General features: G+C 45.4%; 1 pseudogene; it reads right to left on the reverse strand.

Moving 5' to 3' along the window:
- Window positions 1–15,347: 15,347 nt before the first annotated feature.
- LOC115457798 lies at window positions 15,348–51,106 on the reverse strand (annotated as a pseudogene).
- Window positions 51,107–72,089: the final 20,983 nt, after the last annotated feature.

Consider the following 72,089-nt stretch of genomic DNA (forward strand, 5'->3'; position numbering starts at 1 on the left):
AATAATCTAAAACGGATATAAAAATATATTGACCAATGACGAGAGGAGCATAAGTCTAATCACTAGATGCTCATCAACATCAAAGTGATAATTTGACAAGAAAACCACCTCTGAGGTCTGAAAAAAATAAGAAACGAGTGAATTATGATATACAGTATTTAGATGGGACATTGATCATTTGATTATTATATCACTGTATATAAAAAAATATTACCAGAGGACGTATTTTGATTGTAAGCTCTTTGAGCAGGGACTGTCTTTCTTCTATGTTTGTGCAGCGCTGCGTACACCTTGTAGCACTATAGAAATGCTAAATAGTAGTAGTAGTAGTAGATATCATAATAAAGAATCACTGACATTCTTCATGTCATTTTGAAAATGAACGTACATTCCTATGTGACAGCAAAAAAGGGTAGTGCACGCATTATTAAACCCTAAAAATGTTACCAGATGAGCTAAATTCAATGAACAAAAACAAACGAATCAAGACACTAAGCTTAACCTCCCCCCCTTAAAAAATCTTGGAAACAGAAGGCGACATAAGCAACGGGTAAAGAAAACCTCAATGTTAAGAGATAAGGAAATGACGAATGAACAAATGGGGAAAGCATGCAGAGCGACTCCTGGAATTCTTTCCAATTCTGTTTGGTGGGGGAGGGGGAGGTGGAGAGGGATGTAGCTGTGTTCTGTGTATGCAAAGAATAAAAATGGTTCAGCTGTAGCTAGAAAGATACAGGAGAGGCTTCACACAAGCCAAAGCCAGACAGCCACAATTCTTTAAGGCTAAGACTATATTATGCGAAACCTCAACACCAAGTCTCAAGCACACTACCATTGAGAAAGACCTAAGGAGCAACTTAAGGACACAATGAGCAAAGCAGTAGCTGAAAAGTGTTTGTGTAGGGCCCAATATAATGGCAGGCCAGCTTTTGTCACGTTTCTCACGGAAACACTGGGTTTGTGAGCCCTTGGACCACTGCAAAACCACCCCCAAGCCAGGGACAAGGCCGAACAGGACTGGAACCCCGGACTCAGGGGTGTGCTGGTAAATTGTTAACAGGGGGCTCTCTCTCGCCAGCAAAGTAAAAGAGAATTCAGGAGGGGCCCAAGCCCACATTTTGGGATCCATTTGTTAAAGTAGCCATGGAGAACCGGCTCCCAGAATTCTTAAAAACTTAACAAACGGCTCTCGAGAGCCTGTGAGAGCCTGCTCCAGCACACCACTGCCCGGACTGGAGTTGCAGCAGAGGCAAACAAGCTGGAACAACTAGACTTCACCAGTGCTTGACCACTGTTCCTCAGAAGTTGAGCCCCTGAGTGCAGGCGGGCGGCTGGCTGGACTTACAGGACAGGGCAGGAACTGGATACCAACAGGATACACACACAAAAGAGTCAGGACTAAAAGCTGCCAGGCAGCCACTAAGACAAACACAAACAGGTAAGAATCAGGACTGAAAGCTGCAAAGCAGCCACTAGACAGAAACACTAAGAAAGAAGAACTAGACAAGGAACACAGACCAGAAAACAAAACTAGGAAATAAGCAATAAAACCAAAGCTAAACCATACACAGACTAACTAGAATCAGACAAGGATCTCAGACAAGAAACTGGACTAGGCAGAAGTGCACAGAGCACACCAACATACCAGAGATCTTAGACAATGCAAAGGCAAACACAGAAGTTTCCAGGAAGTTAAAGCAGCCCATCCACTGCTGAAGCTCAACTGCAGGAATCACAGGGCCACTACGGGTGCTGTTCAGGCACAAACAAGAAAAGCCAGTCTGGCAGCCTGGAAGATCCGGACCGGACTCGGCTGAAGTCTGGAACGTGTGACAGTTCATAGCACCCACCGGTTCTGGCCACCAAAGGGCGAGGTCAGCACAGACAAGGAAACGCTTTGATTTTAAATGTTTTCAAACCTCAGTTTTGGGCCCCCTTCCCTCCCAAACTGCCCTCTAGTCATGGTCTTTCCCTTCATCACTTCTCCCAAAGCAGTTTGTTACAGGGAAATAAAAAAAAAAAGATGAACTACTAGTCATTTGATTTTGTAATTTCTACGTTTTTTTAAAGTTGTAACCCATTTATATTTTTAGATAATATGGAATAGACACTTTGTAAAAGAACCCCTTAGTGCATTCTTTAAAGTGGCAAAGGTGCGCAAGCGTTTTTAGCGCAGACTAACCTGTAGACACCCATAACATTCCCATGGGCGTTTACACAGTTAGAGCATGCATTAAAAATGCTCACACACCTTTCTAAAAGGGGCCCTAAATTCAAGTAAAATAGATCCTGGCTCTATCTGTGGCCCAGCATAGTTATCCAAAGGTGTTAGGTGAATTTCAGAGACCAAACAGATCCACTCCTTTAGCAGTACAGCAAGGTGTAAGAAAGCATGGGTTATTGATTTAATATACTGCCTTCTATAGCTCAATTGCAAGGCTCTTTATACAGACAAATTTACAGATAGAAAACAACTCCATTCAACTGACACAATAGCAAAGCAAAAGGCCATTCAAACATGGTCAGAATAAGTATTTGCCGCATTGACAAAGCAAACGGCCATTCAAACATGGTCAGAATAAGTATTTGCCGCATTGACAAAGCAAAAGGCCATTCAAAAATGGTCAGAATAAGTATTTGCCGCATTGACAAAGCAAAAGGCCATTCAAACATGGTCAAAGTATTTGACGCATTGACACAAGAGCACAGCAAAAGGCTATTCAAACATGGTCAGAATAAGTATTTGCCGCATTGACAAAGCAAAAGGCCATTCAAACATGGTCAAAGTATTTGCCACATTGACACAAGAGCACAGCAAAAGGCTATTCAAACATGGTCAGAATAAGTATTTGCCGCATTGACAAAGCAAAAGGCCATTCAAACATGGTCAAAGTATTTGCCACATTGACACAAGAGCACAGCAAAAGGCCATTCAAACATGGTCAGAATAAGTATTTGCCGCATTGACAAAGCAAAAGGCCATTCAAACATGGTCAGAATAAGTATTTGCCGCATTGACACAAGAGGCAAAGCAAAAGGCCATTCAAAAATGGTCAGAATAGGTATTTGACGCATTGACAAAGCAAAAGGCCATTCAAAAATGGTCAAAGTATTTGCCGCATTGACACAGCAAAAGGCCATTCAAACATGGTCAGAATAAGTATTTGCCGCATTGACACAAGAGGCAAAGCAAAAGGCCATTCAAAAATGGTCAGAATAGGTATTTGACGCATTGACAAAGCAAAAGGCCATTCAAAAATGGTCAAAGTATTTGCCGCATTGACACAAGAGCACAGCAAAAGGCTATTCAAACATGGTCAGAATAAGTATTTGTAGCATTGACACAAGAGCACAGCAAAAGGCTATTCAAAAATGGTCAGAATAAGTATTTGCCGCATTGACAAAGCAAAAGCCCATTCAAACATGGTCAGAATAAGTATTTGCCGCATTGACAAAGCAAAAGCCCATTCAAACATGGTCAGAATAAATATTTGCCGCATTGACACAAGAGCACAGCAAAAGGCCATTCAAAAATGGTCAGAATAGGTATTTGACGCATTGACACAAGAGCACAGCAAAAGGCCATTCAAAAATGGTCAGAATAGGTATTTGACGCATTGACAAAGCAAAAGGCCATTCAAACATGGTCAAAGTATTTGCCGCATTGACACAAGAGCACAGCAAAAGGCCATTCAAAAATGGTCAGAATAAGTATTTGACGTATTGACACGAGAGGCAAAGCAAAAGGCCATTCAAAAATGGTCAGAATAAGTATTTGTAGCATTGACACAAGTGTTCCATAAGGATTTAGTTACACAAAAGTGAGATCCAGAACTGCCACGTTACCAGTTCAAAAAGGGGACATTTTGAGTCAGTGCTGGCAATCCTTGTTTGATGTATTAGGGATCTGCAGCAGCAGTTTCAATTGGTAAGGTCCAGGACTACAACCTCCACACTGCTTTTGGGATATAAGTTATGGGTTTAAGCTGAAAATACACAAGACATTTTTGGCCCAAACCCAAAATTTAGTTGGCCTGATTCAAAACCTGGACTGGCCAAAAAGTCTGCCTCCTGGAACTGGGAAACTTGGCAGTTCTGGAAAACATAAGTGCAGGAGATCTGGTGTTGAGAGGAGAAAATTAAATTCAGCGTTTTGAGTCTGCAGTCTCACCAGTAGTTTCTTTCTTTTGTAAGCCTGACAATCACATGGATCAGAGTTCATGAAACATCACTATCTTTACAGGAGCCTAATGATTAGAACAGCAGGCTAAGAACCAGGGAAAAAGCATTTAAATCACACAGATGTTCCTTATGATGTTGGGACTCAACAATTAATCCTCCACTCCCTCAGGTACAAAGTTAAGATCCTTTAAGGCATAGGAAATTATTTACTAACCTGGAGGGGTACCTACCCAGTCAGTTTTTCAAAATTATCATATTGAATATGCATAAGAAAATGTGTATACACTGGACTTTGATTCTAGGCATACCTGTAATGCATATTAATTATTTGATCCTAAGAACACCACTGGAAAGGGTTTGAAGAGAATGGGACTAACAGCAAATCAGCAGACTACCAATAGATGTCGCTGTACACAAACAGCAAAGCTGTTCAAAAACAAGGAGGTTTAACAGACAGGAGGAGATGAAGTGACATCAGAACACTGAAACATAGTAAATGACAGCAGATAAAGACCAATTAGATCAGTCTAAGTTTCCCCTTCCCAACACAGCCGTCATCCCCGTTCACTCAAAACAAATCAAGCAAACCAATGAGCTGCTTCATCCACTTTGTCATTCTTTATTGTTGGTAGCATTTTTATTTAACCTCACTAATATTTTCAAACATGGCAGCTTGAGCAGTATACAGATGTACGCAGAGGAGAGAGCGTGGATGAGGGTTCTGATAGCGTGTTCAAAAAGGAAAGGGCGAATTCTGGCGATGTTATAAAGGAAGAAATGACAGGTTTTCGCAATCTGTTGAATATGAGCAGAGAAGGAGAGGGAGGAGTCGAAGATGACCCCGAGGTTGCGAGCAGACGAGACAGGAAGAATAAGTGTGTTCACAGAAATAGAGAATGGAGAAGGGGAGAGGTTGGTTTAGGAGGGAAGATAAGGAGTTCAGTTTTGGACATACTGAGTGTCAGGTGGCAGTGAAACATCCAGGTAGCATGTCAGAAAGGCAGCCAGATACCTTGGACTGGATTTCTGCCGAGATTACTGGTGTGGAGAGGTAGATCTGGGAGTCATCAGCGCAAAGGTGATACCGAAAGCCGTGGGATGAGATCACAGCACCAAGGGAGGAAGTATAGATGGAGGAGAACAGGATAAGTCCTAGAACAGATCCTTGAGGTAAACCCACTGACAGTGGGATCGAGGAAGAGGAGGAACCATCAGAGCATGCACTAAAATTACACTGTGAGAGATAAGAGGAGAACCAGGAGAGAGCAGAATTCCGAAATCCAAGTGAGGACAGCGTGTCAAGTAGGCTGTGATCAACTCTACTTCTATCCCACAGTCAGCTGGTGTACCTCAGGGATCTGTCCTAGGACCTCTTCTTTTCTCCATCTATACTTCTTCCCTTGGTACTCTGATCTCATCCCATGGTTTTCAGTATCATCTTTACGCTGATGACTCCAAGATCTACCTCTCCACACCAGAAATCTCAGCCGAAATCCAGGCCAAAGTATCAGCCTGCCTGTCTGACATTGCTGCCTGGATGTCTCAGCGCCATCTGAAACTAAACATGACCAAGACTAAGCTTCTCACCTTTCCCCCTAAACCAACCTCTCCTCCTCCTCCATTCTCTATTTCTGTGGATAATACTCTCATACTTCGTCTCATCAGCTCGTAACCTTAGGGTCATCTTTGACTCCTCCCTCTCCTTCTCTGCACATATTCAGCAGACTGCTAAAACCTGTTGTCTTTCTCTATAATATCACCAAAATTCGACCTTTCCTTTCTGAATACGCTACCAGAACCCTCATCCCCACTCTTATCACCTCTCGCTTAGACTACTGCAACTTGCTTTTCTCAGGTCTTCCACTCAGCCATCTCTCTCCTCTTCAATCTGTTCAAAATTCTGCTGTATGACTAATATTCTTTTAGTGGGAAAGTGTGGGATACAAATATAAATAAATAAATAAACTCCGTTCACTGGGTAAATTTCTCTTATCTGCACCCTTCTCCTCCACTGCAAATATAACCGAGTTCCACGTGAGAAAGCTTTTATGATAAACAACATTTACAAAAGCCAAAGACGGGGAAGACTCACCAGAGGGTGTGTTGTCCTTTCTGGTAAACGGCGGCATGAGCCTGGGCTTCGCATCTCCAGACCAACATCCTCAACCTGCCTTCCGCGCCCAGAAAAGGCGGGAAAAGGCCGAGCAGCGCACGCTCAAAGGCCCGAGACAGGCTGGACAGCAAGATGGCAGTTCACTGAAAAGACAAAGTTAAAGCCAAACCGACTAACTCCTCCTCCTCCCCCCAAGAAATGTTACCGATGAGCTAAACACAGTAACAAATGAAATGAAGCCGACTATCCCCCACCCCTCCCTCCCACAAAAGAATCCTAGAAATAAAAAGCATCATAAGCAATGAATAAAGAAAACCTCATGTTAAATACTGGAAAAAAAAACCCAAAAACCTGTGGGTTATAAACAGTGCATTTTTACTAGAGAAAAAGGTGTCGGCACTCAAATGCTAAGCCACCCTTCAAGGGTCGGGTGGTCACTGAGGGACCCACCCCATAATGGCCAGGCCCCCCCTACAACCACTCACAGAACCTATGACAAGGCAGAATTGGTGTGTAGAGCCTCAGCTTTTTCATTAAAATATGGGGCCTGTGGGTCAATTTTAGCAGACAATGGGAAAAGGTGCCGGTACTCAGTTCCCCCGAGTACCCCCTCCAAAAAAGCCCTGGTTATAAAGGAAAGAGAGAGAGACACCATAATCTAACTCTTTAGCCTTCAACCCAGCACCTACCTGAAGCTACCCTGGGGGTAGAGTGCAATCTTCTGGACACAGGAAAAATCCCCAGTCTTTCTTACCCTCCACCAGTCCTGACAGCTGCAACAACAAAAAAAAATGTCTACCAACAGGCTGCAGCAGGCTCTTTAAATATGGCTGACGAGACTTCCGGCGGCGGCCTCGCGAGACTTCCGATGAAGTCTCGCGAGGTCTCTGTTAGGGAGTCTCGGCAGCCTGCCAATCTCGTTCTCCTTAGTGGCGAGCCTCCACGCCCCACCCCCTCTCGCGAAGGTAACGTTACGTCACAGTGGGCGTGGCCACACCGGGATCTGACTTTCTCGAGGTTAAAACAAGTTCCGGCGCTGCTTCCGGTGTGCAGGCGATCGCCAGCTCTAACCCAGCGCCGCGCGAGACTTGAAGGAGGTTAAACCAGGAGGGTTTTTTTTTTTTGGAGTGGGAGTGTCAGCCTAACTAGCCCACTGTATGCAAGGAAGCCCTTTGGTTAATCTCTCTTTCCCCTTTCCCATGCAGCCGTCATTGCCATACACTCAAAACAAAGCAAGCAAACCTATCAGCAGCTGCAAAGAGGTTTAATAGACAGGAGCGGAAGTGAGCCTATCTAGTCCACTAAGTAAGGAAGCCCTTTGGTTAATCTCTCTTTCCACTTTCCCGTGCAGCCGTCATTCCCGTACACTCAAAACAAAGCAAACAAACATACGAGCTGCTGCAAGGAGGTTTAATAGACAGGAGTGGAGGAGTGTGATAGCCGTGTTAGTCCACTCTTAAGGTTATCAATAGAAATGAAACAAAATAAAACATGGAAAAGAAAATAAGATGATACCTTTTTTATTGGACATAATACATTTCTCAACTTAAGACAAGATTCAATTTACATAGACATCACATGAACAATACTGGTGCCAGTAGGGCTCCCACCCCTGTTGGTCAACATTTTACAGGACCAGGACACTGTACCAGTGACTTCACAGTGAGAATCCTGAAAGGTAACTTTAAAACCATACAAGAACGTAAGACCTTTGAAGTCAGAATGATTGAATATTTTAACACCCAACAGAAAGGACTTAACAAGGATCTGGGGTTCTTAGCCCATTATAAACCATAAAGATGTATGTTGATCACCCTCCCCTCACCTATCCACACCCATCCTGTTAGAATATCAATGATATGCTTTGATGTCCCCATGCATACCTCCGACCCACCCCCATCCTCCCACCCTGTCAGACTGTCATAGTAATGCTTGAATGTTTTCACTTATATACACTGTCAGCTAGCACATTTGCTTATTTCCAATCTGAGGAAGAAGGGCAACCTTCGAAAGCTAATCAAGAAATGTATTAAGTTATGTCCAATAAAAAAGGTATCATCTTATTTTCTTTTCCATGTTTTATTTTGTTTGATTTCTATTGATAGACAGGAGTGGAACGGGAAGTGAGCCTGTCTAGTCCACTGAGCAAGAAAGCTATTTGGTTAATCTGTTTTCACTTTCCCATGCAGCAGTCATTGCCATACACTCAGATCGAAGGAAGGAAACCTGAGCTGCTGCAAGGAGGCATAGTAGACAGGAGTGGAAGTGAGCCCATCTAGTCCACTGTAAGCAAGGAACCCATTTGGTTAATCTCTGTTTCCACGCCCCCCCCCCCCTTCCCTGTGCAGCCGTCATTGCCATACACTCAAAACAAAGCAAGCAAACCTATCAGCAGCTGCAAAGAGGTTTAATAGACAGGAGCGGAAGTGAGCCTATCTAGTCCACTAAGTAAGGAAGCCCTTTGGTTAATCTCTCTTTCCACTTTCCCGTGCAGCCGTCATTCCCGTACACTCAAAACAAAGCAAGCAAACCTATCAGCAGCTGCAAAGAGGTTTAATAGACAGGAGCGGAAGTGAGCCTATCTAGTCCACTAAGCAAGGAAGCCCTTTGGTTAATCTCTCTTTCCACTTTCCCGTGCAGCCGTCATTCCCGTACACTCAAAACAAAGCAAGCAAACCTATCAGCTGCTGCAAAGAGGTTTAATAGACAGGAGTGGAAGTGAGCCTAATCTCTGTTTCCACTGTCCCGCGTAGCCGTCATTTCTAGTACACTCAAAACAAAGCAAGCAAACATATGAGCTGCTGCAAGGAGGTTTAATAGACAGGAGCATTCCTTCCCCTGAGGGTCGCCTGACTCTTCTCTCTCCTTCTCTGCTCATATCCAGCAGATTGCCAAGACCTGTCGTTTCTTTCTTTACAACATCCGTAAAATCTGCCCCTTTCTTTCCGAACACTCTACCAAAACCCTCATCCACACCCTTGTCACCTCTCGTTTAGACTACTGCAATCTGCTTTTTGCTGGCCTCCCACTTAGTCACCTCTCCCCTCTCCAGTCGGTTCAAAACTCTGCTGCCCGTCTCGCCTTCCGCCAGGGTCGCTTTACTCATACTACCCCTCTCCTCAAGACCCTTCACTGGCTCCCTATCCGTTTTCGCATCCTGTTCAAACTTCTTCTACTAACCTATAAATGTACTCACTCTGCTGCTCCCTAGTATCGCTCCACACTCGTCCTTCCCTACACCCCTTCCCGTGCACTCCGCTCCATGGATAAATCCTTCTTATCTGTTCCCTTCTCCACTACTGCCAACTCCAGACTTCGCGCCTTCTGTCTCGCTGCACCCTACTCCTGGAATAAACTTTCTGAGCCCCTACGTCTTGCCCCATCCTTGGCCACCTTTAAATCTAGACTGAAAGCCCACCTCTTTAACATTGCTTTTGACTCGTAACTGTAGGAATATATGAAAGACAAGTGCTGCATGCATTAACTGTCATCAATTCTATAAGCTATGATGTCATTGGATATAGTGTAATGTCTTGTGGGTGTGTCCGAGTCACTCTAGTTGCTCTGAGAGTGAGTCAGTCTGTGTCAGCGTAAGATGGTGTTAGCAATCTCTCTTCAAGCTGTATGATAACCAACTGACAGAATTTTTGTATTCAGTAGTTTTACCATGTCTACTGCAAGTATGATGTAAATAGTTATCTGAAGAAACTGTAAGTAAACATCATTTTGTTTGGAAGTTAAAGAAGAGAGAGTAATTGAATCTTTTATTCAAGAGTCTGTGTGAAAGAGAGAGAGAGAGAGAAAAAAAATGGGAGTTAACACTTCTAAAGTTCTGCTGCATATGGGCTAAATCTGCTGAAGTAAAAGTCTATTTTTTCATTTCTCCCCATCAGTAACCACTTGTAACCACTCGCCTCCACCTACCCTCCTCTCTTCCTTCCCGTTCACATTAATTGATTTGATTTGCTTACTTTATTTTTTTTTTCTATTAGATTGTAAGCTCTTTGAGCAGGGACTGTCTTTCTTCTATGTTTGTGCAGCACTGCGTATGCCTTGTAGCGCTATAGAAATGCTAAATAGTAGTAGTAGGAGTGGAAGTGAGCCTATCTAGTCCACTGTAAACTAGGAAGCCAATTTGGTTAATCTCTGTTTCCCCTCCCATGCGCAGCCGTCATTACCATTCACTCAAAACAAAGCAAGCAAACCTATGAGCTGCTGCAAGGAGGTTTAATAGACAGGTCTGGAAGTGAACCTATCTAGTGCTCTGTAAGCAAGGAAGCCATTTGGTTAATCTCTGTTTCTGCGCAGCCGTCATTGCCATACACTCAAAACAATGCATGCAAACTTATGAGCTGCTCTATCCACGTGGACCACGTTGTCATTCTTTATTGTTGGTCCATCTGTAACAAGTCTAAAAAGCTGTTTCAGTTGGATAGGCAGTGCCTTAAAAGGTGGAGGAGAAAATAAATAACAATTGAATATCTCTAAAACAGCTTCAAAAATTATTGTAGCTAGGTAGTAGTAGTAGAAACAGCAATTATAAACTCTGTTCTTATTTTTATTCATTGTTCTTCTATACAATTCAGATGGCCTGATTTCAGTGAGGACATCCTGTTTCCTGATGGGTTCATCTTAGCTAGGGTTACCATTTTGTGTCCTCTGAAAAAGAGGACACATGCCACGCCCCCGCCTGCACCCGCCACGCCCACTGCCACGCCCCTTTTGGATCGTAATTCCGCCCCCTTTCCCCTCCCCTCTTCACATAGTCCCCTCCCCCGCACCCCCCCATCACATACTCCCTCCCCCCTGTCACATGCTCCCCTCCCCTTCCTTACCATCTTCCCTGGTGGTCTAGTGACGTCTTCGGGGCAGGAAAGAGTCCCCTCTTTCCTGCCCGGAGCGCTGCCTGCCCTTGCCTACATCCTTCTCGGTCTCGGCTGAGGATTCAAAATGGCCGCCGAGAGTTGAAGCGGCCTCGCGAGACTTCAACTCTCGGTGGCCATTTTGAATCACCAGCAGAGACCGAGAAGGAGGATGGGCAAGGCAGAGCTCCGGGCAGGAAAGAGGGGGCTCTTTCCTGCCCCGAAAGACGTCACTAGACCACCAGGGAAGATGGTAAGGAAGGTGAGGGGAGACCCACGGCGCCGATGGATCGCGCAACTGCACGCACGCGCGCCCTCCCGCACGCACGTTTGTCCAGAAATCCGGACAAACGTGCATGCAGGCAAAACCCGCCGGACGCCCCGGACATGCCCTCAAAAAGAGGACATGTCCGGGGAAATCCGGACAAATGGTAACCCTAATCTTAGCACATAAGCACTGCCATACTGGGAAAAGACCAAGGGTCCGTCGAACCCAGCATCCTGTCTCCAACAGCGGCCAATCCACGCTTCAAGAACCTGGCAACCCCCCCCCCCCCCCCCCCAAAAAAAAAAAAAAGTTATAATGTTCAATGGACTTTTCCTTCAGGAATCTGTCCAAACCCCCCTTAAACTCCATAAGGCCAGCTGCTGTCACTACTTTCTCCGGCAATGAGCTCCAGTGTCCAACTACACGCTGTTGTTGGAATCTACCTTGGAAAGCCTGGTATGATAAAGATGATGGAATATGTTGACATTAAATGGAAACTGTCCTTTCATTGGCGCACATGGAATCACATCCCTTTTAGATATACAAATGGATTATTCTGTGATTTTATAAGTCAACATAAAAATAAATATTTTATTTCATGCAAATCTCTTTTGTTTAAATATACTAAATGGGCTGTAAGCCCCTAATGCAGTCCATTGTTTATTTAATATTTTGTTCATGTGATGACTTATACAATGCCAAAACTGAAAACTCCATCTCCTTGAGGTTAAATGAGGGGACATGAGCTTATCTGGTCCACTGAGATTGGATAACGGTATGACTATAAAGTTGAAGCCGGTTCCCCCTGCAGCAGCCATCTCGGTTTGTCAAAGACAATAGCAAAGTAGATTTGCATTCTCTCTTGTTAGGGGATTGGGGGGGGGGGGGGTGGAGAAGATCTAGGGGGAGTTGTAGGGGCTGGTGGAATTTTCAGGGGTCTGTGAAGGAGAAGGAGGAGGGTTATTTTTTCCAATGCTGTATTGTGGTTTTCATTGGAGCCTAGATGCCTGCTGTTTTCTTTATGACGACAATAAAAATAGTATAAGTCATCACAAGAACAAAAGCCCAACGCGGGTTTACTGCTGCCAGCCGTGGTCCTGCCCCAAGCGCACGTCACTTCCCGGGCAAAAAAGAAAACCCACGGAAATGGCTCGCCCGGTGGTAATCGGGCATCACCTCGCGCTGCCTGGTTAGAGTGGGAGCCCTTATCGCCACCCCAATGGGTGGTGGTAAGGGCTACCTGTTGCATGGCCATGCAGTAAGAGTTCTCCCACTGTGTGGCCCTGTGTACCTGAGGTTTTTTTTTACCTACTGTGGTAAAAAGGGCTCTGGCGCATGGGAAAAACAGCCCCCGCTGCCTTTTTTCCCACAGCTTGGCAAAAGGACCCCTCAATGCATAAAATTTGCCTACACTGCCTTCTCGAGGCAAGTATATTAAAAAGAAACTGCACATCCTTGTAACTACGTTTTTTGAAAGCTGCATTAGTTTGCAGCAAATAATATTTTACTCCATTGGTATTTACATTGTTTTTTTTTAGTTGTGTGTTTTGTTTGTTTTTTGCACACCCCTTGTAAAGTGTTGGCATGAGTTGATATATACTGATATTCACACCCATTTGGATTGTTAACCCGTGTATTAATCCACATTGAAGACTGTTGTTTCATCTCTGGCCTGTACAATTGTTGCTCCAGATTTTTCTGTGTTGCTGATTCCCTCTGATCTGCTCAAGAAGAAAGATAAAACCATTGGCCAATTATTTTTGCAACCTAGAATATATTTATTAAGATTTAACATTCATCGTTTCCAACAACTGGAGTTAAATGTCAATTTTCCAAACATTTTCATGACTGCTGTTATGTAGCTGCAATTACTGTGTATTTTATTTTCAAGCACATGACAGGCAGGAAAACATTTTCATACTTTTCAAATATCCACCGGTTGTAACATTTGTTAAGTTAAAGCCTGTGCCGACTTTATGGCAGCTTTTCTCCCATTCTGTATCTGTGGGGGAGAAAAGTCTCAGCTACTCAGATTCCTAACATAATTATGAATGAAATATTTTACTAATGGCTCCAGCATTTTAAGTTACTTTAAGAATCTTCTCTTGACTTTCCATAGAACCCCTGGAGATAACTAATATCAGAATGGTGTTACCTTAACTCACACTGAACAGTTCATAGAGACAAAGTCACAGCTAATACAGATCGATCAGATCCTCTAAATGTGTAAGATGATCACAGGGCTGACTTTAGGAGAGTACGGGGCCCTGAAATTTAATGTGCATGGTAGCAGGAAATAATAATGCTGTACGGTCATCCCTTGCTCCCCTTTCTAAGGACCCTCCTGGTGATGCATGACATTTGATAACAGTGGCTGTACCCAGAGGCTTAGGGGAATGAGGCTTTAGAATAGAACACTTAAAACAAATGATTTAAAACTTATGTTAACAGGACTGAGCATGGATTAGGGTATGGTTTGAATACTTCTAAAGCAGAGGTTCTCAACCCAGTCAGTCAGGTGGATACCCGTAATAAATATGCATGAGATAAATTTGCATACCATGGAGGTAGGGCATGCAAATCTATCTCATGGATATTCATTTTTGGGTATCCTGAGGACTGGGTTTAGAAATTATGTCCTAAAGGAGAGCCTGGTGCTTGGACTCACTTCTAAAGATTGTTTAAAATGTGGCTCTGATGTAGGAGAGATCTAGCTTTGATTTTTTTTTTTTCCTTCCAGGAAGAGCAAAGAATTCCTGGACAAAGATGCATTGTTCTAAAATTGTGCAAACAAATATCTGCATGTTTTAACCTTTGTTGTGTTTTTATAATTTGATCTAACCTTTTTGCCCAGAACTTTTAATTTTGGTCCTTAGTGTGTCCTGTAGAAAGTCAGTCTATATAGAAATGTTAAAAACACCATAGATAAAATACAGAGCTGGCACAGCTGCTGGGCAGAGCCATAACCTCACCAGTAAGGTGTTAGGATGAGAAAGTACTGCTACAATACAGAAAGCAGACTGCAGTGAAGCTGCCTAACAGCACCAGTCACCGCAAAGATCCGCATCACAAAGGACATTTAAATTAATTTATGCTGTTGTTGGTATGGTTGATGCATCAGATTATCAGATGGAAATGAGTTAGCTGGCAGGTGTGTGTGAATGTAGCTGGGGAGGCACTTAAAAAAAGAATAAGAGGAACTAGAGCCCTGAATTCACCATAGCAAACCAAGCCTAGCTCTGCTTTTCCCTGGCTCAGCCTGTTCCAGGTTCCCTCACACTTACCACACCTGCCAAACTCTGTTACAATGGTCCAGTCCAGGGGTGTAGCCAGACCTCGCGGTGGGAGGGGGCCAGAGCCCGAGGTGGGGGGCACTAAAGGAGTACGCCACATGTGAGGGGAAGACAGAGCAAGAGCAGGCTAACCGGCGCGCAGCGCCGGAGACCGGCACGAAATAAACACTTCAGCTGACGGGTTGGGGACCCCATCCGCAAAACTAGGGGCCCAGAGGAAATTTGGGGGGGCCCAGGCCCCCGTGGCCCCACCTAGCTACACCACTGGTTCCAGTCCTAGTTAGCTGATTCTCAGTAAGAACAAGCGTCATATTAAGGGGAAGTCATGAGGGATTTAGACTGGCAACACTGTTATAGGACAGTTTCCTTAGCTGGTTAGAAGGGTAAAAGGTCATGGATTTGATATACCACTTTCGGGGTACAACCAAAGCAGTTTACATTGATTATACGAGGTACTTTTCTCTGTCCCTATTGGGCTCAACAATCTACGTTTTTGTATCGGAGGCAGTGAAGGGTTAAGTAACTGGGCTCAGGGTCCACAAGGAGCTGCAGTGGGAATCACACCCAGTTCCCCTGGTTCTCAGGCCACTCCAAAATGTCATCGCAGGCATTAGACAATCATGCTCTTTCCCTGGAGCCTTCTGGTGATGGTCTGTAGCATTTTGTACAACAAAGATCCATTTTTATACATGGAAACCTATTTAAGAAAAAAGATAAGCATGAATAATATGTTTAATAGCCCAGTTGGTCCGAGGCAATCACGAAACAAAGAGTTTTTAAGATCAGTGGCCCTCGACTATGGAATAGATTTCTTATAGAACTTCATAGGGTTTTTTTGACTTTCAACAGCTACTTTTCATTAATGGTGATTTTTGTTTATCTTCTCACCTGGAGATGGTGGTTTCCAATTAATATTACATTTTGGTTTCATGATGCTCATGCATTTTTATTATGTACAGATAAAGAAATAATCAGGTACCTTTGAGAAAAGTTTTGACCCTACCAAACAGATGGTACCATTCTGTCCATTTAAAATTGTTTGGCAAGTTTTGGTCACTACATTCTCCTCTTCCTAGTTGAGTGTTTATGACATCCAAAATGGATAGGGTGTAGCAGATCATCTCAACAAGTGCCATAGTTAAAACATTGGTGTGCTGGAGCCGGCTCGCAAGAGCCACTTGTTAAATTTTGACAGCCGGTTGTTGTTCGGGGCGAGCCGGCTCCATTGCACGAGGTAAGCATGGCAGGAGGGCGCCATGCTTACCTCCCCTCCCGCTCCCATCCATGTCTAGCGATGTCCTTTGCCCCCACCCTCCCCTCCCGCTCCCATTCGTTAGTTTCAGTTACCTCCCTCGAAGCGCCGCCTTATTTAAAGCCCTGCTGCCCGTCTCCAGCTGCCTTCCCTGCTTGTTTCTGAGGAGTTCGCGCCCTTAGTCCCACCTTCTGACGTCATTTTCTTTTCCCGCGAAGGAGCGGGAGGGAGGGTGGGGGCGAAGGACATCGCTAGACATGGATGGGCAGAGGGGGCAGGGGAGAGAACTGCTGGGCATGGATGGGTAGAGGAGGGCAGGGGAGAGAAGAGAGTTTCAGGACATGGATGGAGGGAGGGCAAGAGAAATCCTGGACATGCATGGAGGGAAGGAAGGGAGAAGAAGAAATCCTAGACATGTAGGAATAGAGGAAGGAGCTTAGATGAGGGAAAAGGAAGTGAGGAGAGAAACTGCACATGGATGGAGAAAAGGCAGAAGCTGGATCCACTGTACAGTCAGTCTGCGGAGGACCAGAAATGAAGAAGAAAGGAGGAAAGAAAAGAATAAATGGAAAGGAAGCCCTGGAAACGGAGTCAAGGGAACAGATAGAGAGCAGCAGAATCAGATACTGGGCCAGCATGATCAGAGAAACAAAGTCACCACACAACAAAGGTAGAAAAAATAATTTTATTTTCATTATAGTGTTTGGAATATGTCCACTTTGAGAATCAGGTGCTGAACATTAAAAGTTTATATTTATTTACTTATTTATGGCATTTTATCCCATATTAAACATGAATTAGATTGGAACCTGGGATCATTTAATTTTTTTTTTCCTGGAGAGAGTAATGCATCCCCCCCCCCCCCCCCGGCTATAGCCAGCTCTGCAATTTTGGGGGGGCGCAGTGGTGGATGGGGGGGCACCGAGGTGGACCTTGGAGAGCCTGTTGTTAAAAATTTACCAGCACACCACTGTATAAAACCCTCAACAGTCACCTGAGATTAGTGAGTCAAGCTGACTTATAGGCATTATGTTCCACTGGCTGGAAGACGAGCACTGACTAAGAATAAACTGCCAGTGATAAAGTCCCGACTGAGCCTCCAGGGCTGCTCCTGAACTTGCTGAAATGTAAATGCTACTGGTCTCCCAGCCACAGAGGGTAGACAGGGAGCTTGTTTAAGACCTACCTCCTCGTCAGCAAGGGGCATTGTACTGAGTCAGGGCATTCTCCTCTGCAAAAGACAAAAACGATAAAGAGTGACGACTCAAGTGAAAATCCTGAGCAGCCACACCCTTGAGGTTTCTGCTCCTGTCCTTACCCACCTGGCTGGTAATAGTCATACACTTTCACTGTCGCTGGTTGCAGGTTCCCCACCACGATGTCTCGTCTCGCAGAAAAAGAGAATTTCCGGAACTTGTGATTCAGCTACGAGAAGGAAGAGAAACAGAATACAGAGAAAGTCGGGGATCACAGTGCGCCTTTTCTGAATACCGAAAGCTTCACCTTGATAGTGATCAACTATTCATATATGAGTAAATGATGTAGTCACAGACCCCTGACGCAGGCTATCCAGCTTATTTTCGAAAGTGAAAGACACCCATATTTCGACCCAAATCGGGAGATGGGCGTCTTTCTCCCGTGGGCGCCCAAATCGGTATAATCGAAAGCCGATTTTGGGTGTCTCCGACTGCAATCTGTCGCGGAAACAGCCAAAGTTGACGGTGGCGTGTCGGAGACATGGTGAAGGCAGCACTGGGGCGTGGTTATCGGCCGAGGAGAGATGGGTGCCTTCGGCCGATAATCGAAACAAAATTGGCGTTTTTAGCGGGAATTTAGGTCACTTTTTGGACCCTTTTTTTTTCACAAACAAGTCCCAAAAAGGTGCCCTAAGTGACCAGATGACCACCGGAGGGAATCGGGGATGACCTCCCCTGACTCCCCCAGTGGTCACTAACCCACTCCCACCACAAAAAAAAGACCTTTAAAAACTTTTTCCCAGCCTATATGCCAGCCTCAAATGTCATACCCAGCTCCATCACAGCAGTATGTAGGTCCCTGGAGCAGTTGTTAGTGGGTGCAGTGGACTTCAGGCAAGTGGACCCAGGCCCATCCCCCCCCCCTACCTCTTATTGTGCTGGTAAATGGGAGCGCTCCAAACCGCCCCCAAAACCCACTGTACCCACATCTAAGTACCCCCCCTTCAGCCATAAGTGCTATGGTAATGGTGTAGAATTGTGAGCAGTGGGTTTTGGGGGGGGGGGTTGGGGGGGCTCAGCACCCAAGGGAAGGGAGCTATGGACTTGGGAGGTATTTTACTTTTTTTTTTTAATTGTTACAAGTGCCCCTGCTAGGGTGCCTGGTTGGTGTCCTGGCATGTGAGGGGGGACCGGTGCACTACGAATCCTGGCCCTTCCCACGACCAAATGCCTTGGGTTTGTTCATTTTTGAACTGGACGCCTTCGGTTTCCATTATCGCTGAAAACCGAGGGCACCCATTGCAAATCCACCCAAATCCTAGTCATTTGATCGGTTCCAACCGTATTTCTGAAATAAAAGATGGACGCCCATCTTTTTCGAAAATACAGTTCGGACCACCCCTTCTCGTAGACGTTCCCGGAGATGGGCGTCCTTAGAGATGGGCGGCCCATTTCGATTATGCCCCTCCACATGTGCCAAAACACAGCTGTGTCGGGTCAGTATTTTATAATTTAAGATGATTTTGGAATGAACTTCTTGGTTACATTGCTTTTTCATTTGATGGTCATCATTGTTTTTTTTTTTGCGCCTTGGTGCTTCTTGTGGAGACGCTTCTCTTTGCTGATCCTCAATACTGCCGTGCAACTGAATTTACCTCATCCAGGTAGATGTAGACAATTGCGCTTTTAATTTCCACCTTCCTCACCAAGGGGTATTGGAGGAGCTGCAGAGGGAGAACCACAGGAGAGATAATTACACTCTGGAGGTGTGATGGTGTCCTCTGGGTTGGAACATGGGAGAAAGGGGCCAAGTGACCGAAAAGGGGCATCACGGATAGAACTGTGATCTCATGTCAAGAGAGAGGATTCTTACCACGTCCTTCGTGTCATCTGCTGGGCTATATCCAGAGAGCATCAGTACCTCGATGATCGCCATGTTGGATGTGCTCCGGCTCCCGTTGTACCTGAAAAAAAGGAAAGGGCATGATGTGATGTGTGGGCTAAAAGCCTCTGTTTATCTACTGAACCCAAACAGGTTTTTTTTTTCTCACTGGTATATCACATGACTTTATCCTTCTTGTCTATGCATGAGATTATCCAAGCATACAGTCTTACTGGACTGCACTGTACTTTTTGGAAATAAAATCCAGTTACTCAGTTTTTCTAACACTTTTCAGTGTGCTTCCTTTGGTCTTTTTCCATTTTGCTGAACGTAATTCTCGGGCACAATTGTCAAAACCTAAGTAAACGTTACGTATTAACGTTTTCAAAGGCATAAAAGTATGGGATGACTGAAAGTAGAGGCTTAGGGGTCCTTTTACTAAGGGGTGCTGAAAAATGGCCTGCACTGGTGTAGGCGCGTGTTTTGGACTTGCGCAGATCCATTTTTCAGCACCTCTGTAAAAAAGGCCTTTTTAAAAAATTTTTGCTGAAAATGGATATGCAGCAAAATAAAAAATTGGCGCATGTCCATTTTGGGTCTGAGATCTTACCGTCACCCACTGACTTAGCGGGCAAGGTCTCATGCGGTAACCGTGCAGTAATCGTCTACGTGTTTCTGCCGCGTGCAGGAAAATAAGAATTAATTTCCGGCGTACGTGTAAAAAAAATGAAATTACCACCCAGGCCACGTGGTAGCCGGGCAGTAACTCCAATTTGACGCTTGCTGGGCGCCCCTAGGAACCTACGTGGCTTAGTAAAAGGGCCCCTTAGATTTTAAGTGCTCTGGGGACCTCCTGTATCAGAATGTATGTCACCTTGAGCTTCTACCGAAAAGGCCTGAGCTGCATCCAAAATCCCTTGGACCCCTGCAATCATCAGATCAAGTCACGTGACATAACTGCATTTTAGTGAACAGCGTGGTGCGGCATCAGCTAAAGGACAGACAGCCTGGCAGGTTGGATAGCATGAAGTGTGGCCTTTGGTTAATTACTATTTTTTTGGGTGTAGGGGGCCAGAACATATCATAAGCACAATATCGCACCCCAGAACGAGTATTAGAGGTTTCTCACCACATCCCAGGTGCTAAACATAATTCCCTTTGTCTGCAGTCCTCACGGTGGTCCAGCATTTGGCACCAAATTCTTTAAAGTGCGGACTGAATCCTAGGTGTGATTTTAATAGCCTTTGGTCTGCTTCCTCTCCTCTGAATTTTTAGTGGTCTGCCCAGCACATACCGGGCATGAATGTGGAGAAGAAGGGTTCCAGCATAGCCAGGGCAAGCATGAGGCTCTGTCACCACACCAAGAGCAAAACTTGGAATAGTATGGGGAGGAGTATTGTATCGTCCTGTCACCTACCATAAAGAGAAATATATATTATAATATATTTTTTTAAACATAAATATAAGTCAAGCAGAACATCTGTCTCTGGACTCGCACTCAGATCAGTTCTCCAAATTACTTCTGTTACACAAATGCGCAAATGGACGGATACAAAAACATACTAAGGGTTAATTCATTCTTACATCTATCTGTATTATAATATACTCATTCACTGCACTACAGTACGTTTTCTTGTCTAATCAGAACTTCACCTACAAAACGAACACAGCCTGATCTTTGCATTCTAGTTTCACTATGTGTCTGCCAATGAAAAAGGGAACGTTTATTAATGCTGGGTAGATTCGTAAGAGAGTCACAGTGGGAGAATCTATTGTAATAAAGTGGATTTTGTTTACTGGAAAGGGACATAAAGCTTTCAGACTCATAAACCCCTCCCTCTCCCCCACTGACCAGTTCTCACCAGTACGAGTACGCATCCGTCGCCAGTCACAGAGACAGAGTACTGCCTGGGGATATAACTGAGCGACTGCTGCTGCAGCAGGAGACGATTGATCTTATTCACTGTGAACATATACTGCAGATCCACTGTCACGTCCACGGTCAGCTCTCCGTCCTCACGAAAGGTCAGCGCAGAATACTTAGCCAAGGTCTGAAGAGCCACCACTGTGTCCTGGGACAAAGAGAGGGGTTGCAATAAAAGGGGAACCTGGGAAACAAGTGACTGCCTTCGGGATGCCCACACCCCAGTTTCTAAGAGGGGAGACCCATGTTAGTGCCAGGATTCCCCTCACCCACCATAGATATGAAGCACAGGGGGATCTATAGTCATGGCAGGATTCCCCCCCCCCCCCAGCACCACCACCACAACTTTCCAAGCACAGGGGGGTCTGCAGTAGCCTGGATTTCCTCTTTCAATACATGGACACCAGGATTCTCTTTTTTTTTTTTACCTCAAATGGGGTTGGGCATTACCTGGGTGGAAGCGAAGCCCCCGTAGGCGTTCTGCTGCCTGCTAAGCCACCTAACTATTAAGGACGCTCTTCCGATATCAATGCTACCCGTATCTTGGACAGAAAGGAGGCTTAGCAGGACGTATGCAGTCAGTTCGTTGTCCACAGAGAGGGGCTGCTCCCAGAATCCATTTTCTGCCACATGGGTGCTGTACCGCCAGTGCAGCATCCCATCTGAGGGGTGAGAAACAAAGGTCACGTCACAGCCGGGCACTGACCAATCGAACATTTCTCACTGGGCACACGAGCTTTGTTTTACACAAGTGAAGCCATTCTGGAGCTGGTCTGTTCTCGAGGGAGTTAGAATGCCACTGTCTAAGGGCCGCAGGAAAGGCAGGGCACACTTTTATATAGGAATCAACTGCCTAGGAATTACATTCTCTCTTTCTCTCTGCCCATTTTATAAATAATATACAATTCTAGAACAAGGGCTCAGAGGGAGGTTGAAAGGGAGGCAACATCAGGAAATAATTCTTTCAGACAGGGTGCTGGATAAAAGGAAGGAGAAATGGAGATATTTTTCATGTTTGGTTATTAAAGGGCATGGGGCTTGATATACTAGCTTTCTGTGTTTTTTGCAACTACATTCAAAGCGGTTTACATAGTATTTAAAGGCAGTGGGTACCAAGGGGGGGCGGTGGGAGCGGTCTGCCCCGGGCGCACGCTGCTGGGGGTGCCGCGGCGCGCGCTCTCTGCTGCGAGAGTTCGCTAACTTCTCTCGTTTGCTGCAGCCCCTCTGCCCCGGAACAGGTTACTTCCTGTTCCGGGGCAGAGGGAGCTGCAGCGAACGAGCAAGTTAGTAAACTCGCAGCAGCGCGTGCTGCGGCACCCCCCCCCCCCCCGCAGCGGCATGCAACCGGGGGGGCGCCGCCCCGGGTGTCCGCCCCCCTAGGAACGCCACTGTTTAAAGGTACTTATTTTGTACTGTAACCTGGGACAATGGGGGGATTAAGTGACTTGCCCAGAGTCACAAGGAGCTGCAGTGGGAATTGAACCCAGTTCCCTGGGATCAGGGTCCGCTGCATTAACCACTAAGCTACTCCTCCACTTAAGCCAACATAATAGCTACTAGGGGGTCAGTTTTCTAAAACTTGCTGGGTTTAAGATAACTAAACACTTGACCAACGCTAAGAAACTGGTTTTCAGGCTGAAAATATTCAGCCAGCTAGACGAGGCCCGGCCTTTGAGCTGCTGGTCTTCAGTGCATAATTTTAGCTGCTTAATGTGAATATCACACTGAATGAAAACACCTGCCGCAGGAAAGCCTTTTTGCCATATTTTGACTGGTAAGTTTGTACTGCCCATTGCAGTTTGTTCTGTACAAAGTTAGGAGAACAGTGTGAACTTTGAATGGCTCAGAATTATGCAGCAACAAAAATCCTGAAAAATGCATTCAATCTACCACATTAGAAATTATTCATTTAAATTATTAAATCCTCTGGCACTTCTGAAATCTTGTATCTTTATAACCTTTTCAAAGCAGCATCTCCACTCTATTTCTCCGTTACCTTCACAAAGTTGTATAAACGCGGAGAGTTAAGTACAATGATCGATGCTTCCCAGGCCACACTTGGTAGAGCAGCTTTTCCTGGTCTGTCACTCCTGCAGGGATTAATTAACTAGGAGACCATGAGGTCGAATGCTCCCAAGATTACCTGACTCGATGGCTTGCTGGTCCAGCTGGTCCAGGATTGTCGCTCGAGCCAAGTCATTTCCTATCAACGTGTAGGCGTAGGCCAGCAAGGCCTGTGTGTAGATGCTGGTCACGGTGTCCCCTGCTGCTTCCAGGCACGCAAAGCCATTCACCACCAGCGAGTTCTGGGAAGAGAGGGTCAGGTTAGTTTCCTTTCAGATATGCATAGCCGGGATCTGCTGAGAGATCGTCCGAGCTGCGACTGTTCCGAGAATAAGGCCTGCATTGGTCCCAGAGATGAGCAAATTCTCAGCAAGTTGAGGAAACTTGATCGGACCAATACAATGCTCCCAATAAAATCAAGAGATTAAAGTTATGTGAGCAAGGACACCAGATCAAGGGGCCATTGTCCAGAATGCACATCTACAAGAGCATCGATGCTATAAACAGATGATACGATGGTTCTGGATTAGGGCAGAGAATCAGCCTAATGGCAGTGGGAACTGATCCATAAAGTCCAAGTTCAAATCCCACAGCAGCATCTTGTAGCCTTGGGCAAGTCACTTAACCCTTCATAGCCTCGGGATAGCTGAGGACAGTGCTAGCAACCTGACCCCACTCAAGACCCACTATGGAAACTATCACACTTCTGGTGACCCCCATAACTCATTCATGGCTTGATGCTTGGGTGCAGTGGAAGTTACTATACCATGGATCAGATAAACATTTTCATTTTCATTGTTGGCGAGTGAAAGCACGGGTTTCACATTAAAAAAATGCATGGTAATGTTAAAATAACAGTGGGCCCTTTGGTTCACCCAGCCTGCCCCCCCCCCCCCCTACATAAGAACATAAGCATACTTTCCAGCTGAGGGTATCTCCAGGTTTTCTGCCATAAAAGCTTCCCGCCACCCTCCTCCAGAATCGTCCCTGATCACATCAGCTTAAACATTACTGTTAACTGTAAGCCACATCAAACTGCCACTGTTTGGATAATTGTGGGATATAAGAATGAATGAATAAATAAAACTGTGCCTTTCTCCTGGCACTGTATGTCAACTGAACCTTTCTCTTCCTAGGAGCTAGTTACTTTTGTGTATGCCCTACCTTGATTTGTACCTCTCCTCTTCAGGGCACAGACCGTACAAGTCTGCCCAGCACTATCCCGCCTCCCAACCACCAGTCCCGCCTCCCACCATCAGCTCTGGCACAGACTGTATAAGTCTGCCCAGCATTTTCCCCGCCTCCCAACCACCTAAGTGGGCTTCCCTTCTTACACTTACTCTGGTTCCCGTTGTATTGCTTCCAGCACCAGAGACTTCAGGCTGAAACACACACATAGTTGCAGCCGTTTCACCACTCTTTGCTGCTTTCTGGCCCTTTAGAGTTCTGTGCGACTGAGGAGTTAAGTCTCCATACCTAATCCAAGGCTCATGTCTCGCCCAGTTCCTTCACCTCTTGACTCTCCACTTGCTTTCACCATAGCCCTTGGTATATGCACCCTCCGAACCCTGAGCCCCACCAGACCCATCAATGAACAGAGGGAACTGTGATCTTGGGCAAGTCACTTAACCCTGCATTGCCTGAGGTATAAACTTAGATTGTGAGCCCTCCAGGGACAGGGAAATACCCAGTGTACCTGAACGTAACTCACCTTAAGCTACTACTGAAAAAGGTGTGAGCAAAATCCAAAAATAAATAAATAAATAAAACTGTTGGTACTTACATCTGGGAGGGACCCCACCTCCAGCAGAGCCACCACAATGTAAGCGGTAAGAGAGATCTCATCATCCACTCCTCCCTGGAAGAAAAAGAGCGATTTCTCCAGCTGTCATAACCAGGTGGTTTTTTTTTTTTCATTTGCATATCACTTGAATTTAAACTGCTGGACTCTCAAACTATGGGATGGCACATGGACAGTAGAGGGAAGGATTTTTCTGAATCAAATTATTTCTCAACTTGCACACAGTTGGAGTGGGGGTTGAATTTTGATTCTCTGTCAGCTGGAATTTAGCATTGACTCTGGTCATCTCCTAATTATGTGAAATGTGAAAGATTCCCTGCAATCTTTAACCCCTGAGGAGAAGGGAGCTCGGTGGAATGTCTCATCCGCTATTCTAAGACAGACATACATCCTGGTCTCATCTCCTGAACGTAACCAGTACAGTGACTGGTGCATTCTCTCTCCGGAAGTCCATGAGCCAAGGGATAGCCTCCTGTATGTCACATGTGTGCATTCTATGGGCATAAATCCTGGGTCCTGCTTTTTCTAGGTGAAGGGGGAGGGGGCAGTAAAGTTGTGTAAGGTGTCTCCTCGGGCTGCAGTCTACGTAGAGCCCGGGCCTTGTTTTAAATGCACAAAGGTTGCGCCTGAAGCCGCGGGCCTTCACTAATATTTGAGTCCCTTTCTTGTATCTTTTCTCTTACCCTATGAAAAATCCCCCACCTGTTTTTGCATAGGTACTTTTTCAATTGCGTTTTCTTTTTTTCTGTTTGGTTACAGTAAAAGGTGGTCTATTAAGTCTGATAAACATAACTAGTGAGGTGAATCCCCAGTGTGTATCCCTGGCGCTACCTCAGACTAGACCCTGGGTCTTATTTTATCTATGGAAAGATGACAGTGATGCACGAGGTGTATATTTTTGTGGATGTTTCTAGGAACGTTTCTTAGTTTCACCAAACAGTATGGTTCCCATTCCCAGTCTTCCTTTTACTTTGAATCTTCCACTGGAAGACAATTCTATTGACTAAGTAATCAGCATAAACCATCGACCTGGTCACCATCAAAAATGGGCCCCAACATTGATTCTACTAGGGACGAAGAACTTCCAGTATGACCTTCATTGCTGTGTGGAACAGTCTTCCTATGTTGGCGAAACAGCCGTTGGATGACTGGTGACTCCCCAGCCAGGTTATGGCATCATTCACATTGTTCTCGTCAATGAAGATGTAGTGTTGTGCCTGGCCGAAGCATTTGGCCACAAAGGCAGTGAGCCTGGAGAAGAAGATGGTATTTACAGCGAGAGAGAGAATAAGGCAGGCTGGTCTCACTACAAGTTCTGTGAATCGGTTTCTTAAAGAGGGCAACTCCTGAAATACTCCAGGGAAAGCTGGAGATTTCACACTAGTGACCATACAGGAGTCACATACAGCCACAGGATAAGACTGACCAGGTGTTTCCATCTCCGTCGGTGCTCCCAAAGGCGCTGTAGGATCCATCCTTGTGTTTGTAAGTCAGTTCCCGCTGATATCCTGGAAAGAGAGAAAGACACCAAACTATAGAATTTAAGAGACTACGGAATAGCTGAGGGGAAGTGAATTGAAGCTGGAGTTTGAGTAGCCTGTGGCATTACATCAGGAAGAGGTAAATGAACAGACTGGGCATCACAGGCCTCGTCTGCTGTCACGTTTCAATGTACATTACTCCTAGAACAAAATACCAGTAAGCGCTCGCATGCTTGAACCACAGCCCCCCCCCCCCAAACTTCCACCACAAAATAAACACCAATCATGATAGAACTGCACAGAATACAGATAAATCTCTAAATCCTGTCTGTGGGGCACAACTGCGGATTATAGGAGGCACTGAAGGTAACATAATATGGCCAAAGTGACAGAAGGTCACACAAAGAAAGAAAAAGGATCTATAATCCCCAGGAGGAGGACAAAACAAGCAACCACAGTGAGGAGATGGAAGCTTGTAACGGAACCAGCAGTCTTTATTGAAAGCAGCACATAGGTGACCTGACATGGCCGTGTTTCGGCAAAAAAGTAGCTTGTGTCAGGGGACTGAGAACATGCACAGCTAGTTAGAAATCGGCTGCACTCGCGTATTGACTGTTGATCAATAAACTCTTTTTGAAAATGACATTAGCAATATCAACCAAACTCACAAAACCTCCGCAGTGCCATGCAAAATCCAAAGTGACCGAAGAGAATCAGTGGCAGAGAGGGTGTAGAACTCATGCAGTTTGCGTTTCCCTGAGAGATACGTGGAGGGGCATAATTGAACGCGAATGCCCATGTGTAGGACGTCCATCTCTGAGAACGGAGTGCCTGTGAAGGTGGCAGGTATTTTTCGAAAAGATGGAAGTCTATCTTTAGTTTCGAAAATACGATTTGTGCCAGGCAAATGTATTGGATATGGGCGTTTTTTGAGCTGGGCGTTTTAGAAACCGAAGCGGCCCAGCTCAAAAACGACCAAATCCAAGGCTTTGGGTCGTGGGAGGGGCCAGGATTCGTAGTGCACTGGTCCCCCTCACATGCCAGGACACCAACCGGACACCCTAGGGGGCACTTTTAAAAAATAGAAAAAAACATTACATTACCTCCCAGGTGCATAGCTCCCTTCCCTTGGGTGCTGAGCCCCCCAAATCCCCCCCAAAACTCACTCCCCACAACTCAACACCATTACCATAGCACTTAATGGTGAAGAGGGGCACCTACATGTGGGTACAGTGGGTTTTGGGGGAGGTTAGAGGGCTCCCATTTACCACCACAAGTGCAACAGGTAGGGGGGAATGGGCCTGGGTCCACCTGCCTGAAGTCCACTGCACCCACTAAAAACTGCTCCAGGGACCTGCATACTGCTGTGATGGAGCTGGGGATGAGCAGGCTGGAAAAAAAGGTTTTTCAACTTCTTTTTTTTTGGTGGGAGGGGGTTAGTGACCACTGGGAGAGTCAGGGGAGGTCATCCCCAATTCCCTCCAGTGGTCATCTGATCATTTAGGGCACTTTTTGGGAACCTGTTCGTGATAAAAAAGGGTCCAAAAAAAGTGACCTAAATTCTAACTAAAAATGCCTTTCTTTTTTCCATTATCGGCCGAGCGCGCCCATCTCTGTTCGGCCGATAACCACGCCCCAGTCCCGCCTTCACCACGCCTCCGTCAACTTTATTCGTTCCTGCGACGGAGTGCAGTTGAAGACGCCCAAAATCGGCTTTCGATTATACCGATTTGGGCACCCATGCGAGAAAGACGCCCATCTCCCGATTTAGGTCGAAATATGGGCGTCTTTCACTTTCGATTATGAGGTGGATAAGTCAGCAACAGGGAAGGAATAGAAAGCATTTCTCCTGCCTTCCCTCTGATTCTCTCTTGTTCATGATGATTTCAGAGAAGAAGCATGCAGCTCAGATCCCAGAAAGGCACTGGAAAAACTGAGGTAGGAACGTAAGGTCGGAGGCATTTTCTTGAATTACACTCCCCCTTCTCTGATCTACTGACCGCTCACAAGGTATCCATTTGCCCGTGTCCTGATCTCTTCAGTCAGCTGTCCCGTCTTCTCCAGGTACTGCAGAACGTAAATGATGGGGGCAAAGGTCACCATGTTCTGCTCCCCACAGCCGTAGGGCATCTGGATGAGCCGGTCCAGATTCTGCAGCGCCGACCCCATGAGGTCACCTGAGAGGAGAGGAAACAGGAATGCTGGAAACGGCTGACTGTCTGCAGATGCGATGTGATAAGAGGTACTGAATCATGGAACGCGAAGAGGAAAATACAGCTTCTCTACAGTCGCAGTACAGGTGGAATGAGTGCCACAACCTCAGATACGTTACCCAGTACAGAAATAACAGCTCTCTCGGATCCCTTCCACGATGTCTTGAGGGATAACCAGGGAAACTCTTCAAAACGGTACTTCCTTCAGGAAAGAAACAAGAAAAGTTGACGCTTTTCACCAACACAAGAACGCCGAAGATGTGCTGATGTCCTGGCCCTCTCCCCCACCACTTCAAACATAACCAGTGCAAAACTGTAGACATGAGGTCTTCTAACTGGAAACAGTTCTCCTCTTCCCGCTTTCCTTATTTCCCTTTACAGGGATCTTCACTTATTTACATCCAGGGTACCCTTCCCTCAACCAGACATCTCGTGTATTATCACACCGATGTTCAGATCCCTGTACATCTCACTGACACGAGCCTCCCTCCTTCATCCACACATATCACATCCCTGTATATCACACGAATGTGTTACATTACATATCGGTTTTATATTCCGTAAAAGCCTATACAGTTCCATGTGGATCACAAAAAAAAAACCCCAGAAACTAAAATCTTTCACTCATCTTTCTTCCCATCTTCTCCTTAATCGCTCTACCGCCTTACCTATCCCTATCCTTTTTCTCATACCTCTTCTATCCCATTTACTCCTTGTTCATTTGTCCTATCACACACCTCCTTTGTTGATTCTGATACTACAGATTGTATTCTCTTGTTACTATGTAAGCCGCATTGAGCCTGCGATGAGCGGGAAAGCGCGGGGTACAAATGTTCACAGGATAAATCCCTCCTCTCAGTACCCTTCTCCACCACCGCCAACTCCAGGCTCTGCTCATTCTGCCTCGCCTCACCCTATGCTTGGAACAACCTTCCTGAGCCCTTACGCCAAGCCCCCTCCCTGCCCGTCTTCAAGTCTTTGCTTAAAGCCCACCTCTTCAATGCTGCGTTCGGCACCTAACCCTTACCGTTCGGTGAATCCAGACTGCCCCAATTTGACTGCCCCTATCGGACCGACCGTTCACTTGTCTATTAGATTGTAAGCTCTTTGAGCAGGGACTGTCTCTCTTTGTTAAATTGTACAGCGCTGCGTAACCCTAGTAGCGCTCTAGAAATGTTAAGTAGTAGTAGTAGTATTACATATAGCAGTGATTTAACCAGAGCTGAGATTGTGATGTCATAATGCCTCATTCCACCAATGCCTAAGAGCCAACCTCATCAGTGATGTCACAATGGCTTGATTGTCCTATATTTGTCTCACTCTTATCTATTAGATTGTAAGCTCTTTGAGCAGGGACTGTCTCTCTTTGTTAAATTGTACAGCGCCGCGTAACCCTAGTAGCACTCTAGAAATGTTAAGTAGTAGTAGTAGTAGTAAATGTAATAAATAAATATACCACAACACACACATTTCTTTAAAGCAAAAATATAAGAACCTAGATGTGCCACCAGTCAAAATATGTAAGATATTAATGAAGTACAAAAAAAACATTTAAAAAAACCCATACAAAATTCAACAAAAACTCTTTATCATCATACCTGCAGATCACAATTGAAGAGCTTTTTTTTAAAAAATAAATTCATATTTGATTAATTAAAAGTGCAACAAAGCATTTGGTTGCCCCACATTACGTTACTACAGGTATTTCCTCTTAGTTATACTCCACAGTCTTACCACTGGTGCAGAGCAGGGAGCTGCGTGTGTTCTCTCCTGGGACCCCTTCCGGCTGTAAGGTGGGGTGGGGGGGGGGGGACAAGAGAACAGGGTCAAGTTTGGAAATAAACACAAATCCAAACCGTGCATGCGACGTTATATTAGGGGCACTGACCCGGACGAGAAGGGGTTTGATCAGCGTGTCTGTACGCCCTCTCTCTGGCACGACTGTCTGCTTCCCAGCACAGAGCTCCTCGCTGTGCAGAGCCTCAGTGCTGACGGTGAAGTTCACCTCCCCTGAGGTTAGAAACCAGGCAGTTAGAAAAATGTATTGAGATAAACGGGTAACATAGTAACATAGTAGATGACGGCAGAAAAAGACCTGCATGGTCCATCCAGTCTGCCCAAGACAAACTCATATGTGTCTACCTTACCTTGAATTGAATTTGTACCTGTCCTTTTCAGGGCACAGACCATATAAGTCTGCCCAGCAGTATTTCCCGCCTCCCAACCACCAGTCCCGCCTCCCATCACCGGCTCTGGTACAGACCGTATAAGTCTGCCCTCCCCTATCCTCGCTTCCCAACCACCAACCCCTCTTCCCCCACCTGCTCCGCCACGCAATTTCAGCTAAGCTTCTGAGGATCCATTCCTTCTGCACAGGATTCCTCTATGCATACCCCACGCATGTTTGAACTCCGTTACCGTTTTCATCTCCACCACCTCCCGCGGGAGGGCATTCCAAGCATTCACTAGGACTGATAAGGGGTTTCTGCATGGGAAATGAGAGTTTAACTTGATGCTAAATGCTGGTTATCAGATAAGATGCCTAAAGGAGTGCTATGTCATGTCACCCCCTCCTCCTGCACACACACTGCTATGCAGAAAATGAGCTTTGTACGTGCGAGGGAGGCCACACTCCTTCGGACAGAACTACAAGACCTCCAGACATGCAGCTCAGCCTATTCTAGGAAGCATTCAGATCTCAAAGAGCAATGTATATGATTTATATAAATCTTACATACAGGTATCCCTCACTTTCCTACTAACATTGTCCCCAATGCAGGCTGGTTTGACATCTACTCTCTCTCTCTCTATGGATTTTCATCTCTTCCCATTCTGAGGTGCAGGATGGGGTCAGCTCATTCTCTGATCATGCATCTTTGCACTTTCCTGGCCTCTTACCCAGGGTAGTAGCTGTTATATCCCAGGAGAAGGTGATGGAGCTGTCCTCGCATAGACAGGTGCTGTAAACACAGTTTTCACATGGGGCCACCAGGAAGTCTTCAGACTCAGCCAGGGTAATCTGGATCTGCATAACAAGAAGAAAATCATGGGTTCATCCTGTAAGTAGGGCTGGCCAGCAATGTCCAGTCACTAGGAATAGATTGAGCTGCTCCTGGCTATGTCCCATTGTACTTCTGGACATCTCTAAAGAAAAGAGGAGCTGCAAGTAGTAAGACAAAGATAGTGTGACAAGGCCTGGCTGAGCCCAATCATTCACCACATGTATCTCGTGTGCAAACCTTGTGAGAGGTGGCTCCAGGAAGTCCCTCTCGTGTACCTGAACAGCACCATTAGAAGGGCTGGGGCCCTGCAGGCAGACCACATGCTCAGATCCACACCAAGCAGCATGGTTAACCCAGCAGGATTAGCAACAGATACATTTATTTAAGGGAATTCACCTCAACACCACCTCCAAAAATCATCAGGGTCCCATTTCTGTTCTGATCTTTATTTCTTTGCTGATATGTTTTCATTGTTTTGAAAGCCTTTGCAGTCATATTATCCAAGTTAATTGGGATATGGAGGTGGGTGGGGGGACAGCAGAAGTGGGGATCTTCATCACATGCAAGCGTCAAGTCCCTAGGGACTGGTGTAAGATGAGTCGGATGTCGCTAGGTTCATATTTGATCCCTCACCTTAATGCACTCTCTCAGGTAGTTGAAGATAGTGGCCTTTAAGTTGAAGTTCTCCCCTCGGACGATAGAATATGGCAGAGTCAGGTCCACAAAGAAAGGCTTGAAGGCTGTGAGGTTTGCGGTTGGTGAGATCCCAAAGCCAACGTCTGCCGTACAGAACGTCATGGCTTTCCACTGGGTGATGGTGTCGGGGACTGTGACTGGCAAAGAACATTTACCAGAACTCCTGCAAACCCAAGACAACACAGCAAGCACAAAGTCAGGAGCCCTTCAAGCTACTTGAGTTCTAATCCCTGGTTCTGCCTCTGAGATTGTGTATGTGACAGCAAGGGAGTCACTTTGTCTCTAGACACCTCAGGTCTAAGCCCTGTCATCAACTCTGATAAGAGAGAGAAAGAGAAATTATATATTATGTGTAGAGAGAAAGGCAAAGAGTGAATTTAAAGTGAAATATAGTCATATTTCTTCCATTATAATCAGAGAATTTGTTGACCTGTCCTTGAAGGAGTACCAAAATTGGACGGCACACAAAAGCTTCCAGGCTCACCTGGTCTCTTTTCCTTCTCCGATGTCACAAACCTTAAATCGGTCTCTAGTTTACCTTATGCTTCCTTGCCACTGAGAAGTGTTGCAGAACCCGAATGTTCTTACCCCACAGGAATCAGACTCCAAATCCAGGTCTCTGGGAAGTAGGTACGTGCTCTCTCTTGCATGGTAGTGGTGGTGGCCATCTCAGCACTTGCGGGACTCTTGGCAATCTCCGCAAGGATTACTAAAAGATATGTGGGTGAAAGCTGAATGCCGTAATCTGTCCGTGGCAGTTTCCATTATCAGAGTCAATGCTGTCACCTGCCTTCCTTTATTGTGTGCGCAAAAACCATCTCTAGTATCTGTCCGTCACCCACAGTTATCTGTCCATCTGTACGATGGATAATCACTATGGACAGAGTGGACGTGGATAGTCAGGTGAACAGAAAATGCAGATACATATTAGTGAAAACAAAAAAAGTCTTTTTCTGATGCTAGTAATGGTCCAGGTCTTACCTTGCGTGTGCTCAAAGCGTGTCTTTGAAACCACAGGGTGGGGAGAATTGTTGGTATTTTGATTCAGGAAATGCTGATTGAAAATGTAACCAATTACCTTATTAGTATTCATGTATCAACGCTAAAATACGAACCATTGGGGAGTTGAATCCAGGGAGGACACATCACAGTCGTCGTTGGCTTCTTAATGTCGACGTTGGTTAAGATTTTCAACCCGGCCTCCTGTTTGCCAGAAAGATGAAACAGTAAAAGAAAAGTTTGAAACAAGTGTGTAATATTGATGGGGATATTTACATTAAAGGAAGACAGACACCAGGTTGTCTCACCTTCGTAAGGAGATTTATTTTATTTTTTGTTACATTTGTACCCCGCGCTTTCCCACTCATGGCAGGCTCAATGCGGCTTACATGGGGCAATGGAGGGTTAAGTGACTTGCCCAGAGTCACAAGGAGCTGCCTGTGACTGAAGTGGGAATCGAACTCAGTTCTTCAGTTCCCCAGGACCAAAGTCCACCACCCTAACCACTAGGCCACTCCTCCTCCACTGTTGCTACTATTTGAGATTCTACATGGAATGTTGCTATTCCACTAGAAGTCAGCCCTTGCAGATCACCAATGTGGCCGTGCAGGCTTCTGCTTCTGTTAGTCTGACGTCCTGCACGTACGTGCAGGACGTCAGACTCACAGAAACAGAAGCCTGCGCAGCCTTCTACATGGAATGTTGCTAGTGGAATAGCAACATTCCATGTAGAATCTCCAATAGTAGCAACATTCCATGTAGAATCTCCAATAGTATCTATTTTATTTTTGTTACATTTGTACCCTGCGCTTTCCCACTCATGGCAGGCTCAATGCGGCTTACATGGGGCAATGGAGGGTTAAGTGACTTGCCCAGAGTCACAAGGAGCTGCCTGTGCCTGAAGTGGGAATCGAACTCAGTTCCTCAGTTCCCCAGGACCAAAGTCCACCACCCTAACCACTAGGCCACTCCTCCATGACTGTCCATCTAGTTTCTTGTTCTCTTTAAAAAGTTTTAAAATGAACTCCCTTTACCTTAAATAGGCTGAAGACATCCACCTCAGGGGAATACCACGGCCTCCAGATACTGAAGCGTTGATCTACCTTGGAAGCGATGGGAAAAAGTGGGCGAGGCCTCAGGAAAGGGTTCCAGCACGGATCGTCGTCATACTCCTCGACTTGCCAAGGGTAACCAGCCCGATATATGTAGGGGAATAAGTTGTACACCTGGAAGAGACCATGAATCTGTGCTAGATATCAAAACAAGAGGGGGCCTTCCCGGAACCACACATGGACCTCCTGGCTGGGAGTTAGGGTGTTGGTCCCTCTTAGTCACTCGTACACTGGGGCAATGCTCTGGAAACATGTACTTCGTAAATAAAGAGAGCTGAAATTTCCTTAGTGTTCAATCCAGAATGAGTGGGTTTTGTGTCCAATCACAAGGGGTCCTATATCCCTCACTAAACTTTTCTTTTCCCATATGTTAGCCATTTGCATGCTCTCTCTCTCCCTGTAACTTTTTTCCTTCTTTCTAAACTATTTTTCACGCCTTCTGGTTCTTGCATCTCTATCTCCCTTTTCTTCATTTTTCATCTTACCGTCTTCTTTCCATTTCCTCACGTTGTGCTCTCTTCCCCTCCTATCCTGCCTGTCGTTCCCTATTCTAGCAAACCCACCTTCTCCTTGTACCCATCTATCTTGTTCCGGGACTCTCTGTTTAACCTCTACCTCTGTTCATCCATTTCTCCCTCCTTCAGCCACCTCCGGGAACCCCGAAGCCTCAGTCTTCCTCCGAGACTCACCGTCTGGTTGGAGAGCTCAGCCTGCGGTTTCATGAGCAGGACACTCTGATCAACGGCACGCACTGCGCAGAGAGATCCAGGAGCCGCGGTCAGCTCTAAGCCCACACTGGATCCTGGGAGCTCCTCTTTCTCAGAAAACCTCAGGGAGACCTGCCGCAGGACAGAAAAAATAGAAAAGGGAGAGAAAGACAAAATGTCACTCATTCTCTTGACCCTGAGCAGAGAGACCATGAAGGGTTAGGGTCATGCATTTGATATACTGCCTTTCCGTGGTACAAGCAAGGTGGTTTGCATTTTATGTGCAACAGGTACTTTGTCCCTAGCAGGTCCGCAATCTAAGTTTTGTACCTGAGGCAATAGAGGGTTAAGTGACTTGCCCAGGGTCACAGGGAGCCACAGTGGGAATAGAACCCGGTTCCTCAACCACAGAGAAGCTCAATGTGAGGAAAGGCAGGACCCCTGAATGCCCTGCAGAATTTGCCTGCCCCTCACAACTGAGACCACGGTAGTGCTGCACCACCCCCTGGTGGGTAGGAATGTGGGGGGACACTTTGGGAGACAACTGGGATTACTCCTGTATCTCTGTCACATTTTCCTGGCAGCTTTTTGCTACATTTGTACCCTGTGCTTTCCCACTCATGGCAGGCTCAATGTGGCTTACATATACAGGTACTTATTTGTACCTGGGGCAATGGAGGGTTAAGTGACTTACCCAGAGTCACAAGGAGCTGCCTGTGCCTGAAGTGGGAATCAAACTCAGTTCCTCAGTTCCCCAGGACCAAAGTCCATCACCCTAACCACTAGGCCACTCCTCCACTGTTGCTACTATTTGAGATTCTACATGGAATGTTGCTATTCCACTAGAAGTCGGCCCTTGCAGATCACCAATTTGGCCACGCAGGCTTCTGCTTCTGTAAGTCTGACTTCCTGCACGTATGTGCAGGACATCAGACTCACAGAAACAGAAGCCTGCGCAGCCTTCTACATGGAATGTTGCTAGTGGAATAGCAACATTCCATGTAGAATCTCCAATAGTAGCAACATTCCATGTAGAATCTCCAATAGTAGCAACATTCCACGTAGAATCTCCAACATTCCATGTAGAATCTCCAATAGTATCTATTTTATTTTTGTTACATTTGTACCCTGCGCTTTCCCACTCATGGCAGGCTCAATGCGGCTTACATGGGGCAATGGAGGGTTAAGTGACTTGCCCAGAGTCACAAGGAGCTGCCTGTGCCTGAAGTGGGAATCAAACTCAGTTTCCCAGGACCAGAGTCCACCATCCTAACCACTAGGCCACTGCTCCACTCCACTCCGGCTCATTTCACAGTCCCCGTGCAGCTGGTCTGTGGACACATTTGCTTCTCTCAGTGCCTCAGTTTAAATCCAGGCTCATTAGTGACCTCAGTTCTAATCCCCTGCTCTGTCACTAACCGTCTATACTTTAGTATTGTAATGTTACCTTGTTTTTGAAGCACATGTTTACTTGAAAGATGGTGCTGTCGGCGACCACTCTTCTCTGAGACAGGAGAGCAAATGCCAACACTCTGGGGGCCGGTCCAAAGTCTGAGGTGATGGAGACAGGGAAACCGATGACCCCTCTCACAGCTGGGGATACAAGAGAGGGGACGGTTTCACTTCAGCCTAGTCAGAGGTATCTCTTTAAAAGACATCCCCCAGCTGTCACAGACTGCTAAAAGTTGACAGCCCTAGTCACAGATATCTCTAAATGTGACATTCCTGTTCCCAGACATCTCTAGGAAGTCACAACGCCCCGGTAACAGACTTTCCTAAGAATCATTGCATGCTCCTCCTCCCCTGTATTCAGCAGCCCTCCCACCCTCAGGACACAGCGAATGCAAATGAACTTACGGCCTAGTCTGGGAACATCTCTCCTCTTATGTGCTGAAGCCACAATTCCTCCTTTCCCAGTCACCTGTCGGGATAGAAGGAAGAATGAGGGTGTTGGGGGGAGAGGAAGATTTTATTTATTTATTTGTTGCATTTGTATCCCACATTTTCCCACCTATTTGCAGGCTCAATGTGGCTTACATTATTCCGTAATGGCGATCGCCATTTCCGAAATGAGAAATACAGGAGGTATTGCATTAACGTTCATAAGTGACAGAGTAGGTTAAGCAGTCAAGTGTAGAGAATTCATATTCGGAATGAGAAATAGAGTGGTATTGCGTTAGAATTTATTCTTGACAGAGTAACTGAAGCAGTCAAGTATAGAGAGTTTGGTTTTGTCCAGTTCTGGTATAAGATCAGGGGCTTAGGAGAAACACCATCTTCCCATCAGGTGATGAGAAGTAGACAGTTGTACTTGCAACATGTCTTCAGCAGGGCTGCCGAGAGACTAGGACGGGCCCGAGGCAAGGCCGCCCCGCCTCCGCCCCCTGCTACTACTGCCCCCCATCGCTCCCCCTGCCGCTGCAGTCCCCGGTCTCACCTGCCTGCCTCCATGGCTCCGTGCCCCCTGCATTCAAAGCGGCAGTCGCAGATTGCCTCTCTTGAGTCGCAGATCGCCTCTCTTCTGGCCTTCCCTCCCTGCGTCCCACCCTCGTCTGATGTAACTTCCTGTTTCCGTGAGGGCGGGACACAGGGAGGGAAGGCCCGAAGGGAGGCAATCTGTGACTGCCGCTTTGAATGCAGGGGGCCCGGAGCCAAGGAGGCAGGCAGTTGAGACCAGGAACTGCAGCGCCGGTGGCCTGACCCCGGCGCCAGGCCCCCCTTGGAGGCCTGGGTCCGGGGAATTTTGCCCCCCCTGCCCCACCCTCTCGGCGGCCCTGGTCTTCAGTGAGTGAACCTCAAGCTGTCTGTGCCGGCATTGGCTGGGCTGAGATTCCAAATATCTACAGCGGGCAATAACAGAGTCTGGATACCTTCTACTGGAACAAGCTAGGAATTGTTGAAAGACAATATTGTATGTGGTCTTTGCAGTCTATGTGGGATCCTTTCCATCTGTGTGGTCTGGACAGGTCACAGAACAAAAACAAACAGGGGAGACCATAAAGCAAACCATCTCATGCCAAGGGCACCAAAAAATATTTAATTAGATCTTCATAAAGACCCGACACAAATTGTGTTTCGGCCAAACTGGCCTGCATCAGAAGTACCAAAGCTGGAAAAATTGTTTCCCTTCCTCAGCCAACAGTCTGTTGTCAATTTCAAATTTGTTTTTTTTTTTTTAATTCTGGATAGGTCACATACAACATCATCTTTCAATAATTCTTAGCTTGCTCCAGTAGAATGGATCACAGCCTACAAAAAATTCCAGGTTTTGCAGCATACATACAGCTGCTAAAACCCTGAACATCAGAGAATTACAGGAGGACAGGATCAGTCCTGTCTCTAGCTCTCTTCCCTTTTTTGTCTTCCTTCGTTATTTCACAACATGGCCGTTCCTTGAAACTCACCACCAAGTTGACCACAAAGCTTCTAGCGTGGTGCTGAAGGTCCTGCCTGCTAATGGTGTACTCCACTTGAATGTCCTTCAGGTGGCAGGCCAGTTTTCGCCGCACACGATGGATTTTCAGGTAACTCTCGACGTTGGAGTAGAAAGGCTGCACCGTGGCGTAGGCGTTCTGATAGTACACGTAGGGCACACCGGGGGAATATGGAGGATCCACTAGATTGACTCTCCCCTGGAAGAGTTGGACGGCAAATGTATTTCAGCATTTTTGCTGCTGTCTAAAAACGGAGGGAGAAGCAGCGAGAAGGAGGGAAGAATAAAGAACCAGACGGAAAACAGGAGATAGAAATGAGAGCTGAAGAATTAAAATAGCAATGCCAACATTAAAAGAAAGAAAAGAGAAACAATGGAGAGAGATAAGGAAGAGAAAGAATAACTATAAGAGACAGTAAATGGAATGGCATGAAGGTGATAGAAGATGGAGGCAAGGAAATGTAGATAGTAATGGTAAAAGGAAGAGAACCAGGAAAGAAAAATAAGAGCATAAAACACGATGGAGCAAAGAGTGTGGGAATAAAAGCATTTAACAAGAGAGAGAGAGAGAAAGAGAAAAGACTGCACCTGTTCACCATCTCTAATAGTGTTCAAATCTGTTATGCACTGTGGCACCTGAAAGACGCTGCTGGCTACCAAAGTTTGACCGCTCTCTGCCTGACTTGGGCCATGCAATAGGTGCCACAAGTCCAGCTTAGCTTAGATCTTCTCCAGGATCTGGAAAAGAATCCCTTCTGGCTCACCTGGAGGAAAACCGCTGCACTGCCCCACTCGTTGGTGTCCAAAGTGAAGGAAACTTTTCCATTCTCATCGGTGGTGTAGTATCGGACCAGGCGCCCAGACTGAGCGGTTATGTCGAGGAACACTTGATGGAGCTTCAAGGGCAAACCATTGTGGTCTAGGGCCCTCATCTGTAAGGAGAAGCTCTACTCTTAAAGCGTCCTTGTTTTGGGTAATATCAAACAGTACAAATGCAAGCTGCAACCTGTTAAATTCAATGGAGGTTCTACAACCTCTGGCTCAATCGGCACCACCTTTCTGCAGACTACTCTTGTTGTACAGCTCAGAATGCCCTCTTGTGGTCAGAGCTGGAACAGCACAGGCGAAGAGGGACACACAAGTTTGAAGGCAAAAGGGTATTTATATGGCGATGAATAAGATATTGAGATTTTTAAACTAAGATACTGGACTGAAAACCCAAAGCTAAAGGTTTTGAGCTTATTATTCACATTTTCCAGATCTGAGCTCAAGGTGACTTATATCCCTGATCAAGTGGCCTCACAATCTATGTCGTACCTCAGGTAATGGAGGGTGATGTGAGCTATCAAAGATGACAAAGAGTGTCAATACTGGAAGAGGGGTTTGAAATCTGCTTCTATAAAATCACTAGGGGTCCCTTTTACTAAGCCGTGTAGGCGCCTACGCGCATCAATTCGGAGTTACTGCGTGGCCCGGACGGTAATTTTTTTTTTTTTTTTTACGCGCGTCCACTACACATGCCGGAAAAGAAATTTTTATTTTCTGGTGGGCGGCGGAAACTGGGCGGTAATCATTATTCTGCGCGCATAGACCATTACCGCACGGTTACCGCGTGAGACCTCACCGCCAAGTCAATGGGTGGCGGGTAAGGTCTCAGACCCCCAAAACGGGCGCGCGCCAATTTTTATTTGGCCGCACCTCCATTTTCGGCAAAATTGTTTTTTTTTTTTTAAAAAGGCCTTTTTTTTTTTTTACAGGCAAGCTTAAAAATGGATCTGCGCGCAGCCCATTTTTCAGCGCACCTTGGTAAAAGGATCCCTAAGCTACTCCTCCACTCCGAGACACCAAACACCTGAGAGGCAGCATTTAAGATAATTTCTTATAAGAAGCAGAAGGTTTGAAGTCTGAGATAAATTAGGCATTTCTACATCCCTGTTCTACATTATGAAACCACAGGCTGTTCCCTGACGGGCAAAGGTTGCTGTTAAGCGCAATGATCTGAGGCCATAACCGAATAAGACTCACCACCCCCTGGAACGGCTGTGCGGGGTGGAAATACTCCTCGATGTTCTCAAAGATCATGACGGCGGTAACGCTGGAGATAAAGAACGTGCTGCTCCCGTTCAGCTTCACACCTTGAGAGAAGGGACCAGGTTAGCAGAGGGTCAGTGCCGAGCAAGCGGTTCTGGTCTATGTCCACAGGGCTTTTTTCAATAGTACTTTCACAAAACATACATAGTAACATAGTAAATGACGGCAGAAAAAGACCTGCACGGTCCATCCAGTCTGCCCAACAAGATAAATTCATATGTGCTACTTTTTGTGTATACCTTACCTTAATTTGTAACTGTCCTTTTCAGGGCACAGACCATATAAGTCTGCCCAGCACTATCCCCGCCTCCCAACCACCAGCCCCGCCTCCCACCACCGGCTCTGGCACAGACCGTATAAGTCTGCCCAGCACTATCCCCGCCTCCCACCACCGGTTCTGGCACAGACCGTATAAGTCTGCCCAGCACTATCCCCGCCTCCCAACCACCAGTCCCGCCTCCCACCACCTCAAAACGTTTCAGAAGGATGTTTCCCCACCCCATGGGGAAGACATGGCAATTTAACCCTTTCCTACACCCCCCCCCCCCAAAAAAAAAGAAGCATTTACCTGTGCCCTCCTCCAGCAGAGAAGCATTTGCTTCAATACTGTCATAATATCCAGTGGAGCTCAGCTGGAATGTGGTTGCATTAACCACACAGGAGAAACATCCAGCAACAGTCTGTGAAATAGAAATGCATCCCTAATCAATCATATATATATATATATATATAAAACACTAGGCCCACTGCAGCATCATGTCTCGCTGATCTTTTGGCAAGAGCACCCCCTGCTTGCAGCTTTCTCTGCTTCCCCAACCCTACAGTTCCCATCAGCTCAGGCCACTCACCCAGCCCTCACAGATTTGACAAAGATCATGGGTATCCTTCTGCCAGAACCAGGCTTTCCGGCAAAGAGTGACTGTGAAGGTGCCATCCACCGCCTTCCCGTAGGTGTACCTGGTGTTGAAAAAGTGGAAATGAGCCCATGGGATACACGAATCAGCAGGTCCTGGAGGTTCACAAGTCAAGCAAATCGGGAGAGGGAGGAAGTGATGACAAGAAGGGGAGAGAGAAGCAGTGGGAACATCACAGGCCGAGCTTCATGGTCTATAGAAAATATTTTTTAAAAGTGGCTTTAGTTTCTGAGCTCGGACTCAGAGCTGGGGGCATGTGTGGAACCTCCAAAACAGTCCCACAAAGTGATTTTCAGAGGTACTGAGATTCCTTAAGGTTCCCGTGAAACCAGCTCTTTCTGTAATAGGAAACCTTTTCAAAGGTATAGAGCTTCCCTTTTAGAACTAGGAATTTGCACTTTATCTGGCAGGACCCAGTCTGACCGGTACTGTCACCCAGGATCTCAAGAAATTGTTCCCGGGAACCAATCAAAACCCAGGAGCCAAAAATAAACTATTATGTTGCTTGTTGTGAAGAACACATCCCAGGCGTTGTAATCTGTTTCCCTTATGCAGTAACTAATTACACACATCAACTCATTTTTAACCGGTTGAATGAGCAGATTAGGGTTTTAAGTGATACAAGAGTCACCCGTCGCTCTAGGATCCCATAAACCTTATTCTACCTCACCCACTCTCTTTCTTCATTCTTGCTCACCTGCCGCAGACTCGCACCTCAAAGGACACATCCAAAATATAGATCTGGACAGGAGCTACAAACCTCACTTCAAACTTAGGGAGGACTGAAAAGAAAAAGGTAGAGCGATTTCAATGAGAGAAATTCAATCAAATCTGCATCTCAGGTCCCTTCTCACAATACACTGCTCACAGACAGTGGTATAATGGATTAAACGAATCGGAAAGCAGGGCTTTCCAAAACTCTGTGTAGAAATAGACTTCTAGGCTTCTCGATGGAGCAGAATTTGGACATTATTAATGGAAAGGAAATGTACCCAAGCACCTCCAACCCAACAGCAGTAGAAGAAGCTGACTAACAGGAGCAAGTTGATAATTTCACCTACCGTACTCTTGTACATCAAAGGCCTGCTTGGTTTCCCCAGCATCTACGTTGATGATGTAAGTCCCCAGCGGAGGTTCAGATGCCAGCGGATAGGAGAGGTCCACGATACCTTGCTGGGGGATCACGTTCAACCACTGGCCAACCCGGTTGCCGTTGGGATCCTTGACACACACAATGCAAATTTATGTTTACCTTAGCACCTCAAAATGCTCTAGACATGAGGGATTTGGTCACACTTCTAGTCTTGGAAATTGAAATGTCATTTGGGTTTACGCCATTCCAGAGTTCTTGGGACTCAAAATAATGTGGAGATCCAGAAGTTTATACAATGCAAGATGACAACATTTGAAATGAATGGTAAACCTCATGCACTGACTTTTGTTGTTTTTTTTTCTGAGGGCACTGTGTTAGGGTTTCTAGAAAGAGAATTCTCAAGATCAAAACTCAATATGCTTTAATTTTGAAAATACAGATTCATTCAAGGATTGTCCTGTCAACTGCCTTGTGGGAACAAACATAGACTACGATGCAGGCTTTATCATCGCCAGAGGAAGCAAGGGTGCCTCTTATGGAGGTTCCATTTTGAAGACCATAAAGGGGACCGACTATCCCAATTTCCTGTCCAATGACAAAATGATTCTTTTTGACCTTCTCCTCAAGTTGTTCACCACTAGGGAGCTGAGGCAGGGGAAGAAGATTTAACACAAAGGATTATCAATAGAAATCAAACAAAATAAAACATGGAAAAGAAAATAAGATGATACCTGTATTAAGTTATGTCCAATAAAAAAGGTATCATCTTATTTTCTTTTCCATGTTTTATTTTGTTTGATTTCTATTGATAACCTTAAGAGTGGACTAACACGGCTACCACACTCCTCTACACAAAGGATTGTAAGCTAGTTTATTCTGTGACTGGAGGCAGCCATTTTGTGCAGGCTGGAGGCAGCAGAAGAGTGATTGATGATGTCATCAAAGAGCGACTGGAGAACTTTATGTTATGTCAGGGCTACTCCTGATTCTGCTTAGCAAAATGGAGTGGTCTTTTGGCTCTGGACACAGGGTACACCAATGGAAATTGGGCTTGGTGTTTCTTACCAGGTCCCAAGGTGCAGAGGCAAATTTAGTGAACCTTCTACAGTTTATAGTTTATTCAAAACTTGATATACCATCATTTGGATAAACATTACAGCGGTTTACAATAGCTAACATTATCGGAGGAATAGAAAAATGACATTATAAAACAAGCGAGTTAGGACAGAGAGAGGTAAGAGGTTCTTGTTGCAAAGTTATCTCCACCCAACACAGCTCAGCATTGTGATGGAAAGAAACCAAACCCGGGCTTCACTTACCTCCAGCTCAATTACATTATACTGCAAAATAAGCAGAAAAGAGAAGAATAATAAAGTTTATTTATTTTGACAAAACAGTGTATTTGATGTGAAATGACTGTCCGGCAGGGAGGAAAACCAGGGTTAAGAATACAAAAGAAATGCAAGGCTAGAGTCCTATCATCAATAAAAATGGAAGAAATGCCATTTGCTGGGGGAAATGGCAGGATCTCGCCCACTTGTGATGGACTTTTAAGGAGCTGTGATTCTGACATTTAAAGAGTTCTGAGTTCTAACCCCCAGCTCTGCCACTGGCTCCCAGTGTGTGAACCTGGGAGAATCACTTTCTGTACCTGATTAACAAAGCAACACAAATTTGTTTTTTGAAAATTCAGGTCCGGCAGGGATTGAGAGCACATAATGAAATCCACGTGCCTGCCATAATTCTGCCTCTAGCCCCTACCCCCCCCCCCCCCCCCCCCCATGAAGAAACAGCAGTTTTCAGCCTGGGGAAGTTACCCAGCTGATAAGGACAACTTATTTTAAAATTGCTTGCTTTTGTGTGTAATCTAGTTTGCACCACCATCCCGTTCAGGTTAGGCTGGTGATAGTACATCTACTCAGTGGGGCGTACAAAATGGACAGAATATAAAAACATAAAAAACCTTAATGTAATAGCTGACGTCTCTTCTCTCTCGGACTAATTTACTGTCTTGCTATTTCCTCATGTCTAATCTGAGATTTATGCTATAGGGAATAGCCTTATTTAACCACCTTGGGTGAATCTCTTCATAAAGGCGGTTAATAAATCCCAATAAACAAACAAACTTCTTAAACGTTTTAGCATTCTGCTCTGTTCTTAGTCGTAATGGAGTTTCATTTCACCACCGAACGGCCATATTAGAAAGCATTCACCCCTCCACAGCTCTTACCATATCATTCATTGGTACAAAATCCTCCCTCAAGGTCACGATCCGAAAATGTACTAGAAAAAAAAATATGGACAAAGATCGACTTTAACACTTCATTCATGATAGAAGCTGGGCACAAGCAATAGGACCCCATTACTCAAGAAAGGTTACCTTCTCTTTCATTTTTATATGCCTCTACATCAAATTAGCTGCGAGAGAGATACTGATAAATAACATAAAACATAAATACCAACAAGAGAAAACAGTGCAAACTAATAAAAAAATCATTTTTGGTCTGTTTTACTTTAGCTAATGTTCTATCATCAATAGACAACAGACAATGTGTATTACGAGAACCCTAAAAATAATCATAAGAACTAGAGAAAAGCCATGCTGAGTCAGATGAAGGCCCATCAATCCCAGCATCCTTAAGTGTGTGGGGGGGGGGGGGGGCAGGATTCTTAATAGACTGGCCACACAGCCATCCCAGCAGAGCAGTGGGGCAGCCTGGAGGAAAAAGCCATAGAATGTTATTGAATGGACGAGGGAATACAGTACTTCTAGGATGGGCGGTACAAATTGCTTGTTCTTTTGGCCACTGTCGGTGACAGGGTGCTGGGCTCGATGGACCCTTGGTCTGTCCCAGCATGGCGATGCTTATGTACTTATGTGGAATCACATAAAAGGTCCCAGGTACACATCTCACCATTACCCCCTTATATTGTATGGTGAGCCCTCCAAAACCCACCAAAAACCTACTGTACCCAACTGTTTACACTTTAAAAAATACTAGGACTAGGGGGCATGCAATAAAGCTACAACGTAGGAAATTTAAAAGGAATCTGAGAAAATATTTCTTCACTCACTGTGTAATTAAACTCTGGAATTCTTTGCCAAAGAATGTAGTAAAAGCAGTTAGCTTAGTGGGGTTTAAAAAAACATACAGAGAGGCATATTTTCAAAGCACTTAGACTTACAAAGTTCCATAGTAACTAATGGAACTTTGTAAGTCTAAGTGCTTTGAAAATGAGCCCATAGTAACATAGTAGATGACGGCAGACAAAGACCTGCACGGTCCATCTAGTCTGCCCAACAATTTAAACTCATATGTGCTACTTTATGTGTATACCTGACCTTGATTTGTTTCTGCCATTTTCAGGGCACAGACCGTAGAAGTCTGGCCAGAACGAGGCCCACCTCCCAACCACCAGCCCCGGCTCCCCCCCACAGTTTGGATATCTTCCTAAAAGAAAAGTCCATAAGCCATTATTAAAAAGCATTACTTTCAGGGATTAAAGCACAGAACCTAATCCCTAAATGATAGAAACCCTTAAATTTCCTCTTCGGGAATCAGTGTTAGTGGCTTACGTAGTTTACAATCAAATTAAAACAAAACTTTAGTATACCATAAACAAATTAACCCCTCCGTTTACTAAGCTGCCATGCGCTAACGCCGACACATGCTATTCACTTTGAACGGGCTGCGTCGGCATTGCTGTGTGGCTTAGTAAACGGGGGGGGGGGGGGGGGGAAGTATTCTCTGGTGACTAAAACACAACAGTTTATACCGTGTTTCCCCGAAAATAAGACACTGTCTTATATTAATTTTTGCCCCCAAAAATGCGCTAGGTCTTATTTTCAGGGGCTGTCTTATTTTTCGGGGAAACATCGGGGTTGGATCAGGGTTGGCCCGCCCGCTCTCCGTCGCTCCCGGAACTAACCTTAAACACCTCCTTTCACCTTTGCAGCAAGCAGCAGCAGGGCAGGCCACTCCTTCCTTCCATGTCCCACCCTCGCCTGACGTAACGTCCGTGAGGGCGGGGCACGGAAGGAAGGAGAAATCTGCACTGCTGCTGCTTGCTGCGAAGGTGAAAGGAGGCGTTTAAGGTTAGTTCCGGGAGCGGTGGAGGGGGGGGGCCGGCGATCTCGGGTGGGGGGGCGGGCGGCCTTGTCCGGCTCTCGGCGGCCCTGCTTTCAAACAAAAATTTGCTAGGTCTTACTTTCGGGGGAGGTCTTATATCTAGCAATTCAGGAAAACCTCTACTAGGTCTTATTTTTGGAGGATGTCTTACTTTCAGGGAAACAGGGTAATAGAATCATTAACTCGACTAGACTGTCTCACACACTATTACGGTACATAGGCTGTATTAAACAGCCACACCCGAGAAAGCGTGCCAGCTTCCAGGCTGGGCCTGCTACAGTCTGACTGGCACCCAGATAAGGCAGTACCTTTTTGTCCTGGTTTGTAAATCGGCTTGTCCGTCTGGATAAAAGTTCCACTCTTGATCCCCCGAATAAGAACTTGTTTAGTTTCCGTAAAAATAATATCAGGCCCAAAGCCATGAACTGTGACATTTGCAATTTCTTCTGCGCCATCCAAGGGAGCCGGAACCTGACAAGACAGAAAATCTCAACTCAGAGCTTGCAAAGCCTGGACTGGGGCCGTCCTGGATGTGCTAAATGGAGCTTAGTCTGGGCTTTCTGAAAGTCAGGCGTCTGTAGTTCCTGCCTCTCTGGGGGAACTTTAAATGAGAAGGAACAGAATTGTGCCCAGAAGAAAGAGTGTCAATTGCAGGGCCAGCTAAAGAAACTCACTTGAAAGGAGGAACATTCCAGCGGTGTCCCTGGATACACATCTTCCTTAACTAGGACCAGACTCCCACCTTGGTGCTCCAGCTTGACAGTCAGTCGGACTTTCCTGGTTAAGCTGCTGAGCATGTAACAGACCCGCTCGGAGAAGGGGTAGTGAAGCTCCGCTGGGACCAGTACCACATAGTCTCTGCAGGATAAAATGTCATCCCATACGTTCATTCAAGACGTCCAGTCCTAGAGGTGACAGGTTCTGTATCCCTGTGTCCCCTGATCTCTTCAGGCTGTGCACCCCTGTGTCCATCCCCTGAACCCTCCAGTCCTAGAGGTGACAGGCTCTGTATCCCTGTGTCCATCCCCTGAACCCCCAAGTCCTAGAGGTGACAGGCTCTGTATCCCTCCGTCCGTCCCCTGATCCCTCCAGTCCTAGAGGTGACAGGTTCTGTATCCCTGTGTCCCCTGATCTCTTCAGGCTGTGTACCCCTGTGTCCATCCCCTGAACCCTCCAGTCCTAGAGGTGACAGGCTCTGTATCCCTGTGTCCATCCCATGAACCTTCCAGTCCTAGGAGTGACAGGCTCTGTATCCGTGTCCATCCCCCGAGCCAGCCATCCTAGAGGTGACAGGCTCTGTATCCCTGTGTCCATCCCCCGAGCCAGCCATCCTAGAGGTGACAGGCTCTGTATCCCTGTGTCCATCCCCTGAGCCATCCAGTCCTAGAGGGGACTCTCTTTTACAATTGTGTTGGACATAGTGTTCTTCCAGCTCTGAGGTACACACCTATCGAAAAAAGTCACAGTGACCAGATGAAGCTTGGAGACTTTGCAAAAACAATGGACTAAAGAATTGCCTTTTCTATAGCTGACTGCCTTTGCATTAATGATTCCAGGAGGAGGGTTTTTTTTGGTAATCATTTTCCTACCTTTAACCTGCAGAACATTTTACCTCTCGGCTGCCGTGCGCTGCTGTGTTTTGTAATAACTTGAAATGGCTTCTGAAAACGCTAGGAGTTGGGCCTTGAGTTCTTTGCGCAGGTTATAATAAAATACGTTTGGTTTGGCCTTCCTTCTCTTACTTTCATAAAACCACGGCAAGGTACATCTGAATGACATCCAGATCCATCTTTACTACTCTATGCAGAGCTTCTGTGATTACTATATTTTAACACCCAACAGAAAGGACTTAACAAGGATCTGGGGTTCCTAGCCCATTATAAACCATAAAGCTGTATGTCTCTGTTGATCACCCCACCCCTCACCTATCCACACCCATCCTGTTAGAATATCAATGATATGCTTTGATGTCCCCATGCATACCTCCGACCCACCCCCATCCTCCCACCCTGTCAGACTGTCATAGTAATGCTTGAATGTTTTCACTTATATACACTGTCAGCTAGCACATTTGCTTATTTCCGATCTGACGAAGAAGGGCAACCTTCGAAAGCTAATCAAGAAATGTATTAAGTTATGTCCAATAAAAAAGGTATCATCTTATTTTCTTTTCCATGTTTTATTTTGTTTGATTTCTATGTGATTACTACAAAACCCGTCTGTTAACCAGCGGAGGTATTTTCAGCATCTTGCTGTGCATTTTCTCTCCATTAACGTTTCGGTAGATGTGGTTAGCTACACCTTTTATAAGTGGAATGAATGACTTCGTATTATCTGTTAAATTAATTTAACGTGCAGTAACAACTTCCACATTAGCTGTAGGGCAAGTCCCATTAGCTGTTTAAAAACAGTAATTAGAACAGTAAATAGAACTTCCACCCGGGAACGCAAAAAAATCTTCTCGCACTTTCCTCAACCTTCATCCACCAAATTGCAAAGGCCTGAAATACAAATTAATGCGCGCATCTACCTTCTCCTGTATGAGCACGCAGCTCTGGAACGCGTTGCCACGCAACTTGAGAACGGTCTATGAACTAGACAAACTTCCGCAAACTATTGAAAACCTATCTCTTCGGCAAGATATACGACAAAGAGCAACACATGTAACTGTATAACCTCTGACTGATCCAGAAATGCTTTATACTATCTTTTGCTTTATTACTATCATTTAATCCAAAACTCTCTGTTAATAATAAATGTATGTTCCCCTCTATTTCCCATATCCACGATGAATTGTAAGCCACATTGAGCCGGCAAAAAAGTTGGGATAATGTGGGATACAAATGCAATAAATAAAATAAATAATTACTGTATCCTTTGCTGGTACAGTATCATTAGCACATGACAACCGCCAAGTTAACAACTTAAATAAACTATTTACAATCAGCTGAGAAAGAAAATGAGTGAAAGAGCCAGAGTCAAGTCTACAGTAGGATAAACAGACTGCGGCCTTTAATTTTAATCTCCAAGGAGCAATGGCTACTTGTACAGCTTAGCAAATCTTCTCCTGCTTAATTAAAGACACAAAAGGAGGGAAGAAACGACATTCAAATATAACACAAGTATAGCACATCTCAGAGTTTTACAAGAAGGAGTCCAACGGTAAAGCAAAACGCCATTGAAGTGGGGATTCAAAGTATGTTTTTAGTGCCGGCTTAAAACTTTCAAAGAGTTCAAACTGAAAACTAAGGGAACGAATTCATAAGTACGATGGAACAAGTAAGTGTTGGTCCACTATATAAATCCAAAGGTGGGGGGAATGCGGATTCGAGGGGCGACAGAAAGAGGGAGGAGGGGACAGCAGAAACCCTATACAAGCACCAGTGTACACAAAGGAGTGGCCTAGTGGTTAGGGTGGTGGACTTTGGTCCTGGGGAACTGAGGAACTGAGTTTGATTCCCGGCACAGGCAGCTCCTTGTGACTCTGGGCAAGTCACTTAACCCTCCATTGCCCCATGTAAGCTGCATTGAGCCTGCCATGAATGGGAAAGCACAGGGTACAAATGTAACAAAAAAAAAACAAAAAAAAAGCAGAAATGCTGCAGGTACTGGCTGTATTCAGCTAGATGCCCCCTTTGTCCACCCCCCCCCAAAAAAAAAAAAAAATATATGTATATATTAAAGCAAAGAAGAGAGGAGATCCAGGAATGAGACCCAAAAAGAAAGGAACAACCAAACACAATTGCATGAATAATTAGAGAACCCCTGCCCAGGAGGGTCCTCCCATTCATGAGCCAAGGCTACTGAAGGGGCTTCCCTCATTCTACAGCCCCCCCCCCTTGCAGAATTGAAAATAGGGCTCTTGGTTTGTTTCTTGGCATCCCCTCTCCTCCCCTCCACTTTACTTCATGCTGCTTTCCTTTTGGGTGAATTAAGATAGTTGCCCCCCCCCCTCCAGTTTCCATTCCATTAGAGGCACCTGCTGCAAGGGCTGTCCTGATTAGCTCATACTTTAGAAGGGAAAGGTGGTGGTGGGGGGGAGAACAGAAGGGGCAGGGGGCACATAGAATAGCTTCCAAGAAGGTGATGGAAAGAGGCCATTTCTGCAAAGAAGGCAGCAATGAAAAGTCACACACTGACCCCGTGTGTCCTGCAGAGATGAAAGGGAGGCAGCTCAGGAGAAGGCTCAGCCTCCACATCATTCTGCTCCAGGTCCTCAGCAGGTTTGCCTCGTCTCTCCCCACTCCTGTCTCTTTCCTCCAGTATGTTTTTTTTCCTACTCCTGCAAATTTTGGTTTCCGAGTACCTTTAAGACTCTTCTTGTCTCTCTGTACCTAATTCAATAATTTGAATCCTTAAGTTGCGAGAAGATGCCGAAAGCGCTAATCTTTCCAATTCTTTCTTTCTCTCCCCCACAGCACTTCTCCGATTCTTCTCTCCTTTAGCTGCCAGACGCCCTGTTTTTATACCCAGTGCCCTCAACCAATTCTCCTGAAGCTACAAGCCCATCCCTCCTCCCTCCATGACACGTCAGCACTGGGGAGCAAAGCTGCCCCTCCACCCCCGAGTGCCACCTCCCAGTTCTGTGGCACCTGCTCACCTGGACATCTCCTTTACCTTTTGTTCTCCAGGATGGATGAGGCCTGAATCAGTGACCCATTTTGTGACCAGACAGGAAGAGTGAAAGCAACTCGGCATTAGGTTAACAATTGATTTTTTTTTTGTTTTTTATAGGACACCAGTGAACAATTAGCTACCATTCCAAAGTACAATAAAACATATTTTATTTCTCAAGTGTGCAAAGAATATGGTGAAGACAAGTAACATATTCATAGCCAGAAGTAGATTTAAAATCACAGAACTACTGGGGTATTTGTGTTCTGGTCTTGTATTGAAAAAATACTTGAATTTTATACCACAGCATTAACAGATAGATCCCAGCAGCCACTGCAGGATCTAGTTTAGTCTCAAATCCAGAACCTCTAGGGTAGCATTTTCTGAAATGCACCCGTTCCACCAGCAGGACCCAAGAGACAGACAGAGTCTCAATGCATGGATGAGACGATGGTGAAGGGAGGATGGTTTTAGATTTGTTAGGAACTGGGCAACATTCTGGGGAAAGGGGAGCCTATTCCGAAAGATTGGGCTCCACCTTAACCAGGGTGGGACTAGGCTGCTGGCATCGGCATTTAAAAAGGAGATAAAGAAGCTTTTAAACTAGAAAGGGAGGGGGGGGGAGGCCGACAGTTGCTCAAAAGCGCATGGTTCGGGATAAGGTATCTTTCAAAGATATCACCAAAACAGGGAAGATACGGTATCCTGATAGTGAGGTTGCAAAACAGACCGTAGTAGATCAGGTGTCCTTAAATAAAAATAAAAATCAGACAAAAGATTGTAAATTAATATTGTCAAGTACTGAGCATGATGTAAACAGGAACAACAAACATACTTTGAAATGTCTATATGCGAAAGGCAGGAGCCCAAGAAATAAGATGGGAGAGTTAGAATATATTGCACTAAATGAAAAATTAGATATAATAGGCATCTCTGATACCTGGTGGAAGGAGGATAACCAGTGGGACACTGTCATACCGGGGTACAAATTATATCGTAATGATAGGGTGGATCAAATTGGTGGAGGGGTAGCACTGTATATTAACGAGAGCCTTGAGTCAAATAGATTGAAAATTCTTCAGGAAACAAAACACTTCTTGGAATCACTGTGGATTTAAATTCCATGTGTAAAGGGGAAAAGGATAGTGATAGGAGTGTACTACCGTCCGCCTGGCCAGGATGAACAGACGGATGCAGAAATGTTAAAGGAAATTAGGGACGCAAACATAAGTACATGCCACACTGGGAAAAGATCAAAGGTCCATCGAGCCCAGCATCCTGTCCACGACAGCGGCCAATCCAGGCCAAGGGCACCTGGCGAGCTTCCCAAACGTACAAACGTTCTATACATGTTATTCCTGGAATTGTGGATTTTTCCCAAGTCCATTTAGTAGTGGTTTATGGACTTGTCCTTTAGGAAACCGTCTAACCCCTTTATAAACTGTGCTAAGCTAACCGCCTTCACCACGTTCTCCGGCAATGAATTCCAGAATTTAATTACGCGTTGGGTGAAGAAAAACTTTCTCCTTGAGGGCGAGACCAGAGTTGAGAGACAGACAACAAGGGAAGGCTGAAGCGCGAGCCTGCACGCTTTTCACTGCGTGCAGGCAGCTGTTGCCGTAACCAACCCCGACGAGGTAGGAGATAGCCTTTGAAATTTGGAGGGAGGGACGGTGGGCGGGCCCTGGGAGGGAGGGAGCGTCTGTCCATACCACCCATGGAGTCGGCGCGGCGCCGGGACCCCTGGAGGTCCGGGCCCGGGGAATTTTGTCCCCCCTGTCCCCCCCTCTCGACGGCCCTGGGTCCAGGTATAAAGCGTATTGACATTTGCTCATATTTTTTATACAATAAGATCCAATTCCACCAACGAATAACATTAACTGGAGAATTATCTTTCCAGTGGGATATTATTAATTTCAACGCAATAGAGACTAAGAAATCAAACAATTGTTTATCGCTCTTTGAAAATATAAATGGGTTGCAAGTGGACTTCTACTTTGGTAGAAAAGGCTCTTGAAACCCAAAAATCCTCTAATTGTCCCAAACATCTGCCCAGAATATTACCAGATTAGGTAATATCTTTCTGAAATTGAAGAATTTACATAGACTTATTTTTCAAGACTGAATGATGTATATAGATTGTTAGAAATTAAAAATGATTGTCCAAAGTCCTCTGAAGATATTTTAATTATTCCAATTAGAAAATAATTTTTTGAATGGAGTTTTGTTTTGTCTGACTCTTATCAGTAGGGGGGAGTGAATGATACTAAATCCTTTTTCTCCATTATGTTATAAGTCTTGGGAGGAATTTTTGAATGTTTTCCAGAAATCAGGGGAAGGTTTTAGTATGTTAACTGTACAAAACTATCCCATTTGGAGACACTGCGCCCTACAACTACAGGTCTCCTAAAACACTTGCGGCCCCCTCGATAGGTGGCTGTAAGCGCTCCCTTGAAATGGCCGCACAGCAAGTGCGAACTTTTACCACACGGCCATTTTCTTTTTTCCACCTTTTTACCTGCTGCGCTAAAAGCGGACTCTGCGTGCGGCAAAAACTCACACTGCCGCTAGCGGTCCCCTTTTACCGCAGATTAGTAAAAGGGGCCCTTGATGCACTTACTTAACCAGTTAGACTGAAAATTGTCATTAACCAGTTAAGTGCTAGCTCTGCCCCCTAACTGTCCCAACACGAATCAGTTCATGCTTCGGCATTTATTGGGAATATTGAGCAGAACTTATCCCCTTAAGGGCCCGATTCCATATATGGTGCCTAAAATTAACACGCGTTAGGCAATCACACCAAAGCGTATTCTAAATACAGCGTGCAAATCTGCGCGCAGTATTTAGAATATGCTTTTGCGTAGTTCATGTGACTAAATCTATACGCGTCCATTTACGCCAATGAGAAGCTGGTGTAAATCCCTGCAAGTAGATTTACACCCACTGCCTCATCCTATATAATAATTTGCACCTCCAACGTTCCATGTCTGGCTGCCTGGGTTCGTAACATCTCCTGACGTCAGCCAGCCTCCAGCGTTCCATTCCCCCTCACTATCCCGCCCTCGCGTCAAGACGTAATGACGTCAGAGGACGGAACAGTGAGAGGGAAGGGAACGCCGGAGGCGAGCTGACGTCAGGAGGGATGTTATGAACGGAATGGAATCCAGCGCCAGCCAGGCAGAGAACGTTCAGGTACAAATCGAGGGGAGGAGAGAAACGTGGGACATCGAGGGGAGGGAGGGCAGAGGAGAATTGATGGACATGGATGGGATGGGAGGGAAAGGGGACTTGATATACCACCTTTCTGAGGTTTTTGCAACTACATTCGAAGCGGTTTACATATATTCAGGTACTTATTTTGTACCAGGGGCAATGGAGGGTTAAGTGACTTGCCCAGAGTCACAAGGAGCTGCACTAACCACTAGGCTACTCCTCCACTGGAGCTGATACTGTGATGTCATAATGCCTCATTCCACCAATGCCTGAGCCAACCTCATCAGTGATGTCACAATGGCTTGATTGCCCAATACTTGGCTCACTTCTGATATTGTGATGTCATAAGGGAAACGGGGAAAGGGAAATGGGACTTGATATACCGCCTTTCTGAGGTTTTTGCAACTACATTCAAAGCGGTTTACATATATTCAGGTACTTATTTTGTACCAGGGGCAATAAAGTTTAACCCATCACCTTTCCCCTTCTTAATTATTGCAGCTTGCCATATGCATGGAACGATTGCATGTCTGTCCTCTCTTAGGGTTCCTTTTACAAAAGCAAGCTAGCATTTTTAGCGTGCACTGAACACTCATATGGGCATCTCTAATGTTTAGCATGTGCTTATTTTTAGCGCATGCTAAAAACGATAGTACGCCTTTGTAAAAGGACCCCTAAAGCTCCTCAGTACCTCTCCACTCTCATCTCTCCATACATTCCTCCCCACGAACTCCGTTCACTGGGTAAATCTCTCTTATCTGCACCCTTCTCCACTGCTAACTCCAGACTCCGTTCCTTTTATCTTGCTGCACCATATGCCTGGAATAGACTTCCTGAGTCAGTATGCCAAGCTCCATCTCTGGCCGTCTTCAAATCTAAGCTAAAAGCCCACCTTTTTGATGCTGCTTTTAACTCCTAACCCTTATTCACTTGTTCAGAACTCTTATTTTATCATCCTCACCTTAATATTCCCTTATCCCTTATTTGTCCTGGTTAGATTGTAAGCTCTGTCGAGCAGGGACTTTCTCTTCATGTTCAAGTGTACAGCACTGCGTACGTCTAGTAGCGCTACAGAAATGATAAGTAGTAGCAGTAGTAGTCTTTGGCATTCCAGAATCTTGCTACTCTTTAGGATTCTGCATGGAATCTTGCTACTTTTTGGGATTCTGGATTCTTTACCTTGGAGTTCCGGAATCTTGCTACTCTTTGGGATTCCGGAATCTTGCTACTCTTTGTCCTTATTCCTTATAATCTTGTTTGTCTGTCCTAATTAGATTGTAAGCTCTGTCGAGCAGGGACTGTCTCTTCATGTTCAAGTGTACAGCGTTGCATACGTCTAGTAGCGCTTTAGAAATGATAAGTAGTAGTAGTAGTAATAGACAATTACCGCACGGTTAACGTGCGAGACCTTACCACTAAGTCAATGGCCAGCGGTAAGGTCTCAGACCCCCAATTTTTATTTTGCCGCACGTCCATTTTTGGCAAAAATTTTTAAAAAAAGGCCTTTTTTACAAGTGCACTGAAACATGGATCTGCGTGCGCCCGAAACACGCGTTTACACTAGCGCAGCCCATTTTTTGGCGCACCTTAGGAAAAGGACCACAAAGTTATCCCAAGTGTAGGTGAGTATTGCTGCTATTTGCAAAGTTTTTGGATTAGCCCCTGGAACACCACTGGCCCCTCTGCAACTTAAATGGATACATTTTGACTGTAGGTTGACTTATATGGACATTTATTCATTCTCAGGTGACCAGTGTTTAAAAGAGGGCTTATGTGGTCAGCAGCCAAAGGTGAGAAATAAGTGCATTTGAATATCAGTCTCACATGGTTGATTTCACAAACTATTTTGATTCCTACAGCTTTCTCTAGAAGTCTGTTCTTCATGTCCACTGCATTCTCAGGTGAAATGTATTGCATTTATTTAAAATGTATGTACACTGATTGCACAATACAACACAATAGCAAAAGTTGGGAATAAAAAACACAATCTAAATACGAAATCAATTATTCTAAATTAAAATCAGCATAACAAAATAGTAAAAACAAAATTAAAAAATACCAAAACAACAGCTAAAAAAAATAAGGCTCATTTTATAACAGGCCCTGGGGCCCTTTTACTAAGCGATAGTTCTGGGATCAGTGCTCATTTTACAGTCACACTAAAAATGGCCTCAGCACGTGGGAAATCCACATGCTAAAAAAAATATCTCAGGCCACTTTTTAGCATGGTTTAATAAAAGAGCACAAACGAAAATGTACAAAGCTACCCTACTCCTTCTGAAACCTCAGAAAGTACCTCAGGCATAGTTTTATGCACACAGAAATTGTTTCTAAAATTTCTGTAATTAACAGTAAAATATGAAGTAACATAGTAGATGACGACAGAAAAAGACCTGCACGGTCCATCCAGTCTGCCCAACAAGATAACTCATATGTGCTACTTTTTGTGTATACCTTACCTTGATTTGTATCTGTCTTTTTCAGGGCACAGACTGTAGAAGTCTGCCCAGCACTAGCCCCACCTCCCAACCACCAGCCCCGCCTCCCACCACCAAACAACGAACATGATATTATATACTTGATTATGGTGTTTTTTTGGTGTTTCTGGGACATAGACAATAGAAGTCCACCCGGGCAAGTAACGTGACAGATTCAAAAATGTCAGTATACCCTGTAGGAGGAGCCTGGTGCTGATGTCATAGCCGTTACTCTTGTGAGCAGCCAATCATAGTGCATTTCTAGGATGATGTAAGGTGTTCTTTGCCAATCAGCTTGCAACTACCAGGACCGAGGCCCATTTCTGAGAAAGGCACAGAGGGGATCCTTGGCGCGGCCTTTTCTGTGACCACGTGTCTGAGGAGATATGCAGGAATGTGGCACTGGTATCACTGAATAGATCCATTTGTCATCTCCGTCCAAAGTGATCTTCGTAGTACCCAGACTTCTAGAGTAAGACACTAGCGCCTGGCTTTATCTCATCTGAAGACGTCAGATGCCTCTGTCACCCTCCTGAATCAGCATCTTTATTCTCTGGCCATAAAACATGACGAGGGAGCACTGGTGCACAGGCAGTTTCGAGCAGTCTTACAGTGCAGTGCTCCAAAGGTTCCAGAGTTGAGGTAGGCACAACCTAGGGATGAGTCATTATTTGTTAATGGGAACCTGTGAGAGAAAGAAAAGAAAATGAATCTCTAGATAAATGCCCTCTGTGCATTCTGTGTCAAGCTGCTTTGCCTGTGTTATTTTACTTTTAGTTGCGCACACCTTTTTCAGTAGCAGCTCAAGGTGAGTTACATTCAGGTACACTAGCCAGCTTATTTTCGAAAGAGATCGCCAGCCATCTTCCGACACAAATCGGGAGATGGTCGGCCATCTCCTGAAGCCGGCCAAATTGGTATAATCGAAAGCCGATTTTGGCCAGCTCCAACTGCTTTCCATCACCGGGACGGCCAAAGTTCCCGGGGGGCGTGTCGGAAGTGTAGCAAAGGCGGGACAGGGGCGTGCCAGGGCGTCCTTAAGAGATGGGCGCCCTCGGCCGATAATGGAAAAAAGAAGGGCGTCCCTGGCGAGAATTTGGTCCACTTTATTTGGTCCCTTTTTTTTCAGGTCCAACTCCCAAAACAGTGCCCGAACTGACCAGATGACCACCGGAGGGAATTGGGGATCACCTCCCCTGACTCCCCCAGTGGTCACTAACCCCTTCCCACCCTCAAAAAAACAACTTTAAAAATGTCATACTCAGGTCCATTGCAGCAGTATACAGGTCCCTGGAGCAGTTTTAGTGGGTGCAGTGGACTTCAGGCAGGCGGACCCAGGCCCATCCCCCCTACCTGTTACACTTGCGGTGGAATATGGGAGCCTTTCAAAACCCAGCCGAAGCCCACTGTACCCACATGTAGGTGCCCCCTCTTCACCCCTTAGGGCTATGGTAGTGGTGTATAGCTGTGGGGAGTGGGTTTTGGGGGGGGGGATTGGGGGGCTCAGCCCCCAAGGTAAGGGAGCTATGCACCTGGGAGCTATTTTTATATATTTTTTTAATTTTTAGAAGTGCCCCCTAGGGTGCTCGGTTGGTGTCCTGGCATGTCAGGGGGACCAGTGCACTACAAATGCTGGCTCCTCCCACGACCAAATGCCTTGGATTTGGCCAGGTTTGAGATCGCCAGCCTCGGTTTACATTATTGGCTAAAACCGAGGCCGCCCATCTCAAACTTGGCCATCTCTGACATTTGGCTGGCCCCAAGCGTATTATCGAAACGAAAGATGGACACCCATCTCGTTCAAAAATACGGTCGGCCCCGCCCCTTCGCAGCGCCGTCCTCAGAGATGGGTGCCCTTAGAGATAGGCATCCCCAGTCGTCCCCTCTAGGTATTTCTCTGTCCCAGGAGGGCTCACAATCTAATTTTGTACCTGAGGCAATGGAGGGTTAAGTGACTTGCCCAAGATCACAAGGAGTAGCAGCAGCCTGTCTGAACTCTGCTAGAATGGATTAACACCCCCTCTGCCTTTCTGAGTGTGCACTAATTCATGGAGAAAGAGTGCACTGTCTGCGAATGTTACAGAGTGTGCGTTCTTAACAACATTTCTCCCGTGATGACATCATGAAATAAAATACACACACACAAACATTACCTGGATCAACATAGAAGTTTCAGGTTGCACATCCCTAGTGAAAAAAAGCAGTCCAGAATCTGACCAGTCCGACTTTGATTAGACTGAGGAGATTTTCAGCCACAAGTCCAGCTGGTTAGATGTGATAGAAAATTATCTGAAAGCTAAAATGGATCATTAATGTTCACTGTGCTTCACCCGCGGGAGGTGGTGGAGATGAAAACAGTAACGGAATTCAAACATGCGTGGGATATGCATAAAGGAATCCTGTGCAGCAGGAATGGATCCTCAGAAGCTTAGCTGAAATTGGGTGGCGGAGCAGGTGGGGGGAAGAGGGGTTGGTGGTTGGGAGGCTAGGATAGGGGAGGGCAGACTTATACGGTCTGTACCAGAGCCGGTGATGGGAGGCGGGACTGGTGGTTGGGAGGCGGGAAATACTGCTGGGCAGACTTATACGGTCTGTGCCCTGAAAAAGACAGGTACAAATTCAAGATATGAGTTTATCTTGGGCAGACTAGATGGACCATGCAGGTCTTTTTCTGCCGTCATCTACTATGTTACTATGTTACCTCTTTAAAAGCCTGCCAGAGTATATGCAGGAAGTATAAATGTTTCTAACCCTGGTATTTAATACTGCTGCTGTTGCTTTATTGTTTCTGAATCATGTTGCTTCCTGGCACATTTGTGTGATCTGTGTCTTTTATCATTTACGTTTTACACAAGACCACACACCTTCAAATCTCATTGCATGAGGAGCCATTTTGTGATACTGCTGTGAGGACGGCTGCTCCCAGGATCATGCAGCCCACCAACTGGAAGAAAATGGCTGATCTTTGGCTATTTTCCAGCTGGAAGGACAAGCACTATTTCAGTCGGTCTAGGCATTTGTTTCTTTGATTTTGTTTTATTTATGCACATAAATGTTTTACATGTATTAATTCAATTTATATGCATTTAAGTTGATTCACATTCCTTTAACAACTGGAATTAAATCTGCTGGCCACCTCTACTTTTTCTATACCCAGATGTTGAGCAGGCCATAACTTGATACTGACACCAAATATTCAGATAATTTTTAGATCTGCCTTAGCCCCCCTTCTCCCCAGGACCATAGAGCCAAGGCCATCATCCTGGATTTTCAGTGGCACTACCCAGGTAGGTGGTGCTGAAAATCTGGAGATCAACCCAGTGATCTGGAAGTTTCTGAATAGGACACTCGCATACCCCGGTAATTCCTGCTGAGTACTGAGCCCTGAATTTATATACATAATGAAATGAAACAAACATTTTAGTAGATCACTATTGATTTTCTTAAATCATCCTGCGACTAGGTAGCAGACCCAAGATCAAGCAAAATAATGAGCAAAGCTTGAGAATGAAACTGGAAGTTCTGCACTTCCAGTCTCTCCATCAGTCCTCGTGGCAAATATAGAAATCCTCCCACCATTTAATGGAAACACTGTTGGCAATGGAGCATCAATATTGTATTTTCAATGTTGGGAAGCAGGCAGGCACCCCCAGAATCCTGTAGACACACCTAGGTCAAGTCATGGGCGTCACTGTGATTGCACACATGGAACCTTGGTCAGAACAAGTTTGAGCAACACTGCCCTGAGGTAAAGTCTGTTGCCAGTGAAGTATCAATATCGTAATTGCAACTTTGAGGAGCAAGCAGGCACCCTGGAAGTCCTGCAGGACTTGCCTGTTCTTTGTGATTGAAACTACAATATTCATTCAGGTGGAGGAAGTGTAGGCCTCAGAGGAAGTGATGGTCAATCAAGCAATTTGATTATCCGAATATTCTCAGATCATTTATAATGTTATTTTGGACTCTATATATGGTACGGACTAAAACCCACTTCAAATTTTTTTTCCTAACACCAGCACGTGTCCAAAGGACAATATTTACAACTCCTGTTAAAACAAAACGGAACACAATTCATCACCTGTCCTTTGGCAATGGAGATTCATCCAACCACCGCCATCCACCTTCCTTCTTGATCAATCCAATCCAATAGTTGTTATCCCTGAAACGATCAACGGTTTTCTGCATTCCCAAAAGAAAGGAAGATAGGAAATAAGATGATAGGAAGAGAACACCATGTTCTTCTGTGAAAATAAAAACTAAATTAGCATATGGAGACCCAACAAAGTCCTGATGTATAAAAGACTATTATTATTATTCACACCTGACACAGTAATCAAGGTGCGGGTCACACCATAGAGCGACACAAAGGCATTATAACATCCTTGTTCTTATTTTCCATTCCTTTCCTAATAATACCTAACATTCTATTTGCTTTCTTTGCCTCCACCACACCTCTTCCGCCCTACAGTCATAACCAGTACTCTGGGTTTTGAGCTTGCAAGTCCCCCCTTAACAAAAGCAGAAACTCTAAATAATAAGGCCTTCCTTACCAGCTCCTGCTTACTCTTTAGGATGGCCAATGTCCCATTGTATGTGTAGCAGTAGTCCCGACTGGACATCCAAGTCATTTTCACGTCAGAGAAATAATAGCACATTTCTCTGTACAGCAGCCATCCTTCTGGGCAAGGAATACACTTTTCTTCTGGAAAACGGGAAACATTCGGGGCACTAGTTTCTGTCAAAGAATGTGGAGAAAGGCTTAAATCTTTCAAATAGGGAAGACTGGATTCTGCAATGAAATAGGCTGAGTCTGTTGCCTGTAGCCAAAATATAGAACAGGAAAAGTTCTCTACGATGACGAATCACAGAAGGCAAAAGTGGAGACTAATAGACGATTCACCACTGGAGACGTGAGTCCAACAGTCTTTATTATATCAGAGATAACGACCCGACACAGGCCGTGTTTCGACACTAAAAAGCGTCTGCATCAGGGGTCAATAAATACACCAAGTAATGAATGCAAAACAAAGAGTCCTACTTGTATATGTGTTGTCAACTCACTGATCACGTAGCACCAAACAGAATATGCTGGATACAAACTATCAGAGCATTCATTACTTGGTGTATTTATTGACCCCTGATGCAGACGCTTTTTAGTGTCGAAACACGGCCTGTGTTGGGTCGTTATCTCTGATATAATAAAGACTGTTGGACTCATGTCTCCAGTGGTGAATCGTCTATTAGTCTCTACTTTTGCCTTCTGTGTCTCTGTTGCCTGTAGGCCACAAAATAACCTGGTATTGACTGAGCATCTTTCAACAGCATTAAAAAAAAAATCCCTGTTAGTTACAATAGAAAGGTGGGTGGCTCACCGCCATATGGCCATGCGGTAAGAGTTATCTTGCCATTTTTTTTAGGGGGGGGGGATTTTTACCCACTGCAATACAAAGGACCCTCAAGTGCAGGGAAAAACAGGCCCTGCTGCTACCACAGGGCACTTTTTCCTGTAGCTTAGTAAAAGGACCCCTTTGAGCGCAGTTTACTGTGTCCTTTTTCCTGGCCGTCCGTCAGTTCCTTCAGCATCAACCAGAGGAACCAAAAAGGACATACTACTACTACTATTTAACACTTCTAAAGCGCTACTAGGGTTACGCAGCGCTGTACAGTTTAACAAAGAAGGACAGTCCCTGCTCGAAGGAGCTTACAATCTAAAGGACAAAATGTGCAGTCAATCAAATTGGGGCAGACTAGATATCCTGAATAGAGGTATAATGGTTAGGTGCCGAAGGCAACATTGAAGAGGTGGGCTTTGAGCAAGGATTTGAAGATGGGCAGGGAGGTCGGCTTGGCGTATGGGCACAGGAAGTTTATTCCAAGCATAGGGAGAGGCGAGGCAGAAAGGGCGGAGCCTGGAATTGGCGGTGGTGGAGAAGCGTACAGAGAGGAGGGATTTGTCCTGTGAGCAGAGGTTTCAGGTAGGAGCGTAAGGGGAGATAAGGGTAGAGAGGTAATGAGGGGCTGCAGATCGAGTGCATTTGTAGGTTAGTAGGAGAAGCTTGAACTGTATGCGGTACCTGATCGGAAGCCAGTGAAGTGACTTGAGGAGAGTGGTGATATGAGCATATCGGTCCAGGCGGAAGATAAGACGTGCAGCAGAGTTCTGAACGGACATAGAAGGGATCCTTGTGACCAGACTCTCACAACCAGTTAACTCATTTGGGGGGGTCCTTTTACTAAGCCATGCTGAAAAGTGGCTGGTGCATTTCGTAGTGCATGGGTTTAACCATGCACCGTGGCCCCTTTTAACGTGGCAGTAAGATCGCCACATTTGTAGTTCATCTTACAACGGCCATGCCAATTTTTTAATTAGCAGAGGAGTCCTTACCACCATCTATTTATAAGGCGGTAAGGGCTTCTGCGCTAATCCTGCGCTAATCAGGCATTGCATAGAAATGCACATGTGCTACCCAATTCATGCAGGGCACACCTATTCTCTCACTTCACTGACTCCCTATCCATTCAAACTCCTCTTATTGACCTATGCATTCACTCTGCAGCTCCTCAGTACTTCTCCACTCTCATCTCTCCCTCCATTCCTCCCCGGGAACTTCGGTCACTGGGTAAATCTCTCTTATCTGCACCCTTCTCCTCCACTGCTAACTCCAGACTCCGTTCCTTTTATCTTGCTGCACCATATGCCTGGAATAGACTTCCTTAGCCAGTACGTCAAGCTCCATCTCTGGCCGTCATCAAATCTAAGCTAAAAGCCCACCTTTTTGATGCTGCTTTTAACTCCTAACCCTTATTCATTTGTTCAGAACCCTTATTTTATCATCCTCACTTTAATATTCCCGTATCTCTTGTTTGTCCTGTTTGTCTGACCTAATTAGATTGTAAGCTCTGTCGAGCAGGGACTCTCTCTTCATGTTCAAGTGTACAGCGCTGCGTACATCTAGTAGCGCTATAGAAATGATAAGTAGTAGTAGTATTCTCTTCTCATAGACACGCCTCCTGTGCTAAAAAATAGAAAATATATTTTTTAGCACGGGATTAGCGCATGGAGATTGGCATACTGTCATACTTCTGTAGGATGCCTCAGTGCTAGAGCCTACCAAAGCTTCGTAAAAGTGCCCCTTGATGTCTCGTTTTAACATTCGATTTTTATGCCTGTGACCCTACTTTCTGCTTACCAGTGCTGCTTGTACAGTGCTTGGAACCTGCAGTGATATAGGAAAAAAGAAAAACGTTAAGTTGAAAGTATGTACCAGGTTGTGACAAAGGAACGCTACTCATTAATGTTTTACAGTTTCACACAATGAAGCAGGATTGTCATAATTAACAGGAAATTGCATTTATTTTTTACGCTAGGCTTAATATACTGCCTAAGCCAGAATCGGCGCCGAGTAGGTTTACAATAAAATAAAGGAACTCCAATGCTCCAATGGTTTAATTTTATGTAAGAAGCAGATGTGAGTCATAGATAGAGGAATCCAAAGGGGAACGGAGGGAGGAATAGCAAGTCAATGGCAAATGAAAGGTGTAATAAAGGTGCACAGTGCAGAGGGGATAAGTGAGAGTAAACAGTGGGAAAGAGGAGGCTGAGTAAAGCAGTATCAGGAGCAATTATCCGGGTAGGTGTAACATCCTCTCACTGGGTCTAATGCACATTTCCAGTGGAACTTACCCAGATACTCCCGGATTCTATGTAAGAACACAAGCGTTGTCATACTGGGACAGACCACATGCCCATCAAGCCCAGTATCCTGTTTCCAACAGTGGCCAATCCAGGTCACAACTACCTGGCAAGATCCCAGAACAATACAATACATTTTATGCTGCTTATCCTAGAAATAAGAAGTACTTCCCACCCCTAGTGCGCCATCATATCCGGCACTAGAAAAATATATTTATTTTTGTAGGCACCAGGGTGTACCCGGTGGTAATTGGGCAGAGCTGCGTGCTGCCCAGTTACTGCTGGATTAGCGTGTGAGCCAATACCGCCACCTCAACGGGTGGCATTAAGGGCTCCCCCCCCCCCCTGAAATGGCCATGTGGCAACTGCTTTACTTGCCACATGGCCATTTTCTGCAGGACAGAAAGAATTCCCTTTTACCCGTTGCGGTAAAAGGGGGCCTCGGCACTTGTGAAAAAAAAACATCCCGACGCCATCACAGGCCCTCTTTTGCTGTAGCTTGGGGGGGGGGAAAGGGGGCCCTTAGTGCTTTGGGTTTGCTGAACAGTGCAACAGGGACAACTTCTTCTCAAAGATGTTATCTTATGTTATCTTCCCCTCAACCAAAAGAGAATCCAAGAGCGTGGAGAACTCAAGAAGTCCCACGGAGCAACTCAAAAGCAGAGGGAAGTGGGAATGTAAACCAGGATTCCCAAAGACCAGACGACAGCAGAAGTAAAAACGAAGCAAAGTTTATTAAACAATAAAATGACTCGACACAACGTTGTGTTTCGGCCAAAAGGCCTACATCAGGAGTCTGTATGCTTGATACGAGGAAGAAAGCCAAGAAAAATGGCGACGATTGGTTATATTCTCAACACCTTTAAATAGGTTCAGTGTTGATTACAATAGGAGATAACACCAGTCAACCAGACTGGGAGCTTACAAAAGATCATACTATAAAACTAAAATAGGGACAGATTACGAAGACACAAAGAAATTATACCAACTCGTGAACAAACTCCTAGACACCAACTTGGTCACTACAACGAATACAGACATCCCATCTGCAGTCAAACTTGCTAAGTATTTCAATGAAAAAATTATAAATTTAGGCAACACGCTACCTCACGATACCACTGACATCGAACACTTCCTTAACGAGTTGGACCCAACCACTGGAGTATATCCGGCTGACCGGACTTGGCTAAACTTCACCCTCCTTACCGTCAAAACAGTTACCCAGGCGATTAGCAGGTTCTCCAACACTCACTGCAAACTAGATACCTGTCCCAGCTACCTAATGAAATCCACCCCTGACCGCTTCATAGCAGACCTCACATCCTACCTAAATTACATGCTTCAGCAAGGTCTCTTCCCCAAGGAAAATGGCAATATCCTACTCACCCCGATACCAAAAGATGCCAAGAAAAAAACAAATGGTAAATCACAATATACTAATAAGATTACTAGATAAGTTCGGGATTGGTGGAAACATACTTAGCTGGATCAAGGGCTTCCTAACCACAATAACCTATCAAGTAAAATCAAACTCAAGTATATCATCACCGTGGAAAGCAGACTGTGGAGTACCACAAGGATCACCACTATCACTGATCCTCTTCAACTTAATGATGACCCCACTAGCCAAGTCCCTATCCAACCAAGGTCTTAATCCTTTCATATATGCCGACGATGTCATAATATACATTCTGTACAAAACCAAACTGACAGAAATCACCAACGAAATCAAGCTCAGCTTAAACATCATTGACTCATGGGCAAATGCATTTCAACTAAAACTCAATAAAAAAACAACACACTGTCTCATCCTCTCATCCCAGCACAGCGCGGACAACCCCACAAGTATCAACACCCCAGACTACACCCTTCCTATCTCAGACAGCCTGAAAATCCTTGGCGTTACAATAGACCATAACTTAACATTGGAGAGCCAAGTGGCATCCACCTCAAAGAAAATGTTCCACTCAATGTGGAAACTCAAACGCTTGAAACAATTCTTCCCACGGAAACATTTCGCAACCTGGTACAATCAATGGTATTAAGCCACATAGACTACTGCAATGGAATTTATGTGGGATGCAAAGAACAGACCTTAAAGAAACTTCAGACCGCTCAAAACACAGCAGCTAGACTTATATTTGGAAAAACGCGATCTGAAGGCGCAAAAACCCTCAGCGAAAAAGTACACTGGCTCCCAATCAAAGAACGCATTGCCTTCAAAATCTGCACCCTGGTTCACAAAATTGTCTACGGTGAAGCCCCGGGATACATGACAGGCTTTATCGACTTACCAACTAAAAACACATCAGAATCAACACGAATATATCTAAATCTGCACTACCCAAGCTACAAAGGCCTCAAATACAAATCAACTTACGCATCCAGCTTTTCCTACATAAGCACACAACTGTGGAACACATTACCAAAAGCCTTGAAAATGACACATAGAGGGGCATAATTGAACGAAAACGCCTATCTCCATGGGCGTTTATCTCCGAGAACGGGTCAGTGAAGGGGCGGACCGAACCGTATTTTCGAAAAAAATAGACGCCCATGTTTTATTCAACAATGTGTGAGCTGGGCGTTTTTGTTTTTCAGCGATAATAGAAAATGAAAGCGCCCAGCTCAAAAACGAATAAATCCAAGACATTTATTCGTGGGAGGGGCCAGGATTCGTAGTGCACTGGTCCCCCTCACATGCCAGGACATCAACCGGGCACCCTAGGGGGCACTTTTACAAAAACAAAAAAAAAGGTCAAAGAGCTCCCAGGTGCATAGCACCCTTCCCTTGTGTGTTGAGCCCCCCAAATCCCCCTCAAAACCCACTGCCCACAAGTCTACACCATTACTATAGCCCTAAGGGGTGAAGGGGGGCACCTACATGTGGGTACAGTGGGTTTGGGGGGGTTGGACGACTAATAAGCATTAAGCAGCACAATTGTAACAGGTAGGGGGGGGATGGGCCTGGGTCCACCTGCCTGAAGTCCACTGCACCCCCTAACAACTCCTCCAGTGACCTGCATACTGCTGCCAGGGAGCTGGGTATGACATTTGAGGGTGAAAATAAAAATGTGTGAAACATCATTTTTTTTGTGGTGGGAGGGGGTTAGGTACCACTGGGGGAGTCAGGGGAGGTCATCCCCGATTCCCTCCAGTGGTCATCTGGTCATTTAGGGCACTTTTTGGGGCCTTATTCGTGAAAAAACAGGGTCCAGGAAAAGTGTCCTAAATTCTAGCTAAAAACGCATACTTTCTTCCCATTATCGCTGAAATGCGCCCATCTTTGTTCGGCAGATAACCACGCCCCAGTTCCGCCTTCGCCACACCTCTGACACGCCCCCATAAACTTTGTCCGCATCCGCGACGGAGTGCAGTTGAAAACGTCCAAAAATCGGCTTTCGATTATACCGCTTTATTCGTTTTTGTGAGATAAACGTCCATCTCCCGATTTAGGTCGGAACTTGGGCATTTTTCTCGTTCGATTATAAGCTGGATGACCACCTAAATTTCCAGAAATCACTAAAAACTAACCTGTTTAAAAAGGCATACCCTACCGATCCAACCCTAAATGCCTGATCACTGCGACACAACAAAACTTAAGTATGTAATGTAGTGCTATAGAAATGCTAAATAGTAGTAGTAGTAGTAGTAATGGACATAACTCAACTCTTCCATTGTACGATTCCACGAACTTTATCTTACCACAACATCACTTTGTATTTGTTTACACCGGAGTCTGCAAACGCCCCTCCGGTACCATGTAAGCCACATTGAGCCTACAAATAGGTGGGAAAATGTGGGATACAAATGTAACAAATAAATAAATATCCAAGAGAAAAATTTACATACAATAATGGCACAGTAGTTAGGTGGTCCATGAAAGGGGGTCCAGCAGGAATAATTTTGAGGTGTTGGGGAGATAAGGGATGCAGAATCTAAATAAATTTATCTTCAACATTTTACGAGAAAATTAATTCATTCGTTTGGCATTTCACCAAAGTAGGTAAAGAATTCCAAATTTGTGACCTACTGGTCAGAGAATAAGGCTGTACAATGTTTCTTAAAACAAATTCCTTTCAAAGAGGGAACATATATGTGCTTATGTCCTCCCTCATCCTAAAAACACCCCCCCCCCCCCCCAAAATGCCTGCTCAGAATCCAGATCAAAATGCACAGGTTCAAGAGGACTCTTCTGACCTTGAGCAATGAATGCTCATTCACCCTTCAGGACTCTCTTATTTGCTAAAGGAATGGAGACATCTCATGTTACATTCAAGCAAATTAACAATATTAACAAAGGATAAGAAATTCCTCACCTACATTGGCTGCCAGGGCTACTATAATGACACATGAGAACAGCAGGGTAAGAGCTAGTGCCCATTTGAGACATTTCGCGCTTCTGTAACTGTCATGATCTGTGAAAACTGCAATGGAAAAAAATAATGTTTTAAGTGAAAAGATCACCAGCTATGATTCAACTACAGTTATGACTTTTTTTTAAAGCTGTACATAGTCTTTTACTCGTAACAGGCTATTTTGACAGGATAGGAGATTTTTTAGCAAACAGACACATATTACTAAGGTGTTGTGTAGTGATTATTTTTTTTTTTTTTTTGGGGGGGGGGGGGGGGTTGGCTGTTCACGTTTCTTAATCCAGTACTAATTTGCATGCTTTTTGATTATTCCATCGGGGTGCTATAGTTTTCTTTTAACAAGCCATGTGCTCAGCCATAAGCACATGGCTGTAATGCAAGTTCTCTGCATTGACCTCTCATTAGTCTTTGAGCAGAGACACACCAGTAGTGATCATTTTCTTTAGATTTAAACTGGGAACCCCCCCCCCCTCCCTCCCCCCAAATATCCCTCCTCTTGTGCTTCTTCCTGCTGAAGTGCTGACATTAATTTTCAAATTTCAGCTCCCTTAAATTCACTTTGCAAATTCAGATTTTGCAGATAACCACTACCTGCTGCTTCCAGTGCCCCTCTCCTGCATCCCACCCTCTCCACGCCCACAATAAGACAGAGCATTCCCAGGAGGAAAAGGGCTCTTACCTGATTCACATAAAAAGCACCTCTGTCTGGCCCCAATTCTGGTCGTCCTGCTCCCTTCCTTCCTGGCTCCTCCTGAAGCCTCAGACAAGTGGTGGCTTTCTGGATCCATTCCTGGGGCGTCCTTTGGCTTCTGGATCGTGCCATTTTCCATCAGAAGCGGCAGAGCAACAGTCTGGCTGGACGGCAACCGTGAACAACCCCTTCTTTCCACTTCAGGGGATGCTCTGATGCCTTGCATTAAAGAAACCTCTGTTCCAGCGGTGACTCTGACTCTCATGTGCTGCCTACAGTACAGAATGTTTCTCCAGCCTATGCTCACTGGGGTCCCTGGCAGCGTCCCCCTGTCTGTGCACCTCCTTAACTAAACACACTCCGACTTTTTTTTCCCCGGGCAATTTTGAACAAGAAAAGCGCGCAAATATCCACCTGGAAGTGTGGCTTACCGAGGGCGGGGCGGGGCGGGGCGGGGCGGTCCGCGGCTGGATGGACCGGACAGGGCTTTACCTGCCGTCATCTACTTTGTTACTATGTTCTCTCTGTACACTTTTAAAATACTGCAAAACTTTGCATACCCTTAGTTTACTGCACTTTGGCAGGTATCTCAGTTCTAATCCCCAGTTCTGTAAATTCTGTGTGTGATCCTGGGGAAGTCGCCATCTCCCTATGCCTCAGTTCTTCTAATTCCCTGCTCTGTGGCTCTCTCTCTGTGTGACCTGAGCAGTCCATTCATCTGTCCTTGAACAGGGGCACTTCCTGGATCAAACACTGAGGCTATTGTGACTTTATGATCAGGGTGGTGGACACAAACTGCAATATAATCCAGGAATGTAAAACATTTGAAGTTAAAATGATCTTACAGAGGAACAGCCACAGAAGGGTTTAAGAATGATTATGGTTTTCTAATGCATTGTGAACCACAAATTGATTATTTGATATCCTCCCCTTCGCCTTGTCTGCTTTTCCCTTGCTCCATGTACTATCCCTGCTTGCATTAGTGCTTGTCAGGAAGGTGCAGCAGTGACACATTTGAATTGTGGCTTCTAAACACCCTTCAGCTTGCCTCAGCCTGTTAATTCCTTAGGAGATCCACACACCCTGTTTCTGACCACCTGACTCTAACTGCCAATTGTTGAAAAGATTTTGGCCAAACAGAAGCTGTAGTGAGGACTGATCTGAAATCTCCCAGGGCTTTTTCAAATTTAGTTGCAGAAAGGGAGACCAGGAGGAGAAGAACTGCCTGTGATTCCACCCAAATAAACCTGCCATGTTCCTGCAGGAATCCTACAGTGAGTATCCCGGGAAGGCTGAGCGGTGGGGAATAAATAAGCTTGGGAATGAGTCTAGTTATAACTCACTAAGAATTACAGAGGTCCTTGTTTTTTTGCAGATATTGCTGAGACCTGCCATCAGGTCCCTGTGATTTGTAACCAGAGCTCTGTTCATTGCAACTGACAGAGAATAAAAACCTCAGGGAGTTGGAGGGAAGAAGAACAGTATTCTGTAGAGATCTCTAGGACCTTGCAATCCTTTAAATACACGGATGACATTTGAGCAGGGTTCTTGTACTCTGTAGTGAAAGTTAATCCAGTGACATTCATTACCGCCTTGAAAACCACAGGGCTCGGTATTCAACAGTGGCAGTTACCAAAGTAATTTTTAAATGTGCTTTTTAAATTACTACGTTTATCCAGCTCATACATTCAGGGGCTCTTATACTCATTCTAACTGGGTGTCTGTAATTCACCTTCAGCTACTCCTGAAATGGTGTGAGCCAAATCAAAATCCTATATAATAAAACGCACCTCCAACGTTCTGAAGCCAAGAAAGTGAAGCCTTCAAGCCTTGAAGCATTCCTGCAACGTTCCGGAACTACGTGTCATCAATTGAGGAGATGGAGCCTTAGAGAGCACACGAATGCTTCAGCTTCAAGACTTCAGAACATTGGAGGTGTGTTTTATTATATAGGATGTGCTTGGTGCTTTTCTGTAGCACATGGGGGGGGGGGGGGATTTAATATATGCTGATTAAAGTGGAGGAGTGGCTGGCGGGGGGGGGGGGGGGGCAGGGGAGATAGGACAATCGCTGGGTGGCTGGAGGGGGGCAGGGGAGAGAGGAGAATTGCTGGGTGGCTGGAGGGGGGGCAGGGGACAGGAGAATTGCTGGGTGGCTGGAGAGGGGCAGGGGAGAGAGGAGAATCGCTGGGTGGCTGGAGAGGGGCAGGGGAGAGAGGAGAATCGCTGGGTGGCTGGAGGGGGGGCAGGGGACAGGAGAATCGCTGGGTGGCTGGAGAGGGGGCAGGGAACAGAGGAGACTCACTGGGTGGCTGGAG

Source organism: Microcaecilia unicolor, chromosome 14 (genome assembly GCF_901765095.1).
Source record: "Microcaecilia unicolor chromosome 14, aMicUni1.1, whole genome shotgun sequence".
Taxonomy (NCBI): domain Eukaryota; kingdom Metazoa; phylum Chordata; class Amphibia; order Gymnophiona; family Siphonopidae; genus Microcaecilia; species Microcaecilia unicolor.